The sequence below is a fragment of the Falco punctatus genome, assembly GCF_963210335.1.
Source record: "Falco punctatus genome assembly, chromosome: 3".
Classification (NCBI taxonomy): domain Eukaryota; kingdom Metazoa; phylum Chordata; class Aves; order Falconiformes; family Falconidae; genus Falco; species Falco punctatus.
In genome coordinates this window covers 56,667,872-56,728,824 of record NC_137582.1, presented here as the reverse complement: position 1 = coordinate 56,728,824, position 60,953 = coordinate 56,667,872, and the positions used below count along the sequence as shown (strand labels likewise).

The window sequence follows — 60,953 nt, the reverse complement described above, 5'->3', positions numbered from 1 at the left end:
GTCATGGGACGGCTGCGGTGGAGTGGCGCAGTGCCCTGATGCCACAGGACTTGCATAGGCTCAGCCATTTTGCTGAGAGAGGTGGAAGGAAAGAGGGAAAAGGCAGTTTTTTCCAAAGGGGGTCAAAGCTTGTTGGGTGAAAGCTTCAAGGCTTGGTCTCACTCTCCCAGGAGTTTTCTACAGAGGATGTGACAGCATCTGCTCTGTGCTGCCTGCCTCTTCAACTTGAGACACAGCCTTGCCGCTTACGAGATGCCTCAAAGACCTCACCATGGCTGAAGATATCACTGTGGTGCCTGGGGCAGGCTGTAGCCCAGGCTGAGCTCCCTGTCCAGGTAGCAAAGAGGCCCAAAGCAGAGATCAGCCACTGCCAGCCTTTGGATGTGTAATCACATATGAGGAGACTGGTTGTGAGAGCCCCAAAGTTTAGGGAGTCCACAGGATGCTTGCTTCTAGCTGTAAATGCAGCAGTGACACTGAAAACATGCTCACTGTGGCCAGGCACTGAGAGCACAGTGCTGCTTCCTAGAAGGTTATACAGCCATAGGAGACACCCATCCATCCACACAGATATACATATATATAAAAACACACACACTTATTTGTAAAAATATATATGCATTAAAAAAAAAACATGTCACAGCACTCTCCAAACTAGCCAGCTGCAACAAGGTCTTTCACCATCTCATACCAACATACTCTTCATGCCAGTCCCTCTGCTGCCTTCCTAGTCTCTCCTTATCCCAGGCATGTATTCCCTCTCTGCTTCTTCTTCCTCCTCTCTCTTCCTTGGCTCTCAGCCTCTTAACAGAACAGCCACAGCTGCACCTTATCTACATCAGCCAACCTGCCGCCCCTGAAGCCAACCCACCATTGTATATTATCAATGCTAATTAACCCAGCTTCATTCCTCTACAAAAATGTGTGTGCGTAAACATCTATATACATCTAACTGGTACAAATTTCTGTGCACTGTGCATGTAACTTACACTAGAAGCTCTAGTAGCGTATTTCCTGTACCTCTGTCCCTAGTTCAAAAGGCCTGGAACTTAGGATGAATCCTCCAGGTGCTTCTGAGGTAACAACAACTGGAGCAACAATCCCATCGATTTACTGCAAATCGTAGTGGCATTCGTACACCACAAAATACACATTTGACCAAAGTTTCCAAGTGCATGGCCAGAGTCTTGCCTCCCTTCTGCAATCAGCGGCTCCTCCCACCTGTGCTGTCCCTACAGCAGCCAATGGTGAGGGCAGGGCCCTGAAACAAAGGGAGGACATGGGTTGACAAGAGCAGAACATGTAAAGTGGAGCTTAATGTGACAGAGACATCTCTGTCCTTAATACTGTTCATGCACTGCTGAAGACATTTCAGCCATGGATGTTAAAACAAGAATTATTTTCTTTAAGGAGGTCATGAACTTGATATATAAGATACATTAAAACCAATTTTCTTATTGTCAAGGAGGAGGAGAAGCTTGGGAATTTGATACGGGCTCCTCAGCTACATGCTAAATGGGCTATCCTTTATTTGAAATCCATCATTATGGGATATAGTTCAGGTTTGGGGAGGATAGCACTTTTCTGAGAGAAGTCTTCTCAGCCTTTTCCTTGACTCCCTCAGCCATGCTCAGCTGGGATCTGAGTCCACCCTCTCCACCAGCTGTGATGTGTGCTGTCAAAACAGTGCCTCAAAGAAAGGTCTCTGCAAGTCCTTGTCAGTCACCCAAAGTGGAGATGTGCTGGCTTCCCTGCCTTGTGGCTGAGGAGCAGACCCTCCATCAGGGCCTCTGGGCTGGTTTTCCTTCCTCCACAAGGTGCCTGTGACTCTTCCTTGTCACAGGTTGGGGCGGTTTGTCTCTTCCCATGCACTGTGTCCTGAGCTTAGCCTCTCCAGTGTCACCTGGGAACTGGCAGCTTTCCTGAACATGGATGCATGCACCAGCAGTGAGCAAGCTCAAACAAGAGCATTCAAACAGCTGGCCTGGTCTTTGCAGGAGCAGGTGCCCGAGGACCTATTCCTATCCCACACACACCAACAGTCGTGACAAGATGGCAGCCGGCTGCTGAGCCGTGGCAGGTTATTTACATTGCCTCGCATCTGTCACCGGCCCGGCGCACACCCTGTGTCTGCGGGTGGTGGGAGATCAGAGAGGCGGCTGCCCCGCGTGGGATGCAGGCGGGATCTGTGGCCATGTTTGCTTAGCAGGTTTTACTGACCAAGGCTTTGCTGACCGCATCCATCTTGCACTGCAGCCTGGGCCACCGCCATGCAGATGTGGGGGAAGCATCGGAGGATGCTCCTGGACCTGCCTGCCAGGGACCACCAGGCTGTGTTACCCTGCCCCAGGCTTGCAGGCAAGAAGCCTGGTGGGCCACATTTCTCCACAAACCCCCTCCTTCCTGAAAAACTGAGAAGGGAGCAAGGCTGGCTGTGCTGTGTCTGGTGCAAGCCAACAGTTCAGTCTGGGCTAGAGCTGGGGTCTGGCTGAGATGGGAAGTGCTCCCAGATCTGCTCAGCTAGGCGCAGCATCAGTTGTTGACACAAAAAGGGGGTGTGAGTCTGCTCTGGTGCCTATGTGCTGAAGCGTCTAGCTCCATCATCCTAAACTGACTTCAAAATCACATGTGAAACCAAGACATTGTACGGTACTCTGCAGACTTCAGCAAAGCCACCCATTCCTGCTGTCTCATCACCGCACAGGGGCCATGTTCTGGGATCTTGGGATCTGGTGCAGCAAGTGAGTTTCGGGGCACTTCTCCGGGGGATGAGCATGCAGGAGGAGAGCGAGACTCCTGCTTGTGAAACTGAGTTCAGACACGCAGCCTGGACGAGACCTGTGCAAAGTGCAAAGCAGTGGCACGTGAGAAGACTGCACTTCATCCCCATGCATAAAAGGGCTTTGAATTACCGTAAATTCACACCAATGGGCCTTACTAGAAATGCTTCAGGCACTGTTAAAGCACACCACCACCTGTAAGCTGAGGCTGAGGTAGCTCCCTTGGTGTTACATGCTGCACACAGCCTCTGAAAGAAGCAGCTCCCAGCGTAAGGAACCCAAAGCCTCACTAGCTAAGGAGGGAAAGCTGTATTCCCCTTGTACAGATGGGAAACTGAGGCACGCTGCAACCCTGTTTTCTGAGAGTGTGACTTGGATTTATTCAAGGTCTCTGGAGCACAGCTGGGCATTAAAATCAGAAACTGTGTCTCATGTCTCTACTCAGGAGGAGGAGGGGATGAAGTGACTGGCAACATTTCCAGACAGACGGTGAAGTGGATTAGTACAAAAGAGGATGCAGATCTGGGCTGTTCAGCTGCCAGCAGAAAGGAGGGGGAGTATGGTTAGGCAGCTGGTGGAGAAACAGGTGCAGAGAAGGTTTCCTGATAGCCGTACTGTCATTCTGCTTTGAACCCTTAGCTCCTCAGTAAATCTTCCCTCTTGGAACTCTCTCGTCAAAGTTTCATTTCCTCACGTTCCTAAAATAGTTCTCGATAAGCGACTTATCCTGCTGGTAAAGCCCTTTTGGTTACTTTCCTAGAAATCTATTTTCATGTTTTCTCACTGGGTTTCAGCTGCTTGCATTCCCATTTAAGAAAAAAAATATTGGTGAAAAAAAAATATCCAGCCAAGGCTTAACACAACAAGAAGATGAAATATTTATGTTTAGCAGCACAGCAGGACCTTGTCTATCAACTGAATTTCCAAGCAATGCCATAAATTTATGGTGGTAGAACTTGCACCTAACCAGAGGGTCGAGGGAAGAAAATGTCAAAATAGGTTCTTTTGCATGTAAAGGATCTGCAGGAAACACAGACTTTTCACTTTCAGTGGCTTCTTGCAGGGCATTTTGTCTTCATGCTACAAGCAGTAAAGATGGAATAAAGCAGAGGTGGTCAAGCTGCAGTTTGTAAGGCACAAGGAGCCCTTGTGCCAGGCAGGTGCCCTTTCCGTGCTCAACTCAGAGGTATGCTGGGGCTGCACTGGCATAGGGCTCTTGGGCAATCTCAGGTGGTGGGGGAAGCAAACTGGCAGAGTATACTGGGGCTCACTAGTATGTGAGTATCTAGCATCAGCTAGATGGCCTTGTAACCCTGTCCACATCCAGATCATGCCCACCTCATAGGACAGTAGTGGGGAATTGCTGCTATTCCCAAATAATTAACTACAGCCAGAACTCCACCCTCAGCCTTCTGATCCGATGGCATTGTGTTGTCCCACGGCTCTCGCCTGGAAAAGATTTTGACACAGCTATGAAAGCTTGCCTGGGGAAAAGTTGGGCATCCTGCTTTGCAGGGCAAGATCTTTCAGAGACTCATAATAATGCAGGAGCCCAGGACTGTTACAGGAATGGTGGTGCTGGAGGGAATAAAAAGTTTGTGGGTGGGGGGCACTTGGTTATTTGTGGTCTCTTTAGGTCAACCAGCTACCATTCCTTGGGGCAAGTGCAGAGGTCTCTGTATAAAAAGCTACAGTACAACAATGAGAGATTATCTTACTGGGATGGCACCAAAAAATGATGAAGAGTTGGTTCCAGAGTGATTTGGATGCTTTATGGTAGAAGAGTGGGTCATCTAAGGAGAGCTTCCAGGGAAAGAGGCTCTGATTTTAACTTGAGTGCAAAGCTCAGACAGCAGCTTTTGTAACTTCTAAGGACCAGGAAACCAGGTACCAGAACTGTCGGTTTCTCTCCTGAATGATTTTTAGTTGATTTTTAGCGTCTAATAAAGGATGAAACAACTAGTGCCAATTCTAAGGCTGTCATTAGTGATACCTGTTTTCATGTGATGTGTCAGGACTGTTTTGTGGGGTGAGAAAGACAGAGTGAAAAATGAGCCAGCCCTACAGGCTGCCTGGAGCCCTTGGGACAATTTATCCAGCCTGTCCTCTGGCCCTGATAGCTTTTTCTCGAGGCAACCTCTTGGCACCCCAGATGAGCTATCCAGTGTTGCAACCTGCCCAGAGATGGCATTTCTTTCAGGGCTCCTGAGACACGGTGGCTGGGAAGAAGTTGCTACTTCCCAAAAGGATCAACCTTTCCAATGCTGGTTCCCTAACCATCCCAGATGGCAGCACCATTTTTCCCAGGTGACAGGCAAGGGACAGGCAAGGGACATGTGTGTGCACACATGCAGCAGCTCATGAGCACCTTGGTGTCTCCGGGAAGCATGGGAAAGACTGTGTCTAGCTGTGTGAGTCTGGCAGCTTGATGAGGAAAAGGAGGCAGCACCCAGCCCTCTGCTCCTACATCAGGAAGATCCAGGGCTCTTCTGAATGGAGACATGGAATGAAGTTCACAAGCTTCAACAATATTCCTTAATAGATAGGTCATCACAGTGTAGCTACCCCATTAGCAAACAGCATACTTCTGTTTTTCATTTACTTCTTCCCACTCAAGTCTGACACAAACAAAAAACACTGCCCCCAGCTTAGCCCAAAGGTGACCCCTGGGCAATACAGTCTCAGAAGCACCCAAACTGCACACACCCTAAACACAGACAAACATTTTTCTAGAGTCGAGAAGTCTTTTGTGTGGGTTTGCAGTGACTTACAGGCATTTGGGAGGGAATCAACCAGGAACCAAGACAGTAATTCCTCTAGTGTACATCAGATCTTAACAAAATAGCTCCATGCTGTGCTTCAGCCTCTGCACTCAGACATCTGCCCTGCAAGCAGAAGCCTAGTTTCCCTGGGATCGACAAGATCCACCATCCCACAGATCACCCTAGAAAATCACATTCTTTTGGTCTGACTACAGACTCTGGATCCAATCACTGTCTCATTCAGGTTAAGGGTATTTTCTCATTGCTTCTCACTGAGTGTCATGGCAGCACAAGAAGGCTTCATGCCAGAATGCACCTAGGAGTGATAATTAAATCATCTTAGAATGTCATTATTTCCATATTGAATATTTAAACATCAATGTTGTAAAATTTCCCGAATTACTATAGATGGGTTCCCTAGTGATGTGAGGGGCTCCTCACTGGTACCTGAATACCATTAAGAATGTTTGTTCCCACTTGTCTTAAGTCTAATAATGGCATCAAATTGATTTTAAAACAGTGAATCGGGAAAGTCTGCAGATATAGTTACTTTTTTGTGTATATTAAACATGCAAAATGAAGAAAATTTAGAGTCGTCAAAGCACAATTTCCAAACAGACTTGCATCATTAAAAAGCCATTTAGCTTCGTAGTTCAAGGTTAAGTTTGTTCCCAGAAGATGAGGTAATTTAGTAAAATAATAAAGCTCCCATTAAACAAACCCTGTAATAGGACTGAGCCTTAGCGGCTGCAAAGGAAGGAAACTGCAACTTCTGTCAAAGCACAGGGATGAGATTAGCGTTAATAAAGCATTCCTCACAAAGCAGAATGATAGTATGTGGGGGAAGGCACATCCAAATAGCTCTCATTTCCACAACGTTTCCTCTCAGATATGGGATTTTTAATTAGCCATCGGAAAGAAAACTGAAAGTGTACTTTCTCCTTCTCAGTTTCTCCCTGACTATTAATCTCTGTGCTGAAAACGGTGCCACCAGTCCATCTTATTGTTATTAGCTAGTGGAGACGTAAAAGGATTACATTCATATTCCTTATCGCAGCCCAGAGGTATTTCCTTTGTGTTGCGAGGAGTATTTTGATTAGTTTTGGCTGTGTTTGCAGGGAAGACACAGTTTATATTTTCCACAGCTAAAATAATTTCTAGAAATAAAGGTTCGTTCCAGCACTTGCCGGTATTTATTGGTGGGGTTTCACTGCTGAGCCACAGCCATTCCTTTTTTAACTCCTTTTGGTTTCATGACTAAGTTTGAGGCAAAACACTGATAGCGGGTTGTTCCTGGAGCTGGTCACTGATTTTCAATGAATCATTTCTTTGAGAAATGCAACTTTTCCCCCCTGCGACTGCACTGTCCATTGGCAGATGTGGATAATCACTCATTTGCAGAGCCACAAGAGATATTCTGTTGGGAGGGATCTCAGAGGATTACCCAGTCCTTTTTTTTCCTATGTCTTGCCTTCCTCTCAGGTGTTTAACCTCCTTCTAAGGGCACAGGTGATGGCAACTCTCTGGTGTACCTTTAACATTGCCTGTACCCTTGCTTCTCTAGTCTTCGCTGGTGGATGCTTAACATTGCTTGTACCTTCCATCTGCCAGCTGAGAAAAAAACCATTCCTTTTCTCTTTGCAGCAGACTAATTTATATAAATGAAGCCCGTTACCTGAAGACCCACTTACTTTTTCCTTCATTGGATAAGGCAGCCCCAAGATATTCAGCTTCATTCCAGACATTGCAGAGGTGGGAACTGAGCCTGCACAGCAGTTTTGAGGTGGAAGCCACTGCCAGATTGCTCTCACTTCTGCTTGTGTTCCATGGTCCCCTGGAGCCCGGGTGGTATGGGAGGACCATGCAGAGAGTTGTGCTGGGCAGGAGCCATCCTGTCCACCCCACTTCCCACCCACAGCCCAGAGTATGTGCACAGGCAGACAAGCAGTCACAGCACTTTTGCTTTTCAGTAGGAAAAACTCCCCGGCAAATCTGGTCATGGCAATTCAGGATGACGCAACTCTGCAGTTCCCTGTGGCTTTTTACCACAAGGAGGGAAAAGAGTAATGTTCTCCTTCCCTTTTGCAGAAAGAGGATGTGGCAGCTGGGCTGACAGCCGACAGGTAAGAGCCATGGCAGCACGCAAAGCCCAAAAGAAGGTTTACAACAACCACTGCTGCTCGCTTGTTGCTGAAGTCTCACCAGACTCACCAGAGGGGGGGGAAAAATTATGGTACTTCACAGGTGTACAGGTTTTGCTTGAGGGAACTGCTGGGAACAGTAACTCATTTTTGGGTATAACAGAGGTAACACATACACACTTTCCTGCTTGCAGTTGCTAATTTTGCATGACTAAATTAGCTTAGGAAACAAGTTTCTAAAAGGAAATGCTGGCAAAGTTCCCGCTGGCTTAAGGAAGAGCAGGGCTGCATTCTGCTTTGGTTTATCTTTTGTTTCACTCACAAACCTGAAGTGAGCAGAAGGTTTAGGAGTGCTAACTGGGGATTAGCAAAGTCCTTAAATAATTTATGATGACCTGTTTTGTTTTGCATGTGGAAAATGGAAAACAAAACAAAACAAAACAAAACAAACCAACAAAGGCAAATGGCCCCCTGATTCATGGATTGTTGTCACCTCAGACATTTCCTACTTTGGCAGCCTATGAATATGGCTGGAGATGAAGGATCAAGGTACACTTAGCTGTGAATTTGTTTTCTGGAGCTGTTATTAAGCCCTCCAAGTGCTTTTACTCTCTACAGTTGCTATTACCCTAAACCATACAGGTCAGGGTTTCGCCTGCTGAAGTGACATGGGCTTATGTACAGCAGCCCCCAGGACAGCTTTGCTTTCCTAGCCACGCCATTGCAACATTTCACAAGCAGTGGCAGCCAGCCAGGACTATCAGAGATGCCATGTGCCACACCTCGGGGCTGTGGAGGCAACTGTTGGTACCCAGGGCTGCCACCAGCACCTGGAAACTCAAACACTGGGTGCCCGAGCCACCCACAGCTTCTCTTTGTCACCCTATATCCCCAGTCTCCATAGGGTATGCAAGAGCAATGCTCCTGATGTAGAGGAACTTAGATACAGTGAGCTAACCATGTATTTATGGAAGGTCTGGAGCAGATTCCTTCCATTGTTACAGCCTATGCCTCAGAAGAGTCTTTGTCTACTGCAGAAATCTCCCTGTGCCCTACAATCCAGGGAGCAATAAAAAAGGTTTCTAAAAAATGTGGCATGAATAGAGAGCGGTGCTTGAAATTAAAATGAAGCCTTCAGAGAGAAAAGTGAGCTTCCCACTCTGGAAAAATTCCTGATCCCCAGTTTCCCCAAATGCCATGGCAAAACATTATTATCTTGACTCTTCTTATCTCTAGCATGTGTCATTGAAATGGCCTGAATGAAGTTGCTATTTGTAGCATGTAGCTCATGCAAAACTTTATCAATGAAGCCACTTAATTGCTCTTCTTTGGGGTATTACGCAATTGGCTCTTCTGTAGTAGTTCTCCTTGTCAACGCCAAGATCTCGTGACTCACTGTCAAGAGGGAGGCTTCTCCTTCCTGCCAGCTGTAACCAGCTCTCTACCGAGTCCCTGCCTGCTCCTTGCTCCTGCAGACCCAAGGACACCTCCTGTCTTTGTCGCTTCAGGTATGCATCAGGAGCCACCGTATTCAAATGAAGGTAGCAAGGTAAGGCCATTTCCTCCTTTAAGAAACTCTGCAGGATGGAGGTAATGGTAGATAAACTTCCTTACGCTGTTCATGAATATGGAATCGTTTATCATGCAACTGGGAAGTATCGCTTGGGTTTCATTTAGGGACTCTCTAGCCAATGCTGTGTTCCGAACAGATTCTAAAGTAGTGCCAGATAGTGCTGTCACCCAGAGAGGTGAGCACATCATTCATAAATTTAACCCTTACTGGAGGTTAGCTCCAGGCTTGAGCCATTCTGCCATGAAACCTGACTGAGGAATCCCATTCACAAATGCGTGGTTCCCTCCCTCCCTCTCTTTTAGTTTAAAAGAGGTGCTTTAAGCTCTGCAAATGTAAAAAGTGTGTTCCTGAATGAGGGCTAGTATGAACAAGGTCCCTTAATGTCATGAAAATTAACTGTTAAACTGACTCCATGATGAGATCTCCTTCCAATAACACACTGCTAAAGCTCAGGAGCCCACTTCAATTCATGCTGAAGGCATTTAGATTTGAAGGTATTTAGCAGGCTGATGGGAGAAGAAAACTGGAGGGGGACTGCCTTATACAGCCTTTTTGGGGAGGTTTCTGTAAGTGCCTGCTGCTGGCAGCTGTCAGGGATGGGATGTGAGGTGAGGGAAGTCTTTGAGGGCTCAGACCAGCATTTCTGTTCTCTACTTCAGATTTCGCGGATGTCTACATGTTTCATTCCTCTACCATCTTTTTACGTTTACCTTCCTTCTTTTTAGCTTCAGGGGAGGCCCTCGCCTCCTCACTAGGCACAGGGGCTACATAACACCTCTCACCCTTCATCAGAAGCACTGTGTGTTGTGTTACAAGCCATCTAGCAAAGGGTGTTTGCTTCACGTGGGCAGTCAAGCTGAAACAGCTTCTGGAGGGATTTGCTGCTTTGGTTTATACTGAATTTTATAACAGCTCATGATGTCTGCTCCATCATGGATGCTTCCTGATGGCCAGGCAGCTTCAGCATGCCCAAGGGAATGGTAGCTTTACCTGTGATGCTGCCAGAGCAGCCTTCATGTCTCACTCTGTCAAGGTCTGCTGGCTTTGCCAGCTACCAGAGCTCAGTCTGCTGCACACCCATAAAGAAAAAAAGTCCAGGAGCTGTTTTTTTAAGGGGTTGACCCAATCTGTCAGTCGATGAACCACCTTTACAAGATGCACATGATTGCACACCCACCTCAGTGGTGGTGGAACAGAGCCCAGCAAAGCTCTGCAGGGTGTAGATGAAATGTTCCTTGGCTCACAGTGAGACAAAAAGGTGATAACAGCAGCACCTGGGGGACATTCCCCTTCCCACCTACCACCACCACCTTCTCTCTCTCTCTTGAAAACACAAACAAACCAACCCAATTTGCATTTTCATAGTTGGGAGCAAGTGATTGCTAGATTAATGAGCACTGCTATTTATACCTAAATAATCACAGTCCTAAACAACTGCTTGGAGGCATCAGTATGGAAGGTAAGATTCTGGGCTATGATTTGAAGGGATTCAGGCAGAGCTTGTCATCAGAAGGAAGAAAACACATCCGAACTACATAAATGCTTCACCATATTTTGGACAAACTGAGGGAAGCTGGAAGAGAGATTTGTTAGCAGAGTATGCAGGCTTGGCTTGCTTACCAGAATATGCTGGCCTGAACACTCTTCAGAGCAATTACTTTTGCTATGCAGCTTCCTTTAACCATATTACGTGCCACAGCCCTGTCTGGGACCTCAGTGCATACTGTACTACCCAGATCCATAGGGTGTCCAGCAACGTTCCTCCCCAGGCCAGTGTGTGAAGAGTCCTTGCAAACCAGCTCTTCCCGAGCTGCCTTTGGCTGAGCTTCTGCAAAGTGAATCTCTTGGCTCAGTGCAGAGCTTGTGAGGCCACTTAAATCTCTCTGACCTCTTAATGAAGTTTTTAAAAGGTCTTCATAAATCTTCATCGCTAAGAATCGCTCAAAGCCCTGCAGGGCTTCTCTAGTGGCATTAACCACTAAAACAAGTAGACAGGCTCAGGTATATTTATTGCATTCATCTTCATTATTCCATGGGTTTTCCTTCTTTCTGGTCTTTTACATAAGCTACAGCCAGAAAAGGGAGCACAGGAGTGGGGGCTCTGAGCCAATACTGCCTGTCTGGCAGTTTGTAACCATCCACTGTGACTATGTCAGATCAGCCCTCTTCCTGGCAATGTTTTCTGTGCAGGCAGCAACCGTATGCTCATAATTTAGCCTTCTGTATTCAAATCATCCTATTGTTTCTTATTTGGAAAGAATCTGATTTTTGCCTTCCCTCTGAAAGCATGCCTCAGGTCCCAGCCTGAAAGTTCCAAACTGGATTAGTCACCTGCCCACCCTTCTATTTTTTTTGTCTTGGAATTTTGGCCGATTTTGGTAATGGGTTTTTATGAGTAGCATGAGTCTTCTCTGAAATAACTGCTAGCTTGATGGATATGTGAGGTTTACTGGGAAAATACATTATTTAAAAAAAACCCCAAAACTGTTTACATACCATATATTGTGATCTCCAAAGTGAGTATATAGGTTCTGTATACTCATGTGAGTTGTTTGATACTTCACCTCAAAGGCATGAATGAGGTTCACAGACAAACAGAAAAATACTCCAGAGTACTGAAATCAGTGAGAGCCTGTTGTCCCTGTCTGATGGGAAGGAGTTTAGAAATGGCAGATAAACATGAAGTAGCTGAACATGTGAGGAAGTTTATATCTCACCATAGTTTGATGAAATGGTTTCAGGGCTAATTCTGCAGACATTGAAGGACCTAAGGTTTCATAGAGCTCTTCAAGTGTTGCACATTCTCATGGTCCAACCTGCTCCAGTCAAGCTTGGTCTATCCCCTTCCATCACAAAATCACACTTTTGCAAGTCAGATGATTTTCAAGGGTGGCTTTTCATTAGGTATTTTGTTTATGCCATCAAGATACAGTAGAGTGCCAGAGAAGTGCTCCTTCAGAGCCATTGTGACATCATTTTATTCAAAATTTATTTGTATTGCAAGAAGGCCTACTAACCTCAGGGAGGACTGGAACAGTGCATGTTGAGCAGAAGAGAAGCAATATGCTTGTACAGGCAAACAACGTCTTCTCATTGAAAAGTCTGACACTGAAGTCTTAAATCTGTGAAAAGTACTGTTCACGAGTAACAAAATCTTCTAGGTCCCTTCCCAGTCTAGGTTAAGACTGGAAGGAATAATAATGGCTGATGAACATGGTGGAGGCTCAAAACCCAGATTGTGATGTGTAAGGTGAGTTACCTGAGGCATTAAAGGAGAGGTCCAAAAACCCAGCTGAATTGGTGTTTCTTCCATTGCCTTCAGTGGGTTCTGGGTGATGTCATGCTGTGATGTCTTCACACATGAACAAGTCAAATGATTGCTTTTAGTATAGGGAACTGTAGGATGGGTTATATGATGTACTGTGTTTTCTGCTCTAGAATGCATTAATTAATAATGTGCTAGGGACACACTTTTACTCTAATGCGGAGAAAATTAGCTAGTATCTAACTTCCTGTGTGCTAAAGGCTATGCAAGTTTGCCCAAGTTCTTGCATACCTATATCCGAAAATTCAGATTGGGTTGTAGCTTTTGAGTCCTCAAGAGACAAAAATCACAGGCAGAGTACAGAAGAAATCAAAGGGCCACCATCGCCTGAGATCCACAAAGTGACAGGAAGTTGGAGAGATAAGAAAGGAGGTTTCAGCAAGTTAGTCATGGCCTGTGCTTTAAGAAAGATGGAAGAACCCCTAATTCTGGCAAAATGACCTGACAGAAGTTCTTACTCAGTCCTGAATCACCTTTACAGCTTGATCCTTGCCATGTAAGCAAAACACATAAGGCTGTGATCAGAGACCCGCCCGGGAACGCAGCTGAGGTGTGTGTAGGTATTTGTCACCCTATGGCCACACTGTTGTCCCTGGCCACATGCATGTTCCTAACCCTGTGTCCATTTAAGCCTTCCACTGACTGAAAGTTAGCCACCTTAATAAATGCCTTTAAGGATATAGCCCTCCTGATTCAGCTGAAGCTTTGGCTACGCTGTGTTTCTCCATGATGTAACTCACATCTTGAACTGCAAATCTCTAACGTAAATGAACCAGGCTGAGTAGGACAGCAATGCTGGCCCAGCACTTCTGTACCAGGGATTTGCAGCACAGACACTACATGGCTACAAAAACAGTCAGGAAAGGCAAAGTTTAATTTAATACAATGAACTATCACACCATAGTCCCATGACACGCTGCCTTTGGCAGCTGGGCTGCTGCAGCCAGCTCCTGCCGCAGATGCTTGCTCCCACCCCTGGCCTGCAGTTTGTCACCTCCTCAGCTGTGCCAAAACAACCGCACGTAGAGCAGCGCTTAAATGAGAGCACTAAAGTGATGGAAGTTAAAAATAAACCATTCTCAGGAGGAGGACAGGGAGGGTTATTTTTAATTGTAATCATTTCAATGGTCTTTCTTCCAGTGTGGTCCCACAAGGAATTTCATTAACACAACAGGGAGAAGGCAGTGGATTGCCCTGGCACCAGGGTGACTCCTTCAGGCAGAAGAGTCCCTCCTGGCAGAGGGAGAGGATTTCTTAAGCCAGGATTGCACCAAGGCAAATATGCTGTAGAACTGCACCTTGCAATGTGTAGAATTGTGCCTTCCCTTCCTGGGTCAAAGTCAGACCCAGGTTTCCCAGACTCTCCACTTGTGATTCTGTCTTCTAGATACTCACACCTTTAATTTTAAAAAAGTATTGTATGCAAGCCACCATTATTATCATTAGAAACAAATAAAGAGACACAGAGGTTTCTTCCTGTTTTATAAACAAATACTCCTTACAATCATTCTGGGTATTAGTCTCCACGATTTGCTATAGTATGGCTAGATGTCACCCACTGAAATCTACTTAGATACAAAATGCATGGTAAACTGAGAATAAAAAACATCAGAAGAGATGCAAAAAAAAATGTTATTTAATGAAGTTCGTTACATGATCAACAAAGAAAATAATTGTACATTCCTTAAACAGCATCAGAAGTTTAAGGAAAAGCATCTGAAAAGAGTTCAAAAGGTTGCAGTGCAGCTATGATTTGGAAAATTGCAGAATAATTGAGCAACTTGCTTTTGTTTTTTTCTTGGTCATTTCTGTGCTTTGATAAGCTTTGCTGTGAGCGGGTGAGTGATATGTGCAGAGCCTTGGTCATGTCTTACAGTTCAGGCACCTCAGTGATTTGTTTCTGTTTGAGCATGAAACACGTGCACTTGCATCCAAATGATTCTGCTATATTGCTCCAGAGAGGTGCTGTGCCAGTGAAGCATGTGAAATAAAAACAGCCTTCAAACTGCTGTCACATTTTGAAATAAGTAGCTAATTACAATTTTTGGGGTGTTATTAACATTATTAAATGTTTTCTGTAATATTGACTGAGTTCCAAAACACTTTTCAGCAAAATGGGGCAGTAGTTCCATTTCCAGCACACAGAAAAATGAAGTCCCACATCAATCCTACATCTCCTTTGGGACTCCTGATCCATGTGCAGGATCACACCAGTTTCTGGATGCTTGGGTGTACAGGCAGGGTTTAAATATAAATTACTAGACTCTGAGTATGTTTAGTATGTCCTTCAATTCTCTTCTAATAAATAGAGCCAAGGGCATAGTGAGTCAGTTTCGTAATTAGATGATATAATTGTCTCATGAACTCTGTACAAATTACCTCTTCTCTGTATTGTTTTTGCAGTGTATTGTTTTTCTTGAATAATATGGCACATATCCAGTTTATATTGCAGTCAATAAATTACCCTGGTTTATAGCTTGATGGTCCACAAATCTGACATCAACAAAAATAATTAAGTCATTACCCTTTTCAGTACTGTCAGTACTCATCACTTAGACCATTACATTTATTTTTAATTATTAACACATTTTCTTAAAAGAATTTTTTTGCTTCTTTTTTTTTTTTAATGAAGGCATAACCACAGATGAACCACTTTGCTCAGCTTTTAACTAACTGGTGGTTCTAAGGTTGACACTAGAGTGTAATGATGTAAAGGAAATTGCGCTTTATTGCATTTTAATTAAATAGGTCAACTTGTGCAGGCCTTTCTCCAGCAAAACTCCCACTGGAGTCTGGTCCTTCATCGTTAGACTTTATTTACTTCTTAAGCTTTAGACAGCAGGTTTCTGCTTTCCTAATAGAGGACTGATAAAATAATTTAACCCATTAAATGGTGTATTTTTTGCATTCAGACTGACAGATGCCGGGTAGCTTCATAATGCTGAATACCATAAAGGATATGCGTTCTTGTCCCTTTTAGTAAAGTGTAGTTCTAGGTGTGCTGGATCCTGCTTTTACACAAAGAGTTGGGTGGGTTCAAGGCAGCCTGTGAGCCAGCCCCAGCCTCTGAAACCCCGTGGGGTTGTTGGCCGCAGCTCTGTGCCTGCTGTGGGGGTATGGAACCAGGGCAGCACTTCTTCCTTGTGCTGAGGAAGAGCACATTTGGGGGGCCAGCTGCCATCCCAGAGTGAGGGGGACAGGGCGCACACCCTATCTTCCAGGGAGCAAGGCAGTGGGTGGGTCCTTCTCCCCTTGCATTTCGCCTGGCCAGTGGTCCCCTCCTTGTTACTGCAGCTCTGGCCTGCTGCACTGACTTGCTGAATCCAAACTTGCATTTTTACTGTTTTCTTAAAAACAGTCACAGAGCCCTGAATGAGGCTGTCACCATCAGGCCCCACTTCCCATCCACTTAGCATTTCTCTCCACTTTACCCTCAATCACAACAAAATGGTCAACATATTCTGCTTTCACTGTAATGATGCTGGCTGTAACCAAAATGCCCAGACAACATGAATGAAGGATTCAGTCAAAATACTCACATTTAACATTCAGCCAAGCTATTCCAGGGACAGTCCTGCTCATTTTGTCCAATCTCATTAAATTCAGGGGTCCTCCTTTTCCAGCTGAGGTTTAATTGTTTGCTTTCCTACTCTTTCTGTAGTTTCATCTTAGTCAGCTTTATGCTCCGCTAGTCCAAATGCTGAGCTATGGTTGTCATATTTCTGTACAGAATATTTTTAACCTTCTAGTAGCTACAGTTCACAACCATTAAATTGTCCTCTCTATGCTTATTAGAGGAAACACTTGTGGAAGATGTGATTTGATGTGTCACCTTCTGGACCTCAGAGGCACACGTAATTCCAAGCAGGCACAAGCAAAATATGGGTTTTTTCCATTTCTTACAAGCAGAAATGAAGCTAATTTGTTTGGGAAACTCCTGCTAAAGGAAATGTCATTCAACAATTCTGTTGAAGCTATCAAAAGCAAAACTGAACAGATTTGAAAACTTAGCACAGGTCATGGGCAAGCTTTGTGAGATTAGTAGTAACTATTTTTGTAGATGATAAGAACTAGAAGTATAGCTTAAATTCTGCTTTTAGGCTGAATTACACCCTCCCTCCAGTTCTATATGAAATATCTTGTTCTAGTTAGCCCCCTATCTTTTTCAGTAACATTTAAAACTTTAAACTCAAAGCACAGACAGCAGTTTAAGCCAGTTCAGGGGCTGTTACCTTCTCTGTACCCTGCTGACCTGGCAGAAAACAAGAAGTTTTGCTGTGGTTTCTGGTGGCTGAGCAGGGACGAGCTGCTGAGATCTTGGCTTCTGGTCCAGGCGTGACAGACCTTTCCTACCACTCAAGGTGTGAGCCCATTACCAAACTGAAAGAGAGAGAGAAATGCAAAACCCATTGTCTGCCCTCTCAAGATTAACCTTGTTACTAATTTGTGTCCAAGTTGATCTTTTTCTTTAAAGGGTTAAGTAATTAGAAAACAGCGTGAAAATCTTTATTTTGGATAAAAGGAAATGTTTGGACTGATATGAGCTTTTTTGGAGGGAAAGAGTTTGGCTCTAGCATGGAAGCTAAACTTTGATTTATGTAATGTTACCTAAAACTGTTGGTGGTCTGTGGGGAGAGGTACTGCATAGGGTGTCCCGTCAGGGGCATTTGGGGGAAAGCCAAAAATAGCTAAAGAAAAGCTTTCAAGCCAGCTGGGCACTACTGAGTTTCTATCTCCCAGCACTCCCAGGGCTCTAATAGTCTGCCTCTGTTGGATTTAGCTGTGACGCCATGAGATAGTACCGCTGTAACTGCTCTTGTCATCCTTTCTGCTAGGGTCATTGGCCCCCAGAAGTAAGGGCAATGTATGTTTATAGGGCTGTGCTGGCCATGGAGCTGGGATCGGCCATCTCTAGTGTCCATGCGATGGCATGGCATCTGCATCCTAAAAAGATGCTGTTAAACCTGACAAAGCCTGGTTACTGTTGTTAAGTTCATTACAGGAACTATGGTACTTGCTGAGTTAGCGCTGATTGGGTTTGTTTGGGACCAACAGCTTCCAAGCTGTGGCAGCAGAAGGCTCTGCATTAAGCTGTCCAAATATTCATCTAGGTTTTGGCACAGGATCTGCTTAAATTCATCTTGGTTAAGCTGCAACCATGACTTGAAGGGCCAAGTGGCAATTCTTGTTGCTAACCTCAGAACTGATCCATTAACAAGGTTAATTGCTTCAACAGGTATTTCCGTAGAGGTTTGTGAAACTGGCTTTTCATGCTTTGGTCATTATGAGCGAGGACAACTTCCAGCTGAATTAGTAGCATAAGACCATTTTAGGATCTGGATAAATGAGCAGAGACACAGAAGCAGGGCTATTTATAAGCACTGATTCACATGCACTCAAATCACTGTCAGGAAAACCAACCTACAGCAACATCACAATGAAAATGCACTCTGCAAAGTAAATAAGGTAGGTAAATTTCTAGTAAAACTTTCCTTACATTATTTCACGGATGAATATTACAGTTGTGTGTGGCTAAACTTACATTTGATTGTCATCAGTAAATGCTAAATGCATGATCCGGATACCATCCTGGTTACTGATGGATGTTAGCAGCAAATCCCTGAAGTTATCCTGTCATACTATTGCATGGTATTATGTTCAGTGTTTATTGAAAATACCTAGGTCCCTTTTTTTTTCTTCTTGGAAATAGTCACTGTACAGCCTGCCATCACATTGGTTTACTCTGAGGATTGGTTACCTCAGAAAAAGGCTGCTAACTCTATCCATATTACAATAGCGGGGGGGGGGGGGGGGGGGGGGGGGGGGAGAAACAAAACCAGACTAACATGGGGATTACTCCCCTCTGCTTTGCTACTACTGTGTTAGAACTTTAAATACTAGAACTGTTATGCCCGTCAAGGATGGTAAATTAAGAAACTGTATATCTAAAATGTATGTATGTAAAAAAAAGTAAGAAAGTATTACAGTGTGGAAAAAAATCCTTATGTATATCAGACTACACTGCTTCTTGCTTGTATTCATCTAATCGGAACTAAAATAAAGTCATTTGACTCCTTAAAATTCAGTCATCTGTGTCCTTTTAAGAAAAGTCAATAGTAGCAGTGGAACAATACATTATAGCCACCTAGTTATAAGCATCTTTCGGGACAATCGACTTTTTGATTGCTCTTTTTATTGTTCGAAAATACTGATGTCATTTAATAATTGATTATAAATTCAACGTGAACAGCAATAACGGCTGTACAAAACCAACCTTTTCCTAAAGTAATCGAAAAGTGCCAGTTATTTGCACAGCCTCTTTGGTCCTGGAGGCTTAAGCGAAATGGATAAACACTGCCAGTGATTACATGAACGAAATGGAAATTGCTGTATTCACATGGCCAACGTATATATTTATACTTTTAACCGCAAATAGTGGGCTGTGTCCGCCAAGCCATTAACACCCAAGGGGTAGGGGGCGGGGGGAGAACCAAAACCAAAGAACAACGAAAAGTGTAAGAAAAGCAAGAAGGGAAGGAAGGCGTCGCCTCCTCCTCGGTGCATTAGCAGCATCTCTTATCTGTGGGCCGGTGGGATTGGGACCCGCCCGGCCAGGACCTGCCTGAGCGGCTCCCGCCGGGACCTCCATATATCAAATGAAGGTGGAGGAGACGGGGGGGCGGGCGGGCAAAGCAAAGGGGGGTACGTGCATTTCGCCTGTCGGTGGGGCCCCACACGCCTCGTCGGAAACCTCCCCCTATGTCCTAGGTCTCTGCCCTACCTCCCGTAGTATGCTTGCACATACCTTCCGAGGCAGAAGCCATCCACCTACTTTGTACGGCGGCGAGGAGCAAGGCTATTAATAGGCTATCTAATTAGTCCGAGCTGTTAACTCTGAAGTCTCTAATTCTGTGATGTGGTTGTTTGGATTTGTTTTTCCAATCCACTAGGACTTGGGTTTACAGAACTGGTCAGACTTGCTTTGGAAGATATTATTTTAACGTTTTAAAACCAGCTTTCATTCAAAGCAGGAACAAAGTCCCCAGATGTTGCGCTTTCTCCCGAAAGCAGCAGCTGAAAACATTATTAGTCCGGATCAAGGGAAGCGTTTTACTCAGCTAAGAGTGCGAATTTCGGGGTTTGATGGGTTTATTATTATTATTATTTATTTAATTTGGTCTCAGATGTTTCGGTAAAGCAGGTAAATGGGAAGGCAAACGGTTTCTAAGGGAAAGGCGAGGGGCTGCCACGATGCCGAGAGGAACCGCATCAGGACCTCAGCAGGGACGCGCGGAACGGAGCTACTCCCGCAAAATGCCGCCGGCAGGACGGATTCATTTTGTCCCGCGGAAAACATTTCGCTGAAAGGTTTTGACCGGTTCTGGTGGTTCATTTTATTTCTCGGGCAGAGAAATAAGAAGAGAACGCTGCGCGGCGGAGTTTGTCCGGCAGGTTTCCATGCAGAAAACGAGTTTTCCTTCGGGGTACGGGGTAGTGGCGACAACCGGCCCAGGGAACACTTGGCGATGGGGATTTTGCCTGTGTGGGTGGGGTTTTTTTTAAGTGAAAAAAAAAAAAAAAGAAGTCTCTGCAACCTCTGCTGTGGGTTGGCGGCGGAGGCAAGGTAGATAGCTGCAGATCGGATTTGATATTGCTTAACATCCCTGATAAGGAAGGGGGAAGGTGAGGAGGAGCCCTGCTGCGAAGCAGTGGGGAGGCGAAGCGCGGCTCCGCCGTGCCCCGCGTTCCTCCGTTTCCCGCACTCGCCCACAACGAGCCCTCGCCGCAAGAAACCCCAGAGAGTCTCCCACGGGCTTTCCGTGTCCCACCCAGGAGAAGGGACCCCGAAAGCGTTCCCCGGCACCCCGGCGGGAGCGGGCAGGGACTCCGGGGGGGTCCTCCACTGCTCCGGCACGGGACCCATCGCGGCAGGGAGGGCGCCGGGCTCCCCCCGCGGCCCCGGGCGGCGGCGGCTCCCGCCAGCCCCACGGCCCTGTCCCCCGCGGCGAGGCGGCGGGACCGGGGGGAGCGGGGGAGGGAGGCTTTCCTTCTGGCCTCACCCTGCAATGAAAAATAATATATAATGTTTGTCACCGCAAGGAATACATGAAACGCAGCCCCACCACTTCGTGGCGAGGGCATTGAGATACTCGTTAATAAAAGCATCAAAATTAGGGCATTTTAGTCACCGCCCCTTAAAACCCCTTAAAAACAGAGAGAAGCAATAAAACCAAACGTTAGCTCCTCATTTTCAAATGTTTCAAATTCAAAAATTTCCTCTGTGTATGTGTTGGAAAGAGACAAAGTGCGTATGTGCCTGTTGGGCAGAAGCATCTAAATCGTAATCGTGTTTCTTAGGGTGCTGAGAGGGTCCCAGCTGCCTCCCGGTCATCCCGAGAGCCGGGGGGCATCGCCTCGGCCCTGCCCGCCCAGCCGGGGCTCAGCGTGCGGGTACCGCGGAGCGCCGGCTCCGGGGCTCAGGTTACACGGCAACAGGAGCCTCTCCGCGCGTTTTGTTGATTTTAATCCTTTTTTTTTTTTTTTTTTTTTTTTTTTTTTTTTTTTAAGGCTGAAATCATTAACCAGGCAGACTTCGGAAACTGGAGGGAGGGCAAATAAAAAGAAGCTGCAGATCATTATTAAAAAAAATATAACACCAAACCAACAAAAAACCACAAAACCCACACTCGTAGGCACCTATTGAATAAAAGTCCGTGCGGGCTCTCTACTGCCTGCTGCTCTTTTGAGCGTCAGGGGTTGAAAGACACCGTTGAAATCACCCGAAAGCACGACGGCAGCAGGTGACGGGGAGGCCGCTTACTGCAGGGGGGAATAACCGCCTGCCCCGCTCCCCGCCGCCGGGCACGGCTTCGACCGGCAGAGAGCCGAGCCACCGGTCGGGAGCGGGGAAGGTTCCCCGGAGCCGGGGCAGGGTGCCCTGCCCGGGGCGGGGGCAGCCGGGGGGGCCGGGACCCTGCCGTCTGCAGCCAGCAGACAGGCTGGGACACAAGCCCGACCTCTGAGCACACGGCAGCCCTTCGCTAGGAGTTTTGGGGAAAGAAAAGATAATCCTCCCTCATCTTTGTGAACCGGGGGCTTCCCCCCTCGCCACGGGACAAATCTGATCTGTCGTAAAGGTCACCTCCATCATGCCCTTCCCCGGCACATATAGGACCCTGCTGCTTTGGGGGCCGAGTTTCAATAGCCGCTACCCTAACTCCCGAGCCTGTCCCGCTCGGGCCGAGAGAGAAGTGATGAGCAGTGGCAAAGGCCTTTCTCCCGCGGCTGCTGCTGGGACCCCCCTTTCCCAGCTGGGGCGGGCTGCCTTGCCGTGCCTGCGGCGGGGACGCTGGCGGCGGGCAGCGGCGGGCAGCGGGTAAGCGCGCAGCCGCCCGGTCGGCAGCTCCCCGCTGGGCTGGGCGCTCCTGAGCCCAGGATCGATAAGTCCGTTTCAATGTCACAGCCGCTGGGGAATGGAAACACTCCGTGTCGTGGGGTGGCCTTGATAAAAGTGTATTTTAAGTAGCGCGGATAAGCGAACTGGAGAAGGAAGGGGGGGAGCTGCCGGCGCGTCGCCTGTAATAACCGCTACGCTTATCAGCCTGGCCTAAACTCCCCGGCAGTTTCTAAAGTACATTAAGTTACATAAACATGGCTCGGAAAAGAATACACTCCATCCTGCGATAGTCACCAAAGTGACCCCTCGTATCGCCTCGCACCCGAGCCCGCCTCTCCCCCACGGCTGCAGCGCCCCGGGGGCACCGGGGCCCGGCCCGGCGGGCGATGCTCGCTGCTCCCGGGGCTGCCTGGGCCAGGGAACGGGGGGCGTGCGGCGGGACCGGGGCCTTCCCCGCCTCCCCAGTGCACCTCTGGTAAGGGATCAGTTTTGCAGAGACCCGGGAGTGGGGGAAGGAGCAACCACGCAGCGCCTGCACAGGGCTTTCCCCCAACTCTTTTCTGGGACGCTGAAGTGCCCATGAGGGAATTTGCCTTAACTGGATACAAAATCTATTTTTTCCCAGTCTGCTCCTTACCTCTTCGGCCCCAGCTAGCAGGAGCGACGGTTATGGCGCTGGCACCACCGCCCCAGCGGTGCCTTTCCTCGCCGAGCATCCCCCCACCTGCCCGGCTTTCCTCTACAAAACCGCCCCTGAGCTCTCCCTGCAGATTCTCCCCCGGGTCCCTATCACAGCCCCGGGGCAGGAGACACCCGAGCAGCTCCCGGAGCCTAGGGGTGAAAGTTACGTCAGAAGGGATTTGGGAAGGGAGTGACGTCATGAAGAGTGAGGAACCGCAGGTTATATGATTTGAGCCGTTCGAGAGCAAACCTGAAACGAAAAGGAGTGTAGAGGAAAGGGGTGATTGGGAATGGTTTCCCACTCCGGTCCCAGTTTAAACCGGGTTTTCTTATCGAGTCTATCGGAGGAAATAAAACGAAACTTGTAATCCGGCTATAACGTAAACAGGCTAATCAGCGGTGAAAAAACCCGAGGCGCCTGAAGTGTAAAACACGGGTCACTTTGGAGCCAGGGGAAGAGGCGCCTGCCAGGCCAGCGCGGCGGTTCTTCCTCGCAGCCACCGTCACCGCTCGGGCAGGCACCCCCGGCCCGGCCCGGGGCTCTGCCGCCCAACCCCGGGGGCACAGCGGCACCCATACCCTCCTCCCAGCCAGCAAAACCCACCGCTCGAACCCACCCACCCCCGGCATTTCCCTCATTATTTCCCACCCTTAGACGTGTTTGAAACACCCTCGGGTTTAATTCGAGAAGGGGCACCCGAAAGACTTAAAAGAAATGCAGGGTTTAAAGCCGACAGCTCCCTCGGCGCTTTTCAGCACAGGAATTCGCAGTGGCAGCGCCCAGGCTGGGAAGAAGCGGCGTGGGCACCGACACATGTGCCTTCCCCTACTCTTGTTGCTCTTCTGCAGGTAAAAACCACGGGAAAATGTTTTAGGTTGCAAGTTCTCGTCGGAAGGCACGCCGGGCGTCCACGGACAACGAATCGCTGCCCTCGCTTGCAAAAGCTTATTTTCTATTTAATATTATACCCACTAAAATACATCTAAAAGTAAAACAAAACAAAACAAAAACTTAAACGTGGCACGGTGACCAAAAGAACAGTATTATTTAAAGAGAACTGACAAGAAAGAAGTATCGCCTTTAATCATACAATTTAATAGGGAAACCGTTTCTCGGGAAAGTGGTTATTTTCCGATCAAACCGCTGCCGCGCTGTACCACAAAAATTAACGAGCACAATAAAACTTCGAGGTCGCAATCGGTCCACCCACGCCGGCACAGCAGATGGCTACAGCCAGAATTTTACCGTACTCTCAGCACTGCGAATTCTTCATCTCCCGTTCATCTTGCCTGGAAAGACCGAAAGAAAAGCCGTGCCTACCCCAGGAGCGACAGCACCGCGCATCAGCAGCTTTGGGCTCGGTTTCTGTCGGGAGGGCTCATGTCTGCCGGGTGCCGAGAGCCGGGCTCTGCTCTAGTCCAGCCCTTTGCCGCAGATGACTCTTTCTGTACAAACTGATGATGACAGATATCCAGCTGATAACCTCTGGTGAACGAAGTTATTTTAATTTCCAGTCACTTTCCTGCTAAGTACCATATCAGTTTGTACACAGCCGAGATAAGAGGGCCGGGGGGGGGGGGGGGGGGGGGAGGAGGGGGGAGAAGAATAAGAAAGAAACAAAGGAAAAATGCCTACTGCCTGCTGCTGGGGTGGACACATCCCACAGCTTGCTTTGGCTTCACCTGACAGTTGGGGCAGCTCAAGGAGGAGCCACATTTTTTTCCACTCGGATATCTCTGCTTTTAACGAGCAAAAATACGGAGATATGGGAGGGCTGGGGGAGACATTCACCTGGTTGCTTAGGGCGAGAGCCAGACGTGCATCCTCCCGGGCCTCAGGGGCCGCCCGCTGCGAGGCCGGGAGGCGCGAGGAAAAAATCCTTATAAAAGGTGAGTGTTCACCCTAAAGAAGATATTATCCGGGAGAGGGAAGAGTGTGTATTATCTCTGGGTTAAAAAAAAAAAAAAAAAAAAAAAAAGAAAAGAAAAGAAAAGAAAAGAAAGGACTCGGGCATCTGTGAGGGCCAGTCCCCTCTGCTCTTCCCCGCTCCCCGAGCAGGGAGGGGGTCCCGAAGTGCCCCCCGCCCCCCCCCCCCCTACCGGCTGGCCGCCGGGACTGGCACCCCTGCGGAGCTCCGTGTTTGTTTAGGGCTCGTCGAGCCCAATCAGGGCCGGCTCCCTGCAGTTTTCCGGCAGGGCTGCGAGAGGCGCCTCCTCTCTCCTTTTTATACATGAGCCGCCGGCAGCAGCCGCCGGACTCGCCGCCGCCGCTCTCCTCCGCCGCACTGGATTTACGCCCGCCGCGGCCCCGCGCCCCGGCCCCATGCCGGGCACCGGCAGCAGGTTTGGCCCCTCGCTCCGCCGTCCCCCCACCGCGATTTCCCTTCTCCTTCCCCGCTCTCCTGCTCCTGCCCCTCTGCCTCCGGCCGCTCCCGGAGGAAAGCGGCGCGGCGGCTGCGCCTGGCTGGGGGAGCCCGAGGGAGACTCTGGGCAAACATCCGACGCCGGTGCCTGGAACCCTTATCTGCCGGAGCCTTATCTCCCAGTTATCTCGCAGGAGGGAGACACGTATGTGGTGCCTATTCTCGAGGGGGCTCTGTGTGCGTGTGTCCTGTATTCATGTGCCTATATTTATCTGGAGAGCCCCGAGGCGGGCTGAGAGCGGAGAGCCTCGCCACCCGCTCCTCTTGCTGTCACTTCTCTGCGTCCCCTTTCGCTTTCTGCCCCTTCCCCCAGCGACCGGGCACCGGGGGCTCCTGTGGCTGTCCGGCCTCGCTCATGCTGGCGGCTCCGGAATGCGGCCGGCCTCGGGGTGGAGGTGGGGGGTGGCCCGAATGTTTGCGGGAGGGGTGCCATCCCCCAAAGGTGTGCTCGGACTCGGGGCAGCCCCCCCGCCAGGGCTGCCGGCTGGCACCGGCCCCTGCCGCAGGCACAGCCCGCCGGGCCCGGCCCCTGCCCCGGCTCGTGTCCCGGCGCCGCCGCGCACACGTCGGGGCCCGGCCCGTGCGCATCTCCTGGCTCTCGGGTGCCTTTCCCTCCTCCTCCTCCTTTCCGTGACCTTGGGCTGGAAATAAGGAAACAAGCGAGGCGATGCGCGGAAAAGCTAACATCGCTCTCCGGAGAAGTAACCTTAAAGGGATCGCCTTACTAATTGTTTTCTCGATGGAACCGAGTCAAATGACTCATTCATTGAAATAACCATAGTAATAACAACAACGACAGCAGCCAGGGAAGGGGCTTTGGCACAGACCAGGAAAATATCCCTCTTCCCCGCTCTCTGTCCCCACGACCTCCCGCCCACCCTCGCCCCGGCGTGCTTCATCTTGGAATCCGCAGCCCGGGATGCGGAGGGAGAGGGCAGCAGCCTGAGCGGCGCAGGGAACAGGGCCGGAGCCCGCAGCCCCGTCCCCGCGGGATCGCGCTCCGCGGGGCGCTGCGCGGCCGACGGCTCCCGTCCCGTGTTGACCTGGGCTGCTTGATCCCATCCCGCCGGGGCGAGGGACAACAGCGCCGAGGCGACATGACTGATTAAGCGCTCAGAGGGTCCAGATAAGCCCTGATGAATCTCATTAAGGCAGGGAGACGGGCTGTCCTGTTTGCAAACTTTGTTATTATTATTTCTCTCTTCCCCCCACCCCCCGCCCCGCTCTTCTGTGTCCTCCTTCCCCGCCCTGCCCTGCGGACCCCCCCTCCACTCCTCCTCCGCCTCCTCCCCTCCTCCCCCTTCTCCATCCACACCCAGCGGCTAGAAGGGGACCTGGATGGCCGTGGCTGAAGGCGGCTGGTGCGCGGTGAAGCGGTGCGCTGCGGACGCCGGTGGTTCTTCCTGCCCGTTCCTGACCAGGCAGCCGCGCCCGTCTCCTCCTTCGCCCTCCTCCTCCTCCTCCTCCTCCTCCTCCTCCTCCTCCTCCGGCGGATCCCAGGGCGAGCGCGGCTCCTCCAAGACTCCTCTGTCGGAGCCCGACGGCAGCCACCGGCCGGCCCCACCGCCGACAGCCGCCGCCGAGGGCAGGTCGCTGCTCGCCCCCTACGTGCACTTCGGGGCCCCGCATCCCTCCGGCCTGCCCAGCTGGGAGGACATCCTGCTCTTCGCGGATTTAGACCAAGCCAACAAACTGATCTGGTCCAGCCGCGGCCCCAAGCTGAGCGCCCTCGGCGCCGAGCAGCCCGAGGACATGTACCAGACCCTGGCCATATCGGCCGCCCAGGGCCCCACGCCTTACGACGGGTCTCCGGGCGGCTTCATGCACTCCACGCCTAGCTCGCCCGTCTACGTGCCCACGACCCGCGTGGGCTCCATGCTGCCCACGCTGCCGTACCTGCAGGGAAGCGGGGCGACCCAGCCCAGCCACCCAGGCGGCAGCCACGCCGTCTGGTCCCAGCCGGCCGCGGAGAGCCCCTCGTACAGCACCGGCGGCGGCTCCCACCCCTCGGGCCGCTTCCCCTATTCTCCCAGCCCGCCGGTGGCCAATGGGGCCTCCCGGGAGCCCGGCGCCTACAGCAACAGCCTGGGTGCCAGGGACCAGTACAGCCCGCTGGCCCGGCCGCTCAACGGCTCCTACCCGGGGCCCTACACGTCCTACGTGGGGCCGCAGCTCACCCCCGCCTGGCCCACGGCGCCCTTCGAGAACTCCATGCTGCACTGCCTCCAGGGCCGGGCGGCCCCCATCCCCGTCCGGGCACCCAGCACAGGTAAGGCCGACCGCCGGGAGCGCGGGGGGCTGGCAGGGAGGGGAGGGCCGCCCGTGCCGGGGCTGCCCGCTGCCGGGGGCCCCGGGGGTGCCGGGGGGCGCGGGGTGGCGGCGGTGGGTCGGCCCCGGTGCGGGGTTTGCTGGCCGGGAGGCGCGGCGCCGGTGCCGGTGGCAGGACGGCGGTCCCGGGGCCGCGGCTCTTCCGCAGCGGCAGGGGCCTTCGTCGTGTGCGCTGGGCTGGGGGGACACAGCCCCGAAAAACGGCGGTGGCTGGGGTACGGTGGTTGGGGCTGCAAACCCGCCGTTCCCAAAACGGATCGCCCGGTGTAAGCCTCACTTTTAATTTTCCCAGCTCCGTACGTTCCTGCTTTCCCTAAATCTGGCCACGAAATGTTGACAATTTCACTGCGAATTAACCTTATCTTGTCGCTTAGAGGAAAATCGCAGGAGCTAGCTTAGCCCATGTTGGATTATCTCGACTACAAACTACTTCGCTGCTTCGTAAAAAAAAAAAAGCAGCAAAGCAAAACCTCGGATATCAACGAGAAACCCCGTTTATAAACTACTGTTAAAATACGGCACCTTCTGATGGAGTTTTACTTTCGCTTCCGAGGTGTCCCGTCTCTTTTTAAAATTAATTTATTTTTTAGTTTAGGAAATTCTCGGTGTCATTAAATTAATTGTGGAAGGGGAGGCTGAACTGCTGTGATTTAATCTGAGGTAGAAAGATTAACGATTATCGCAGCCTCTTCAGATTTAGAGTATGGGTATGTGTATATAAATACAGATGTATAGAGAGGTGTGTGTGTATATATAAGTACATTTATATATATATGCATATTTATATGTGTAAATATGTATGTGTACGTATGCACACTCGCACACACACATTTGATCAGCATTTGCTTTAATCATAAACTACCCACCAGGTAGGTATATTTTATACACACTGGGGTTTTTCTCCCGCAGTGCAGTGCTGACAAGATTACATTCGATGGCTTTTCATCTTTCTGTAGGGGTGTCCACAGTGCTCCTCCTGTCTCTCGATGGTACCCGGTGGATTTAGGCATTTTCAGCCTCCCATTTGGTGTTTACTAACATGACAGAGGGAAGAAGACTCAGTTGTAGTGGTGGTAGCAGAAAGGCAGAGCAAACACGAGAAGCCGCGTCTCAGGCCGACACGAAAGCAGAGTTTTTAACTGTATTTCCCAAAGTTACAGTGTAAAATTAGGTGATGGAGGAAAGGAATCCTGGGTTAGTGGTTTGGGGTTTTTTTTAGGGAGAGAGGTGGGGTTGGAGAATCTCACGGAAGGGAGAAGAGGGGCGGGGGAGAAGCGGCAGAGGAGGGAAGGAGCAGGGCGCCGGAGGAGGTTGGGGCAGGAGTGCCAGGCCAGCCCGGGAGGGGCACGGCAGCGGCCCCTTCTCCTGGGGGGCTTTCGCCCGCCCCTGCCCCTCCGGAGCCGCTGCCGCGGGGCCGAGAGCCCGGCCGGCCGGGACGGCGTAGAGGCCCCTTCCCCGCGTTTCCCTGGACGGTGCCGCCGGCCCCCGGTGCTGCGGGAGGGGGCAGGGGTCGGCCTCTCGGTGAGAGGCAGGGTGGGTGGAGGGGGAGCCCCATGGCGTTGTAGCAAAGCAGACCGGAGGTTTCTGGTCCCGCAAGACAAAATGCAGCAGCAAAGCCGAAACCACGCGTGTTCGCCTTTCAAATGATCATGTCAGCGGTCAGGAAAATCGTAGCCGCAGTGTATTTTTACGGCTAAATATTAGACAGTTTGATGCGGCTTTCTTAACGTTACCCGTAGAGTTACTAAAACATTATCTAAAATTAAAACTTCATTTTGCTTTCCTTGGAGATAAATGTATTTCTCACACACTAAGGGGAAAAATATTTTAAAATCCCTGAGAAATATTGTCACGGCAGAATTTCTTTCTGCAGGCACGAAGGTAATGTTATAAAGTAAATAGCTGAGACAAATAACTGTTTAACTTTCAGCGTCCTTGAAGCCTTAAGCATTTTCCTGATTACAGCCTTCAATGGCGCTTTTAGTGCAAAGATTAATAAATCTTAGCGATGTGCTAAGAGCTATGAGCTGACCACGTAAATTGAACTGTGCTCTCTGGACTCTGCCGTGTTCCTGTTCAGCGCCTAATAATTTGCGAACGAAGGGAGGAGAGGCATGGCTTGCGGTGGGTGCGGGCCGAAAGGCCGTTTCTTCCTCAGCCCAGCGCCGCCGTGTCACCGCAGCCCTGTCCCCAAAGCTGCCTGCTGCTGATAAGCTCTTTCACTTCACAGCGCAAAGTTAGTAAGTGAAACGCTAAAGAATAACCCAGTGATGAATTAAGGCAGGTAGCGGAGGGGATGGAGGAAGCAAAAAAACCCCCCAAAAAAATCAGTGACGAGGCTGTGAGCCTGAAACAGCCTTTCCCAGCCTCGACTCGAACGTTGCTGCAGAAATCCAAACACCTCCTTCTATTATTCCTGCACAATGTGGCACGCTATATGTAAGATCCGTATTTATTTTTTCCCCCCGAAATATGGAGAGGTGAGTCAGAACAAGAATATAAGGATTCGCATGAGTGAAGGTGTTTGCTTTTATAGGTGGGTTCTCTGTTTTTTGCCGTGCATTTAGACCTCCCCCCGCCCCCCCCCCCCCCCCCCCCCCGGTGTTCAGTAGCTGTGGGAGCAGGAGGCAGAACACCGCATGTTTTTCCATTTCCTCTGTTTCCTACCAGCTAGCTCGAATCTGACCAAATAGCCAAGGTGAAGTGGTGGCTGTCTTGGCACACCAGAGTCCCGAATGCTGTCTCTGAGTCTGAAGTTTTACTAGTTGCGAGGCATTTAAAAGGGGAGTTGGGGTAAAAACTGCTTGCCCAGCCTCGACCCCCGGGAATATGGGCAAAGCTATCGCTCCTTATATCGCTGCGGCCCGGCTCCCAGGGTGGGCTTCGGAAGCGGGCTATTCTGGAGGGCAGCTACCTCCCCCTGCCCCCCTCCGAAGCCCAGCGCAGCCGCCTCTCCGCCCCTGGGTACGGCGGCGGGGGTCTCACCCCTCCAGCGGACCCCGGGCCGCTCCAGCCACGTTCCGAAAGGCCAAATCCCGATGTGAGTGCGGTGCTGGCGGGGGTCGCCGCTCCGCCTGGCCGGTGCCCCCCAGCCTGTCCCGGGCAGCACCGGCTCCGCTCCGGTTTGTAAAGCAAAGGTTGCTCCGGAGCCGGCAGCGAGGCTGGTACAGTTAAAGAATTTTAAAAGGAAAGGAAAAAAACCCAAAACCAAAAAACCAACCAAACAAAAAAAAAGATTTTGTAAAAAGTCACCGCATGGCCGCGATCGTGGCCGGGAATTGCTTTCCCGGGGGCTGAACAGCGCCGGTTGCCGGCTCGCCCGGGGCCGGTCTCCCGGCGCGGCGGGGCCGGGGCAGAGCTCCGCGGGGCTCCGCGCCCACCGGCGGCCGTGCCCACCGCCTCTCCCCTCTGCTCCTGCCCCCAGAGCTGCTGGAGGACCTGTCCGAGAGCCGGGAGTGCGTCAACTGCGGCTCCATCCAAACCCCGCTCTGGAGGAGGGACGGCACCGGCAACTACTTGTGCAACGCCTGCGGGCTCTACACCAAAATGAACGGCCTCAGCCGGCCCCTCATCAAACCCCAGAAGAGAGTGGTAAGTGGGGATGGAGGGGAGGAGGGGGGCGAGAGGAGCTGCGCCCCGAGGGACCCCCACTCAGCCCTAGCCAGCGGGAAAACGTGGACAGGGATGGGGGAGCACAAGCAAAGCAAATCAGCCCGGTGATGCCCCCAGCTGCAAAACAGAACTGGGGCTCCTGACTGGCTTTGCCAGCCAAAGCGGTCGCGATGAGGGGTGACGGGGCTGGCAGCCCTCTGGGTGCTGCTCCGGGCCCTCCTCCGGGCCCTACGCTGGCAAAATTGCCCTCGGCCCCTGGTGAGCAGCACATCGGGCACAGGCCAGCTTGGCTTTTTGAGTTGATGAATCTTGTTGGTGAGGGGGCATCGGCGGCTTGAACGTAATTTTTGCGGCTGATGTTGGACGTTTCCAACAGAAAAAAAAAAATCAAGGTTGGAAAGTGTTTGTTCAGAGGGCTAGGAATTTCTCCAGACCTGCTTTGTTTGCTGAGAGCTCGATCCTTGGGAATGTAAGCAAGTTTTGTATATAATTCAAAGAAAACCAATTGTTTAAACAATGATAATAGCCTTTGTTTTGTTTTACTCCTAAGAAATGAGCAGCAATTTTTCTAAAAATATACTCCTAAAACTAGGGGGGGAAATAAATAATACAAACCAGAACCCCTGTTTATAACTCAGGCTGGCACTGAATAGGCAGGGAGAAAATTTAACAAGTGGGAACTGCACATTATGTTTAGCAAATCTGGGTGGAGGTCAGCAGGGAGAAAGAATACACTCTTCAGTAATGGCTGTTACCGCGTGAGCCACAATAAATCATGCCGGTATAATCCAAGCTGATGTTTGGACCCTTGTGTATGGAGACAGTGTATCAAACCCATCAGCCTTTCAAGCCCCTTTCAGTCACGCCAGCTGCTTCCCTCCGTGCCTGTTTTCCTAGCGTTAAAACACATCCCGTTTTTTATTTCACAACTGTTCTAATTTAATGCCCTTACGGGAGCGGGGGAAAACGAAAACCAAATGCATGATGATCAGAGAATGCAGTAAGGGCTCAAGAACCAACCACACCTCTGCTTAAAGACCTTTCTGTAAGCCAAAGAGTTAATTTAACTTTAAGACAGAGGTTAGTTACTGCTGGGTGCCCGTTTTTTTCTAGCTGGTTGTCCACTAAATTTCATGGCACAAGGTGTTACCTCATTACTGGGGACAAACGCAGCGGACAGGCCAGATCTGCCGCTTGTCTGGTGTCGGAGCTCGACTGGCCACGGCACCCTGGCCCAATGCAGATTTTGATTAGCTGATACCTGGCTCTGGCATTTCTGTCCTTTTTTTTTTTTTTTTTTTTTTTTGCTTTGATGGAGGGGTAGGGGTGAGGAGACTAAAACAGAGTCAAACCGCAGCCCGATTTCAGCCTGACACCTCGGCAAAATAACTCTGAAATAGCTCTGTGTAACAATCCCTTCTGACTATCCTAGCCATAACTATAAATCAACCAGGACTGTGTGTTCATACAGTTGGAAATATATAGGTGAGAAGGGAAAATGTTTTCAAAATGCTAAACATGTTTAGATTGCCCCGAAGTTTCTGATAAAATTCCTGCAGCAGAAAAGTTGTTTTGGCTTCAAAACATGCCAGCTTCCCCACTGTTTGTTTAGATACGGCAATGACCAAAAGCTATTGAAATAAAATAAATGAAGATTTATACCAGACTGCATACAAAAGAAAGAAAGATTAACAGAGTGAAATGTCTGACAGCATTTCACTTGCAAAGACAGAAAACAAAGCGTATGTGTTAGGACCAGCTTTTTTCTACCCTATGCATGTAAAACTCATATTGAATCGAGGGGCACAATTTGGACACTCTGTGTGTATTTATTGAATGATGAGGTAAAAATTTCTGTTTTCATGAGACCTGGCTTTTTAAGATTATATAGTATATGCATGTATTTCAGCCTGTATTACACTTGGCTGTTTTTTGGGGTTGTTTTGTTTGGGTTTTTTTTCCTGAGCAATTAAAAATGGATTACTGATTCAAAGTTACAAAATTCGTATTTGATCTAGAATTCTTTCTGAGCTGTAGTGTAAGATGACAGCTTACTGCTAAAGAAACTTAAACTGATAAAATTCAAGAAAACTTGGTTATTACTCTAGAATATTCTTCATTCTTAAAACTTTTATTGGTTTTCCAAGTGGCAGGCAGCTCTGCAGTATCAAAGGTGACTGAGTTATGTCTAACAACCCAGCAGTAAATGATTCAGGAGGAAGGGCATTGTACCCTTAAGTTAGTAATTTTGGTTATGGGTGCTTTATAGTCAGAATAAGATTAATGCAATCCTTTAAAACTGACTTCTCCATGTAAACTTGTTCAGCTGCCAGAGACAGAGCTAGGCACAGATTTTTTTGTATTTTTTTTGACAATGTGATACTTTGAAAAAGACTAGATTTATGATGTAGCTGGAATTCTTTGCTTGTGATGAACGTAAAAGAGATCACTCGTTACAGGGACTTTTATAACCCATTCACCTTCATTTCACATGTTTATGAGGACTGCCTTCACTGATGATATACAGCCTGCAGCCATAAAGCTCTGGGTTATACGGTTATTTCTGATACAAGGTTGCTTCATCTTGGCTCCAAACTCCACGGAAGAGTGTCATAAATGGCTTGTTTGCAGTGGGGACCTTGTTGTCACCCACAAGCTTTTCTGCTGGCTGAGGGGAAACTCTGCTCTGTAAAACACTCTCCCGAGGCATGTTGTTTTTTGCACAAGGGTAAAAGGGGCGATGATAAAAAGATCTTTTTACAAAGACGCTGCCGTTTGTATGTGTTACCCCTGGGACTCCCACAAAAGTTTTCCTTAGCTGTGGTGCTACTGAAGGCAGGTGATTAAAGCGGCTGGTTTTGCCAATGAGTTGGAAGTATTGGTGGCAGGTTCAGAGCTGCCTCCTTGCTCACCACACAGGAGAGAGTGTGCTGAACTGGCTGGAGAGGTGGCACAGCAGTGATGTGCCTTCTCTTCAGCTGGATGGAGCTGTAGTGGAGATGTTTCCTAGCTGTCCTGCTGGAGGAATAGCCAGAGCCTGGAGGTCTGAACAGAGGTCTCTGTGTCAGCAGTTCCCAAACGTGAGTTCTGCCTCAGCCATGCCTGCCCAGAATTGTAGACTCACAGTACCTCTTCATGTCAGCTTTCCAGTCTCTGAAATGAGGATAATCTTGATTTAACTCTGCGACATCGCTGACAGATGCTATAAAAAAAGCTCCTACCATCCCCGCTGCGTGTTAAAGTACTTCTTATAAACTGTAAAGACATAAATCATTCGCTCCTGCCTACCTTTTACATCTGTGTTTGCCTATGCTTGCCTTCAGCCTTCGTCCCGGCGGCTGGGCTTGTCCTGTGCCAACTGCCACACCACGACCACCACCCTGTGGCGCAGGAACGCGGAGGGTGAGCCCGTCTGCAATGCCTGTGGCCTCTACATGAAGCTCCATGGGGTAAGCGGGCGCTTCGCCGAGGGAGATTCCCCGTTAGCTCTGATGCTTCTTGGGGGAAGGGGTGGTCCTCCTGCTGGTGGGTGCCCGGTGATTTCAGGGGGTGTCATTGGGCTTCCTCAGGTCGGGGCAATGTTTCTGTGGATGCTAATGGTCTTGGCTCACAGTTTGAACCGTGGAGTTAACAAATGGTGAGCAAAATGGATAAAACGACTGAAAAATGTGTGACATTAGAAAACGGTTATGCCATTTTAGCAAGTTATGCTTTTGACAAGCTATGTGTTTGCTGTTGTAGCTCTCCTGACAGATTGTACAAAGAAACCGCCTCTGGATGAGTGGCAGAGGTCTTTTTTCAACCAGGATTCAAACCAGCTCTTCGGTGGGGAAAATAATCCCTAGAGCTTTAATAAGACAGGTTTTTTACAGACAGACATAGCCATGCCAGCAAAACTTTAAATGTAATTTAAGCCATAGCTATGCCAGCAAAACTTTAAATGTAATTTCAGACACTAGTAGGCAATAATAAAGGTAGAAAGTAGTTCTATCCTGAATGTGATGGAATAGGTTTTGGGTGAGACTTGGAGCCTGTTATGCCTCTGTGGATTAAGTTACAGTCAAGCACAAGTGTTTGAAGAGTGAGGGCATTAGGAGTGATTGGGACTTGGTCTGGCCCTCAAGAAAAATGTAAATGGTATCACAGGTTTAAAAGTTATAATGATAGAAAGCATATGCCTGAATTGTCTTTCCCCAAACTTGTGCTATCATTAAGTTAACATATATTTTAAGCCAATGTTTTCTGTATAATTATCATGATGACACAGAACACAAAAGTGATTTTTGAGCACATTTTTCCTATAAATATAAATTTGGATACTAAAAAGCTGTATCACAGGCAGAGCTGCTTACATCTATTATGGCCTAAAGCTTCTGTCCTAAGACACTTAACTGTTGATGATATGGTTTGTGTAGCTGGTTCACAGGTAGAGAAGTATTTTTTTCCCTCATATGCATTCTTGCTTTCCATAATCAGCCCCTGGAGGTAATTCCTGACTGACTGGAATAAGGAATCAGAGATCATATAGAACCTGTCCAATTTAATTTCATATGACCTATGGCCAAATGATGCTGGTTTTCCCTAAAAGTGTGCTGTTTTTCTGTGGACTGACTGAGGTGTTGGAAAAACTTCAATTCACATCAAGAAAAACATTTCCCTGCTTTCTTTATTCAGCTAAAGCTCTCCATAAAACAACCCATTGCTTTGCCCAGATGAAATGCAATGTTTTTTTGGAATCAGTACTGTGACACGGAAAATTGACTCACTGTCCAGGCATTTTCAATATGACTATTTGATCTTATAGCATTGATATTAGACTACTTGTACAACTCTGTGATTGGTGTGGAAATGTAATTTTTTCAGGTTCCCCGACCTCTTGCTATGAAAAAAGAAGGAATTCAGACCAGGAAGCGAAAACCTAAGAACATAAATAAGTCAAAGGCATGCTCTGGTAAATATAAAAAGATAAGACAGTTGAGCTGCAAGAGTTTTTTTCCCTGGATGGAAAATATTTGTTTTTAATACCAATTCCTCATCTTTCAGGTAACAGTACTACTGCGGTTCCTATGACTCCAACATCCACATCTTCTACTAACTCAGATGACTGTAGCAAAACCGCTTCTCCCAGCACACAGACTGCAGCCTCCGGGGTAAGCCGTAAGCCTGTATCTGTATCTGTAAGAAGGCCGATCACTGTGCAATGTTATCACAGCTTTTATCTTATCTAGCACAACAATAATCTAAACAAACTTTCCGGTTTTGTTAGCTGATACTGGAACAAGATTTTTGGAGGATATTACATATAGCTGTAAACAGAACAGCAAGCTGAAGTGCTTTACAAACCTCTTAATTAAGATCTATATAATTTTTATGATTACATTAACTACAGCTTAACCTCAGATGTTTTGTTTTGAAACGTTCAGGTTTTTTCCATTTCAGAGGTTTTCTTTTGGAGCAGAGACAATAAATCATGCCCAATTGAACCTTTCAAGAAACAATTGTGCATGTACCCCTTTTTTTCTGAAGTAATCTGATAAGAAGTTATAATTCAAGTCACACATATTTTCCAAAAGCTGCTTTATATGCTTTATATCTCTATCTCTATCTCTACATCTGTATCTATATCTATATATCTATGCATTTTTACACATTATCCCAAATGACTGGTAAACCCCAGCAAAATGTTATCTGCTGTATGAAGGGAAACGTGAAGGCTTTTTTTTAAACTAAAATGTGCACTTAAACCCCAAGCCAGACCCAGCTGAACCCAGGCTGAGGTGCCCTGCTGATGGCAGACTGTAGGGGATCAACCCTCTCAGAGGGCTCCGCAGGGACAGATCTCAGCATCTGGCAGCACCAAGCTCCAAAGGAGCGCCAGAGGAGCACTGATCATCCCCTGCTTCAGTTCTGATCCTTATTTTGCATTATGTATTCAAACTACCTCAAACTTCCTTTCTTCACTCAGTTAACATGTATGAAAACAAATACTACCGCTAAAGTTGTGAAGCTTAATGTAGATTAATTTCTAACCCCTTGGCTATGCATACCCATATCCACACTCACTCCTTGGGCCTTCTGTATCCTTTAATCTGCCACATCATTTCTTTGAAAAGCTTTCCTAAAGTGGCTTTCTCTACTCCTTTATTAATAAAAAGAAGACATTGTTTATAATAACTATTTTTCAATATGTCTCAGCCTTCCCACATCCAAATTCCTTTCAATAGTTTAATTCCTGACGTACAAAGTTTCATTGTACGAGGGGAGGAAAAAAACCATTTTTAGCAAATGGGATTGTTCGTGGACTGACAGGGCCACCCAGTTTCAGAGGCACTGGGTTTTGGGTTCGGATGCTGCCAGACAGGGATATTGCTAAAGGGGCTTGTCTTTGCCATGAGAAAACCCTGCCAGTCCAATAAAATATCACATCAAAAAAAGAGAAACTAACCCAAAAGTGAAGTGTTACTGGGTTTCAGGCTCCCCCAGTGAACCACTATGCACTGTCTTAGGTTGTCCCCTAATAAAATGCAGCCAAATTTTCCTTACATTTTCCTTATATTGCCTTAAGCGGGACTACTGATCCTGAGGAATGTTGTGAGATTTATATAATGGACAGAATTTGAAGCGCAATCCCAGCTGGGGCCGAGGCTGCAGTGGAGGCTGTCGGCAGCACAGCCATGTGCTGCTTGGGGAAGGAGAGACCGTATGAACGAGATCCCATGTCCTCTGTGCTGTTGCCTTCTTGTCTGGCTAAAGCCTGCCTTGCTTTCTGTAGCCCTTCTCCCTAGGAGAGCTTGTCAAACCTCTTATTAATAATCTTTATGTTATAATTTGAATAGTACCATTCATAATTTAATTTTGCCAGGTGGAGTTGTGTGGATACCAGAGGGGAGCAGGGTGGGGGCATGGTCTGTGAGCCAGAAGGCTAGTTGAGAGCAATTAGCAACTAAGAGCAACTCCCAGGGGCCCTGAGGCTGCTCTTAATTACATGGTGGCATCCCCCAGTGCCAGGACTTCAGTTGTCTCTGATTTTTCCATAGCAGATCAGGCTCGGAAAGGACCCTTGCACAAGGGCCAGGGAAATCTGTCCCCTTGTATCCAGCAGGCAGCACAGTAACATCTGCAGAGCGTTTTCCCCACCACGATTTGATCGGATGTGCCCTGCAATATGCAAAGCACTTGCATATTTCCTCTTGTGAAAAATTTCAGGGAAAGGAAGTGATGGAGAGGGGCTGTGAAACATGCTGAAGTGGGGAGGCCACAGCAGCCACCAGACATAGGGGCATCACCCTAACTCCCCTCCAACCCTACATGAAGGGCCAGTGATCTCCCATCCCTGCACCCCAGCCCCGTATGTATGTAAATGAGGATGGGGTTTGCAGGGGAGCGGCTGTCAGGACACGTAGTGGGTAGAGCCATATCCTTCCCTTGGGCTCCTGGCTTTGTCCAAGCACCAGCAATTCAATGGGATGAGGAGCAGGGAGCCTAGAGGTTGAAAGTAGAAAGCGGTGGCTCCCCTTGCCCCAGACATCATCTGGGAGCCTGACCACTAGTTGCAAAGGGAGTGAAATAATTTCTTATGGGCCTAAATCCTGTGGGAGGGGCTGAGCACTCACAAGGCCCATTGAAGCTGTGGGCAATGAAGGGATGCCAGCATTTTAAAGTGGGGCAGCCTGTAATCTGATCACATGCTGAAGCAAAGATACTCTTCTAAACTTATGTTTTCCTCGATTGTTTTTTCGTTTTTCCATTTGAGTTGAGCCATTGATAGCCCATACATAGATCTGTATTTATTCTTAGAACAGGCAGTGGTACAAGGTGAATAAACTTCTCCAGGCCATGTCAGGAGGGAAAAAACCCTCAGATGGATGAACGCAGGCTCTAATCTTTGGTTGCTCTAGGGAGAACAACATCGACTATTGCCAGCAGTCCTGGTGACGTGGCTGAAACGTGGGCACCTGCTGGAAGGGTGAACCTGGCTCATTCCCTGTGCATTGCACAGCTGGCATGGCAACTTGTTTTTGTTTTGCTCTGTTTTTACTTCTCCAGTCTTTATTCTGTGAAGCGGGGAAAAATGCCAAATTGACATTAGGCAGAGAAATCTGATGACGTTTTAGAAACTGTTGTGTGAAATTCACAGCAATGTTGTTGCTAAATGAAACAGAGAAAACGAATTCCTCTACTGGTACAAAAGCAATTTATTATGCATTTTATGGGAGGCTGCCAAAAGACTTCCCAGTTATGTAGAAATCTAATGGAAATGAAATTCAGCAGAATTCGTTTGTGTCAGTAATACTCAATTTTTGCCCTACCTTTCTTTATCTCTTTTAAAGTAAAGAGGGGAGAGCAGAAAAAGAGAAGGGCAGCAATTACTCTTGGAAATGTCTTTGAGACTATCTGTTTCGAGACAGAAATCTTATATGATGCCAATTTTGAAACAGATTAGCAAGAACCCTAAATGTTGATTTTACATTCTAGCTGAGGTTTAAACATTTAAAAGCTATGATTAATGAATTGCTGTGGGTGCAAAATTGATTTCAAACATCTAAAAATTTAGAAGTGTTTGGATCAGAGATATTTTGTTGTCCCATTGTAAAGGGGCTATTTGCCAAATTCACATCTGGATCTGGGATTTAGGCCTATTTCTGTTTTCCTAAGCACTGTAAGTACTGGGAGTCCTGTGTTACTAATGTGGAAAAGGTCCAGCTCCATGATATATGAAGTTGCCTTATGTCCCCATAAAAAGAAGATTTGGAGGTTTCAGGCAGCCTGCATCTGCATTTATACCTGCTCTCCCTTTGATGCTGCTGAAACTGTACAGAGAAAAGCTATGCAGAATAAGCTGCTAAAAGAAGGGCACGATCTGTAGCGCACACCCATCCATTTCCAAGCAGGGGCTCCAAGTAGTGTGATTACCAGAAGGACTTTATTTCCTTATTAGGTTAAAAGGCAGTATGAAAACTGCTGTAAAATCTGCTTTTTATGGCAGGACATGGAGGCTCCTTGCGCCTGGGCTGATGTCAGTAAAGGCTCAGCAGCACCAGGGGAGCTCCTCTTTCAGAAGAGTCTACTGTGCCCTTTGCTTCCCGTCTGGAGCTTCCCCAGAAAGACTGGAATCACACACCCTAGAGTAACTTAGGACAGTGGCCTTGCAGGTAAAATTAGCGCTTCTTCCCTTGGAGGTTTACCTGGAGAAGCAGTTCAGGACTGGCTCTTCAGTGCTGTAGGGTGGCGAGTGAGAGAGCTGACTGAAATGGCCTCAGCAGGTGGTGAGCTAGCAGGAAAATGCAGTTCTAACCATCCCCAAAATGCCTCACAACCTGGGCTGAATAATCTGAACAGCTTCTCCTGCATTTGCTTTCCTTTGTTTTCAAAAGAGGGTTCATGAGATGGTTAGAGGTCCTTTGCACCTTTTTAGGCAGCGGATTGGTAGGATATTCATGTAGGTTGTGGGGGAATCGGCCTCCATACAGTGTCTCCCAGAGTCTGGACAAAGCAGACACTTGACCTTTTTAAAAAAATCTCCTAAACACCTGGTTGCTGAAATATTGAATGGCCAAGGGTCCTTCAGACTATCTGATGATAAGATGTCAGTGGGTATAGAATAATTTTGTAGCCATCAGGACAGAGTTCTGATGAGAAAGGCTCACCAGCATTGTTGGTAGGACTTTCACCTGGAAAACGGGAACACGGTGCTTCAGTCCTGGTATGAATAAATATTTATCTAAACCAGGTGGAATAAGATCAACAGGAGGCATGAGGAACATGGCAACCTAAAATACCAAATAGTCTGGTAGTCAGAGCATTATGCTGGGAGACCTGATACTCCATTTTAAATCTTCTCTTGGTCTCCTATCTCTTCTGCATTAGATCTCGCTCCTGGACAAAATAAGATGCTGCTTTCTTTTCCCCGCTCAGTTTCATACATTCAGTCATTCATTTTCTTTGCTCTGTGTACATGTATTCAAAAGAGAGCATTTCATTTTGTATCAGAGTGAAGCAATCTAGCTTTTTTGTTTCAATGGGGAAAACCAAGGAAAAAGAGTGTCTTTCGTTCTACCTAAAACTTCTATATCCATATGGACACTTATATTTTGTTTGGTTTTGTTTTATTGCCAAAGCAATAAAGCTAGTTATTCATACAGCCCTCGACAGCGGTGGGGTCATCTGCTTTCCCAAGCCACACTGGAAATTGCCTCCCTTAGGAAATTAGTGAAGTATTAATCACGGGTTTATGTTGCTGTAACACAAACGAGAGATTCAAAGACATGTAAACTTACATGTCGGCAATATAAAGAAAAAGATCAATTGGACTAGCAAGAAATGACAACTTTGTGTACTAAGAGGGTCACTAAATCAGAAAAAAACCGCTGTGGTTTCGCAGTGCTGAGATTTGCTCTGCAGAAAGCAGGGAGTGACAGTATTGGGAGAAAGTGCTCTTGATGGGGATGGCAATTATTGCAGGGGGGCTCAGGCTGGAAAATTAAGGACTCCACCACAGTTTGCCACAACACGTTACATGCAAAAGAAGTTTTTGCAAGTGTGTTTCAGCTGCCTATGGTTATTATTTAAGCACAGCGAAACTAAACTAGACTAACTGAGGAGGAAGAGAGTGTCAGCTGAGACTCGGATTTCTACAGACTTAGTGTAATGTCCAAAATTCATGGAGCATTTGGAACCTGTGAAGTGGGTAGAGCAAAGGTCTATCTGATAGAGCAAAGGTCTAGATCAAGGCTCTTTGCCACCCCCACCTGTTAGCACAACACCTTACCCAGAGCTTTGGCCTCTTGGCTGTGGAGATGTGGGGGAAGGCTGGGGGTTGGTGGTCTGAGAGAAGTTCCCTCCCCTCTCCCAGCAATCTGTGGTGGGAAGATGGTGCAGGAACTAGTGGGTAGAAGAAAGCAGGAGTCCTTCAGCCAGAAATGCTGGTGGTGTTTCCCAAGTGCTGGCTAGGACAGGTTGAGCAGGCTGGTTTTGATCTGCACCAGCTTTAATGGGGGTGAATTTGGCTCCGGAGTGCTGACAGCATGTTTGGGTATGACATAGGTGCCTAAGTCCCCCTGTGGCTCTGGCTGAGGTCTCCCTGTGAGCATAGTGGACAGGTCCTCTACAGAAAGGCCATCTCAGATCCAGGCAACCTACCTGGGGGGTGCCCCATGACCAGCTCCTGCTGGTTTAGGTAAAAAGAACCTTTGCAGATACAAACACAACTTTCTGTTTGTTTGGGAGGCAAGCTCTTGCCAACGGGCTTCATTCTTTTTTTTCCTCAGGAAGCTGACCTTCAGTTGATTATCTATCCTATTATCAGATTTCAGCAATAACAATAAATCCATTACCTTTTTATTGATAGAGCCAGCAGTTGTCAATTAGAGGAGCTTGTTGACTTCAGCAGCATTGCTCAGCTTATTTATTCCAGCTGAACAATGTTTTCTAATAACTAACTGTAACCTCTGTCGTCTTTCATCCCTTAAGCTGGGGAAGTAAGAGCACACGTAGGCAGGCTTGGGAGCAAAGCCGTGATTCAGCTGTGTCCTTTTCATGAGCTAAAGTTTGTTTTCCGTGCCTCACTTTGGGAGCTGCCCGAGCTGCCTGGATTTGTCCTGACATTACCGGGGTGGGGTTTCCAGCCCCAGCAGTCCTGCCCAGGTCCTGGCTCAATGGAGGCAGGATCCGGCCTTGGTTGGGCAGGGATGGGCAGTCTTCAAACAGGACGTGCCTCTGTGTCCTCCCTTCTGGGGTGCCTGAGGGAGGGGTAGCTGATAACCCCACATGGAAACGGCAGGTCCCTGCACCCCACCTTTGTAGGGCTGAATCAGGAAAAGGGTGAATTACACTTTCCAAGCCCTGAAAAAACAGGTAGTGATAAGATATTTGCCTACCGGAACAACAGCGGCAAATATGGGCAAAAGGGAACCTTTCAAAGCAGCTCCCAGTGTTTTTAGCTCAGGCTGAGCAAACGCTGCTCAACTCTAATTTAAATCCTTCTTCACCCATGGGGACACTTGGACTGTTAAAAAAGACGTCTTTTGTGCTAACAGCAGTTTATTTGATGTATTAGAAATAATAATAAAAAGCCTTTTTGAAAAACTGGGCTGATGCAAGACCAAAACCAGACCCAAAGGTTAGTGTGAGACCCACCTCATCAAATTATCTGTTCGTAGTCACAGGGAAAAAGAGTATGGGGATTTGCTGTCACTGATTGGCAATTGTGTATTAAGGGAGTGATAAAACAGCTTTTTTAGGATTAGAGCTATTTTGGTGCTTTTCTGGGGGCAAGCAGTTGTTCCTTCCGTCTCTGCATTTCTGGGTAATGACTGGCAGAGTGGGATCCTGCTGGATGACTGGGTGGAACAATAGCAGTGATCAACCATTTTAACAGAAGTGAAAGAAAATATAGGAGTTCGGGTTATTTCAGACAAAAGTGACTGCTGGCAATGAGTATCTTTTTCAGAAGGTGAGGTTTGCCCTGGGTTAAGCATGGCAACAAGAACCTTGCACAGCACTGTTTGGAAATTACCTTTGAATAAATGACGTCTTGCTTTTCCTATGTCAGGGCTGCTAGCTTGGCGTGGCTCCAGGAGAGCCAAGAGCTCTACTCTTGTAAAATGATTAAATATGTATACTTTTCACTTAAACGGCAGGCAGGAAGCTTCTGCAATCACAGTTTAGGATAGTCTTTTTTTTTTCTTCTTCTTTCTTTTTAAGAAATCTCATCCGAAGACTATCCATTAACAAGTAAATTAAGGTTTTAGAGCTGACATATCCAAGAGTTAATTTTGCATGAAGTCAGCTCTTAAACATTTCCTTTATCAAGTGAAAATGTTGCCCCTTCTCTGTCTGGCACTGTGAATTTTTCCTCTTTAGCAGATCTGCTCAGCCTCATGGAAAAAATGATCGTTCCTTTGTCTTTGTAACTCTCCATTTCACTGTTAAAAGAAATGGACTGGTTGCAGTGCAGTTCAGAAGTTCATCTTCGTGCCTACCGGGGCTCCCCTGCGCATTGTCTTGTGCATGTAGGTGGTGGAACAAAAAGACTCTTGATTCAAAGGCATGGTGTTTCTCCACTTGAGGTGAAAAGAACACCTCCTTTAGTGGCCAGTCTCACAGGGATAAGGTAGTTGTGGCTAGCGTTTTGAAGGGTGAGGAATGATTTTAGGCATTTCATGGTCTGAGGTACCAAAGAAGGCTGATATCCAGGAGGTGCTCCACATCTGCTGCTGGAGAACGAGGAGGTTATCAGGCTTCTTCCACTGGGGAAGCGAGGCTGTCAGTGCCACCACTTCCAGATTACCTTTTTGGTGTTGGCATTTGTGACCCCTTCAGTAGGGGGCAGTGGGACACATGCACATTACCTTCTTCATCGTGGTCCCTTTTCCAGGCTTTTCTGCACATCATGTACTTTCTTTTCCACCTTGCTGTGAAGATAGCCATGTACTGGTATGCAAACACAGGTATCACTCCCATCAGCGGGGCTGAATGAGTGGGCTGACCCTGAGGGAATTTTTTCAGTTTCAGGATTTTGAGGCACAGGGGCAAGCAGAGGGGAAGCCCTGGTTTTCCACAGAAATCCTGGGATAGTGGCTGTGGCCTGAGCCCACCGTACTACTACTCACACCCCAGTGCGTGCGAAGCTCACCTGCTCAAGGAAATTTCTCTTTGCTCTTTCCCCCACTCCAGGCAAGCTCGTCGGTGATGTCTGGCCCAGGAGAGAGCACCAGTCCTGAAAGCAGCAACCTTAAGTATTCAGGTCAAGATGGGCTGTACACAGGAGTCAGCCTGACCTCCACAGCTGAAGTGACGGCATCTGTGAGACAGGATCCCTGGTGTGCCCTGGCTCTGGCGTGACCTGGCGTGAGAGAAGCTGGATCCCAGCGCTGTGCAGCAGCCCCCAGACGCCCGTGCACGGTTTCTTCTGCAGAGCAGTCATGGTGGCAGTGAAAGTACTGGCAAAGACCATTCCTCTGAAATTGTTTTTGTGCCTTGGCAGCAGAGGTGTTTTTCAGCCTCCAAAAGAGGCTCTGCTGAAGCATCCAGTTCCTCATCTATGCAAGAAAAATACATGGAAAGAACATGCCCACCAGGGGATAGCTAATGCAGCCTTATACTCTCTCTCTCTCTCTCTCAAAAAAAAAAAAAGAAAAAAAAAAAGAAGAAAAGAAGAAAAGAAAAAAGAAAAAAAAAGAAGAGATAAATCCAGACTTATTCATAAATTTCAGAAATACATCCTTGACTTACCCAGCAGTGCTGCCTGTCTGATTGTATAGTTGTTTTCACTCTTTCATCGCCTTCTCCCTCAAGAATTTGGCAGGAGTTGTCAGTGTCGGGGAGGGAGCAGCAAAGGCTTTAATTACCAGAGATAGCAAGATGCTTTTTAAAGAGTGTCAGAAGTGTGTACTGCTCAAGTCAGCGCAGATGTTTTGCACCGAACATTTGATGTCTTTGCCCTGTCGGTTCTCTCCTCCTGCACCCTCCATCTTCAGCGTGCCTTGCTCTTCAGAGCCCAGCTACGCCCCTGGAAGAAATCACAATGTTTGGTACAAGTCTCACAAGGTCCAGCTGTTTAAGGAGATTTTGGGTTTTTTTTTTTTGTTGTTGTTGGTTTTTTTTTTTTTTGTTTAAAATATTTACTCACTTTGCAAGACTGAGATATAACTTTTAAAGTACACTGTGACTGGTGTTTATGAAAGTTCGTATTTTCCGGCTGAACTGTATAGAGTCAGTCAAAATTTGTAAACAGGGTAGCAATCCGATATTTTTCTTCCATATATACAATAATTTTTTTTAAGAAGTGCAATTTGCGTTGCAGCAATCAGTGTTAAATCATTTGCATAAGATTTAACAACAGTTTTTATACGAATGAATGAATGTAAACATTTTAACTTAATGGTACGTAAATAATTTAAAAGAAAAACTTAACTAGGCATCCTTAGGCTTTCTAGCTCAACAAAAACCCATCCACTTTCTGTATTTCCAGTTGTTAAAGCAAGAGTTTCAAAGAACAAGCCTTTTCTCAGGAAAATTGCCCTAGCCATTTGCTCGGAAGTGTAAAAAAATGCAAGTGCATCCCCAGGTTTTTTGGGTTTTTTTTGCCATTGAATAAGTATGTGCTGGAAAGAGACAAATCACAATGAAACTTTACTACCTAACTGATACATATGTAAATACTCCAGAAGATATTTAGGCATCTTGAAAAAGTAGGGTGCAATCTGTATAGTGTGACTGATGCATAGTTAGGTTGGTTTCCATTGGTTTTTAAGTGGGATGTCATTTGGAAAGTTGTTTCATCAGAGCTTTACAAATAAAAGGGTATCATTTTGGGATTTCCCCCCCGCCCCGTACACTGTGCCTTCTCCTTTGTCTCCAACGCAATTGTTAAGCTACATTAAAATCTTTGGAAATTTACTTGATAGGGGAACGTGTCTGATGGCTGCAAGGAAGTGCCTGCTCTGTCTAGCTAAGTCTGCAGTGCCTGTGGCTTTCCTACAGCTCCCCTCACTACACCTTCGGATGATACATAAAACTAGGGCCTCCGTCTACCAACATAAGCCCCTCATGGGCACACGGGAGGTTTTTCTGGTGAAGGTCTGGGGAACTGATCCCACGCCTTGTGAGGACTGTCATGGTTTTGCTTGGCCTTCACACCATAGCTAAAGGGACTCACCCAGGTCCCCTGTGTGTGCAGGTATCCACCTGTCACCCGCTGCAGTTGTAACTGCTGAAGGCTAACTGGGTGGCAGAGTCTGATGGCATCCTCTGGTGGCTAAAGATGAAGGGCAGCAAAAACCGAAGGCACTGCTACTGAAAAGACAAGATGGTGATTTTTAGCTACTGAGGGGAGTGGAAAACCTTGCCCTGGCTTTGAGGACTGGTCTTCTGCATTGTTCAGCTGATTGCAGCAAGACATACCACCAGGTGTGATTTCGAGCTACGCTGGCAGTACTGTCAGACTGGGAAGCTGAGATGCCCAATCTCCGTACTGGAGTGTCTGTGGTGCATCTCTTTGCCTCTCTAAGCCAGACCTTCATTTGGTGTGAACTGGGACAGCTCCTTGGCCTCCAGTGAAGCTGTGCTGATTTGCACCAGCTGAGACCCTCCTCCTTGGTTTTCCAACCCTGGCAGTCAAGGCCAGCTCCTTACCCTGGGGGTGTTGTGAGGATGGTGGGATGAATACTGCAGCACAGCCCTCGGAGGGGAACGGCTTCTAGCAAAAAGAGGTGAAGCTAAGCCTCACCTGGGGTTTAGGCTGCTCTGGCCAGCCAGGAGTGGGGACCCCCTTCCTGGTGGGGCCATCATGCCAGGCTTGGTGCTGGGCCATCTCATGTCCCTACTCCCTGGGTGTTGATGCAGTTGGGTTCCCCAGCCCTGCTAGCCTTGGGGCTGTGTGGGCTTGGATCTCGTGATTTATAAAAATAAATCCCTATCTAAGTGCAAAGTGAGCCATGCAGAGAAACAATGGGTTTAAAAAGCAAAAGTTGTGGAGAAGATTGCGAGTATATTTCCTTTTGGAGCATTTGTTGGCTTAAGTGCCCTTTTCTGTGATTTTCCAGGGTTGACACTTAAATAGATTAAAAAGCTGTTGCTAACTGGTGTTGAAGAATGTTCAGCCTTAGCTGAGGTTGGCATCTTTTTTTTCCGTTTTTTCTTGCCAGGGTGAAATTTGGTGTGCCACTCTAAAAATCCTAGTGCAAACTCACTGCTGGCTGTATCAGAGCTGTTCTGCTTGGAGTTACCATTAAACAGGACATTTAGACCAGCACGTCCCAGTTTTGGGCTGCTGACCCAGCAGGAAAAGTCAGCTGGTTGCTGATGCTCTAGCCAGCAGCCTGTGCAAGGCCATGTTGCTTTGAAACCTTGTGGCACAATTTAAGAGGGCTCCCAGGAGGCCCTGATCCCTTCTCAGAACCACCTTAACCCAGAATCCAGCTTAGGGTGGTTCCTGCAGGTAATAAATTTTGCAGGGGGCATAAGACGATGTCCTATGTGAAAAGACTCCTCTTGGAGCTGAGTCTGAAAATGTTCTTTTAGGCGATATCAGGGGGGGGAAAAATGAAAAAAACCAAACAAGTATTTCATCGGGAAGGTGTTTCTCATTATTTCTTGTCAGCAAAACCATCAAGAATGAAATACTTTTCCTCCTTGTACCAGAAGCAGGTCAAAATCAGGTTTTCATCTCTCTGCAAGAGGCCAGAAACTGTAAGAACAGTGCCTTCCTACTCACCAAAGCCACTCTCCAAGTGTACTGATAGCTGGAGCTGCTACTGCTCAAGAAAAAAAGGTTTTGGTTTTTTTTTTTTAGTTTTACCTTTTAGTGCTGCTGAGCTGGCACGGCTCTGAGCGTGTGAGCTGGACTTTGCTCTGGCTCATACATCATCAATAGCACTGATACTGATGGACAGCCTGGCCAGACGCTTTCCTCACTTATCCCTGTTTCTCTTCAGTGACAGCCCCTGGGACGGGCTGAGAAAGAGCAAAGAAAGAGTTCAACCATGGGTCTTAGTTACCAGGGGGGCTGAACAAGACAGACTGACCCCAGATTGTCTCTCTAGTACCAGAATAAAGCTTCAGAGTTGACATTTGTGGAAACCCCTCTGCCCCATATCATTACTTGTCACCTTAGCACCTTTTGTCTGGAAACAGCTGAAATTAAATAGCCAGTGACTCAAGGCACCTGCTTCAGGCTCCTTCCCCAAGCAGTACACGAAGGCTCACACTTGTCTGGGTAGCCCCTCAAGGGCAGATTGCTCCTGTCCTGTGTGTTACCTGGGCTCCGGTCTTCCCTAGGTCTCAGGTTTTCTTTTAGTATTCCCATCACCCTCACCCATAATCACCTTGTTCCTGTTCAAAGTACTTGAAATAAGTTGAGATCCCTACTGTGGTTCCGAGTGGTATTTTTCAGCACGGCATCGAGGGTGTATACTGGCGTGGCATGAGTGCTGTGGAGGTACGGAGGGGTGCAACAGCTGCTGGGCTTGGGTTGATGACCTGGGTGAAGTGGTGAGAACTAACATTGGACAGGTTGCCCAAAGACAGTAAGAGGTGCCTGGCTGTTTCCAGAACCACAGATGGGCTTGGTTACATGTGGATGATCAGAGGGCGAGGGCCTGGGTATGAAGTGAGGAGCCAAGGTAGCTGATTTGTTTAGGTTTTTTTGCTGCAAAGCTAGATAGAGCCACGTGCTCAGCCCTGTAATGTTTGCCATCTAGAACTTGGGTAATTTGCTGTCTGTTCCTGCATAAAAATAGTATAATTTCTGCTCCTTTCCAAGAGAAGAAGTGATTTAGGAGTGACACCCTGTCCCTGCTATCACAAGCCTTAGCTGAGCACAGGCTGCAGAAACCCAGAATGGACTTCAACTCTTCCTGTGGGCTCAGAGCTCCAGCGCGTCCTCATCCAGCTGTCCTGAACTTCATTCCTCACAGATCCTCCAGTTCCTAAATCTGTATACACTGGACATTCCAGGGTTGTGTCAAACACACTGAATTCAGTATTAAAATATAGGGCAAGGGTTATTGCAGTGGACCAGCGAGAAGGAAACTGAGGGCTTGAGGAGCAGTTTCAAGTGCCTTCTGCTTCACATGTTGCAAAAGGCTTGATTGGGGTCTTCATTATGTATTGGTAATGTGTTTTGGAAACACTTAATCTTTCCTTAAAGTTATATGATGAAAGTTGGTGCAATATATAGGAGAGGGGAATAGGATTTACGTGCTTTGGTGGACACACAGTGAAACAAGTTGTCAGAACAATGTAGTAACCGAAAGTGCTAATGTACTCCTTGAACAAATAATCAGGAAAATACTGAGTGGAACGGAGTTAGGAGGTAATTTCACTTTGGGATGCTGCATCCAGACCTGGAATCCACATTTGAAAAGGAAGTTGAAAAATTGGCAAGGGTAGGGAAAACCACAGAAATGGTTTAAAGACAGGGAGAAGCATCTGGCCTTGAAAAATTTAAAGACCACAGTCTGCTTAGGGTATCCAAAGGAAGACTAGAAGGTGACTGATGTAGTGAGTCCCTTAACATGGAGAAAACTGTAGCTGCCAACAAGCCTTTGACTTTGCAGATAAAGACATAACAAGATCAAACGGCCAGAAGGTGAAGCTGGATTACTGCAAAAGATAAGTTAACTTCAGCTGAAACAATGAATATAGTCAGCAATGGGAGTGAGAGCAAGGGGTGAAGATGAGTGCTCAGTCCGTTGATGCCTTTGCAGCAAAGCTGGCTGGAAGATCAGCTTTAGCCAACTGAAAGTGACTGGGTTCACGACTGAGCAAATTACATCTGCTGCATCGTGATTTATAGGCTGGGTTAGTTCCCATTTGGTCTGAAACGGTATTGTTTTTTGGGATGAGACCCAATGCTGAGATCCTGAATTTTTGTCTTTATTAAACACCCCATGGCATTCTTCCTGAGAGCTGTGGTAAACACTGTAGTGCTTTGACCCAGTTTCAGTATAAGTAATTATTTTTTGCCTACCTAAAATGTCCTACTTCCTCTCCAAATCTGTTCTTCATCTTTATTGTTTCCTGTTAAGTACATCCTGAGTTCCACAGAAGAAAGCATTGTGTTTGGAAGTTAAACATAGAAGATGTGAAAATCTGTCACCTCTTATGGCATGGCACGCAGGCAGGGGCTGCTAGCAGCTTGCTGCCTTTGGAGAAGCAGGAAGGAGACCTTCTCTGTAGGCCATGGACTGCAGGGCTTCTGCCTGTGACCCTTTGATGCTGTGAAGACCACGGCCTAAAGAATGAACAGAGGTGTGTGGAGCGTCTTACAGATGTGGTGATTTTAAAAAGAGAGAGCACAATGATAGGTTTCTGGAGTGCACCAAACCCCAGCTGTGATCCAAATCCTACTTTTCTTCTCATGGGAATAAACAACATTAAAAAGAAGATGCTTTTTGTGCCTTGCTTACAGAGGACTCAGTCTTGTGGCACGAGAGGAAGAGGATGTGCCTTGTCTATTTGGCTGGTCATTTATCTGACTCCTTAGCAGTACAGGGGAGCCCCAAACCAGTCTGGCAGGTCCTGGTGAGCGTCCACACTTGAAGGGGTTTTGCGTAAGCTTGGTAGACCTGTCTCTCCTTCCTCCTGCACCAGAGGCAGGAGTGGCCTTGCTGAGAGGAGAGGGGGTCGATTTGGCCAGGGGTCTGGGGAGGGGAGAGGGAAGAAGGTCTGGTGGAGGGGAGATCTTCTGTGCATCAACTTCAGCAACAGGGCCATAGCAGCATCTCAAGGAGCTGCTTGTGGGCAGCCTCTGCTCACTGTGACTCAATGTGCCTGAGGATCAAGAAGCTGAAACTGCCTTTCATCAAGCCTGCAAGAACCTCTGGCAGGCTGGTGACCCCCATTTTCTGTGTGTGTGTCTGTGTGTGCATGCACGTGCCTTCATTTTCTTAAAATTTGATCTTTTACTCCTCTGTCCTTCTTCTGCCATAACCCACACTTGACAATAGTTGTTCTGTTCTGCCTGAATCCAAGTTTAAAAAAAGAAGTGCTGGGATGACAGGCCATCTCCAGATCAGTGACAGCAGCGAGGAGCAGCACCTGCGAGGTCTGGCTAGACCCCCCTGCCTGGCACGGTGCACACCAGGGCAGGGGCACCTCTCGGGGTTTCCATGGCTTGGACAAGAAACGAGCCATACCCTCTGTTATTCACAGAATCAATGAAGTACACAACAAGGTTAATTTAATTTTATTTTAAACTATTGGGAATATTTCAGCCTAGAACAGGCTCCCCAAAACAGCAGTACTCCCTTTCTTATAATAAGGTGATGTCCTGTAGTTTCCAGCAACTTTGATTTGCCTTTTTTTTTTTTAATTATTTTTTAAATTTTTTTATTTTTCCTCAGATCAAGGTGAAAGCCTGGAGACTAACGTTACTATTTTACCAAATGGGGAAAAAATGTTGCTTAAAAATTTGACTGACAAAGTATTTATTCTTCATTGTAATCACCAAAAGGTTCCATCAATGTTTTTAAAAGAACTGTGGCTACACTCAGAATAGGCATGGAAAAATTACACTCTGTATACTTTAGCAACACTCAGAAAATGAAAAAAGGCAACTTTTCCCAAAGTATTGTTGGCATTAACTGTGTGCTAGGCAGAAGGAGGCCAGTGGCGTCTTTAAAGCTAGAGCTCCCACTTTATTACCCAGTCTTAGGCTTTGCTCAGAGTAGTGATAAAATTCCTGGGACTAAATGAAAGCTTTGTATAAGCAGGAAATTCAGGAAAAACAGCTTGCCTTTCTAAGTCTCCATGATCAGTTTCCAGCAAAAGTAAGAAAATTCAAGCACAGAGCCCAGCCAACTTGGGCTTTGTAAACAAGACACCGGTATCTTAGCATTTCTCTGTGGATCGGTTTATCAGGGAAGACATGAATAGGTACTGACAGCCATGTGCTATACTCCTTCTCCAATGTAAACCAGTCCTGATCCCACTGCCTTTAATGGTGCGTGCAGTTTTCCCTTGTGCATGTAGCTAGGGGTGTGAGCTGGACCACTTGTTTCAGGCTTGCACGACAGGGTCAAATCTGTCACACTGCAAACCCCTTTCTTATCTAAAGCAAAGGATTAGCACTTCTGAAATGAACCCCATATCAAAAACTCAGGCAAAAGCTGAGAGAAACTCATATTTACATCTGTTATGTACCAAAGCACTATAATATTGATGTACACTCTGCTCTCCCTATTTTAGGCAACCTAAAGGTGGTCAGGATATATCACTCATGATTCAATGTTCTCCGTCAATGGGGAAACCTATGGGAGTGAAATGTTACCTCTGAGGTTTCAACCATACACGGTTCTAAGAAATCTTAATCTTGCCTCTCTATCCCTGCAGATTTACACTGAGATTTTCCATATCTCTCCCAGGTCTGCTCTTGCTCCCCTTGCAGTCAGGACTGAAACTCCTTACAGCTCAGTGGCAGAGGTGAACTCTGATTTATAAGGACCTTTTAAAGAGATGAGCCCAGCACTAAATTATGGCCAGCTAAAGCAGGAAAGGACTTGGGAAGCAGCAAGCTGTCTGGTTCAATGTAAAAGCTGTGTTAGCTGCAAAGGTGAGGAGTGTGTGTTTGACACCTTTGTAATTAATAATACTACCTAAAGTAGCCACCTAGATGAAGCCCCAGCCATCGGGAGGAGCCTCATAAAAGGCAGGAGCTCAGGTTGTCGTTCAGGGGCTTGCCAGGTGCTAGAGGTATCAGGCAATCTTGGCTATCAAAAGCCCAGGCTACCATCTATACCTGGGGGAGGGCAAGTCGACCCCTTGCCATTGAGGCATCAGGCATCACACTCCCACCTCCGCCACCTAAGTGGTGGTGCAGGAGAGCAGTGCCCACCTGGGATGCTGCTGAGAAAGCTTGCACTTGGGGTCCAGAAATTCTGTCCTGAGCAAAAATGGCCTGTTTAAAGGAGAATGAATACTCCCCGTGGTTAAAAAAAAAAGGAATTTGTGCTACCTACCCAGCATGGGTGGGAGACAAGCAAGGTAGTAACAGTCAGATGGAGCTCTGCTAATAAAAGACATTGCACCAGAAGGCAGTGAGAATATACCTTTTTAGGGAGAAGATTTAAGGTTAAAGACAGCTGCAGCACAAGAGGAAAAGCAGGATGAACTAGAAGCTGTAGTGTGATCAGAAGATCAAGTCTTTTCAGCAAAGGTTTTTGAAGAGCTTCCATTTCTTGTTCTCATTTCATGAGCTGAAGGTATCTGGTTTTCAAAAAAACCCTAATTTTCATCACAACCATGATCCTTCAATAGGAATATAAACACCTTGCAGAACATCTTTGGTTGAGAAAATGCTCTAGAATTTTTAGTTATAGCTTGTGTTGTACATTTTTTGATGGCAAACTTCTCAGTGGGGCTAAGGGAAATTTATAATTTGCCACACTGTTCGTTGCAATAACTTTGCAGTAATTTTGGCATGGTCTGCACTTGCCCTGCTTGCATCAGAGAATACTTACAGGCACCCACAGACACTGTGGCTGTTGGCCTGAAGATAGCTGTCCCCACGGGACAGTCCTCCAGAAGTGCAGAACCTGGCCCACGAAGTCTGAATGAGTTTAGAGATGTATAGAGGAAAAAGAGCCCAGATTAAATGGATCTTCCAGGTACAGTAAATCTAGGCAAAGCGGGGACTTCACAAGGGAAGCAGGTGAGGTAAAAGCGTTGGGGAGTGACAGCAGCGGCTATCTGAGCTCTCTTGATCACCTAATCTCATTAGCCACGCTGTCTTCTGCCTCATCAGCAGATGAATGGGGGAAAGAGAAAGCTGCTGACGCTGCATTCCTGGGATGTGACCCTCAGCTGCAGGACAGCACCTGATCAGTGAGCCCCAAGGCTGTCTCAGCCAGCAGGCTTGGCCAGTGCACGTGGAGAGGGCTTCCCCGGCACTGCAGAGGAGGGGGGGTCACTTTCCAGCCACAGATATGATTAGATTTACTCCTCTGTTCTGTGTGCACCATTGTGCTTCTGTGAATTAAACGTGCAGCCAGGGAACAGGGCAGCATCCTTCTATTAATAAATACAAAGCAGATAACTGAAAGAGTGAATGTGAGAGTTTCATTGTTTCAGAAGTTGAGCAGCGGACCTGAGGCATGCAGTATGTTTTTAATTAGCATTATTCTTTAAAGTGAGCAATAGTGAAAAGGCTCCTTGCGTTCTCCGATAGCACATTCATTAGCTAATGAGCAGCGCTATTATTTTCTTTGAAGTATGCCCTGCTCTGCAGTACTAAAGTGCACAAGCTGGTTTACTGGTAAGGGTAATTAAAGGACATGTCATAAACACCACTGACGTCATGGAATATTGTTCTTAAACCGTCTTTCCAGTTAATTCTTCCACATGGAAAAACAGACGTTTTGCAGCTGACCCTCACCTGGTATCGAGCGTTCTTCTACCAGCATCACTGCAGTTTTGTGAATGCACGGCAGCAGAGGATGTAGTCTTGCATTTATGGCTTCCCATGACCATGAATTATATGCGTTTGAAAGCCTTTCAAACAGCAGCCTTTGCAAAAGCCTCACTGCTGTGCAGAAGCTTTTCCACAGAACAGTCTTGTGCATGAGTTTCAAAAGTGAGCCTACACCTGTAACCTATGTTATCCAGAGGCAAAGCCCTGCTGGGGGTGGTGAACTCTTTAGAAAATAAGTTTCCCACCACACTTCCTGCACACTTACACCTCCCCTGAAGGTGGAATACAGTCCCTGGCTGAGCAACATAGATGGTACGTACCTTTCAGGTCTTAAATGGAGATCTACTGAATGTATAAGGGGAAGGCCAGGTGGGTTGGAAGAAGTGTAGCTAAATTATGCATTTCGAGCATACTATCTCTATGTAGATCTACATATGGCCTGCAAAATTTGGAGGATCTTCAGCACTGAACTATGAAAATTGGGGATGCTTTGCATCCAGCAGAGCTGCAGGTTTGTAAATGTTGTAGTGACATGTGGATGCATGAGGAAGCAAGGGACCATCAGCCCAGGTGGTTCCTTCTTGCTTGCTTTCCCTCCTTCCTTATTCCTCTTTTTCCCTTTTTGTCTCTGTCTCTTTTTCTCTCTCTCTCCCTCTGTTTAATCCTGTGCATTTTGTTTTGTTTCTTCCCAGCTACAGGGTTGTCTCCCATATATTTCTGGACAATTGGGGGACTGGAAAAATCTTTAAATCCACAGCACCAAATAAAACCACTTCCTGATTTTTTTCCACCCCATTTATTACATTCCTCAATACAAGGAAGTGGTAGCCTCTCTTCGCTGAAGTTCAGGTAGTAGTATCATTCCAGTAACAGCAATAAGTAGGTCATAAAAATAGAATGAGTAAACATCTTCCACTCACACAAATGAAAAAAGATGCATACCAATAGGAAATAAAATGCAAACCACTTCATTCTAGAATATGACAAAATATTTTTAACCATGTATTTTAAAATTATATATTCCTATTTAACTCAAATATGACTGTTTCCAATGCAGATGACTGGCTTAATTTGTAATTTAAAGTAGTGGCCAAAATTCTGTTCTGATTATGAATTAGACCCACTTAAATCACTATTTACTCTCTGTTCAAATGAAAATTATCAAACACAATGAGGTATGTGCTGAGTTGTGCAGCCAGGGTACTCACACGCTTTCGCGTGATTACTACCCAAGCCGGAAAACACTCTGTCCTCCCCCCACCACTGAGATATATATAAGGTGGTGCCTATTTTATGGATCAACAGGGATGAGAAAGCCTCTGTAGTTTTCCTGAAATCTCACAGGAGTCATTCATAGAGAAGACATTTACTGGATATCTTTCAGGTGCCAGGCAATGTCCCATGTGGTGGACTCCATCAGGATCTCACAAGCGCCAGGACATGGGCAATGGTGTGTAACAGCTTATATTGGTGACTTCTTGGCATGGTTTTGGTTGGGACACCCTAGCACTTTCCCAGCTGCTGCCCATGGTTAGGGAAGTGTTGGGCCAGGGAGTGCTCCTGGTTTGGGTTGCTGCCCCCCTGCTTTGGAGGGTGAAAGAGCTTAGGGACACAGGCTGTGTTTTGCGGTACTCCTCCTTTGACTGTTCCCTGGCCCATTTTGTTTCCCAGCATAGATACAGCCACTTGGTGTGTGTCTGTGGTGCGTGTCTGTCTGCTTGTATGGAAGTGACCTATGTCAAGTCTGGTTGGTGAAGAAAGAAGAGGAAACGTGATATGAAACGTGGTGCGAGCGAGTCTTATGTGACCCTGAGCCAAGTCCTGCCTTAAGACTTGAGGATATTTTTTCATGAAGGCACGTGATTCCCTGCCTATGCAGTGTCAGCACAAAGCAGAGATAGGCGCCAACACGTGACTCTTTAGTGACTAGTTTGAATGGAAATGTGTCATTTCTGAACAGATTTATTGTGCAAGCAAAAATGTATTTGCTAAAGGTTACAGCAACGTATTTGCTCTGAACGCTGAGCTTGGGAAATAAGGACTGGCCCGTGTGACTTTTCATAACACGGTGAAATAAGGTTTGCAGTGTCAAATACCTGTTTTAACTCTGTTGTCCTCATCCCATGGTCTGCAGCAGAGGGACTGGGCAACGGAAGCAGAGTGGGGCTGGGGATGCAGAGACCGCTCTGTGCCTCAGACTCCAGCTGCTATAGCCTTTGTGGATGTGGGCGTAGACCTGCTTACTGCTCAGATGGCCTTGAGGTCTGTGCCAGGTGTGGACAAACAACCTATATGCGCATTGCTCCCTGACCCTGCCAGAACAGTTCTCTGTACCGTGTGTAAGGGGACATAGAGGAGCTCCTTGGCCCACCAGAGTCCCTGGGGTCCTTCTCCAGGCTGTCCTTAAGCTCCTTTCTGCCACCTCCCTCTCAGGATAGCAGGGACTGAGTAGCTTCTGCTGATGAGAATCAGGACTCAGCCTTAGACATTTAATTAGTTATTATCACTTCAGATAGCCAAAATTATTACCTTTTGTGCTGGAGGTATCGTATGTTGTATATTTGCATGGCTGGAAGGTTTTTTTTTGGAGTTAGGATTGGGATTCTGCTACTGGGACCATTATCCCTGAAACGCAGCAGCGGAGGAGCTGGGTCCCCTCCCTTCAGAGCTGTTTTGCAAGGTAGATTCAGGAGCACTTCCACTGAGGGTAGCTCATAGGCCACAGAGTCTAGTGGGCAACCAACCACCTTGGTCTGAGAGCAGGTGTCCTGGGAGCGTGAGCCACGTGGGTGGGTGGACAGAGGTGTCTCAGGCTTTTCGGTGAAGGAAAGCGAATGTGGACTGCTGTTTGGGGAATTTTCACAAGTCAATATCCACCCTGTCTCTTTTCCCTGGTTTTCATTTTTAAAGCACTCAAGTGACTGATCTGCAACCTGTAGACCTCAGTTTGGTTTGGAACTGCAGTTCAGACGCACTTGTAGACAAAAATTAAAAACCACGTTATAGGCATGCTTAGGGTTGGCTAATACAAATAATCCTTTTGCCGGTGTGTTGAATCCAGTGACAGGTCCCATCACTCAATTTCCCTGGCAGAAACACAAGACTTTCTTTTGCTGATACTCCGCTGCACTGTTTGGAAAGAGAAACTCAGCCAACTGCTAAGTTACCTTGGAATTGTCCTTGTACGAGGGAGAATGGGGCTTGATTTGGTCTGGCAGTCTGCTAGCATTTGCTGCCATAGCATTTTTTTGCCAGCCTTCATGACACCAGCAAATGGAGAAATGCTGCAGCACATGTATTTACGGGGGTTTGTTTAGCGTAAAGGGTGTCTGTAGGAGGAGTAGTTTCCTGAAAGGAACAACCAGAGCAGCTGACCTTGCACTGATCCTGCTGATAGTTCCTGCTTGAAATAAGGTTGCCCTGGTCTGGTGCAACATCACTCACCTCCAGCAAGGGAGTTTCAAACTGTTAGGAGACACTTAAGAGCTTTATAAGGAGTAACACATCCACAGGGATCCCTCTGCACCAAACGTGGGATCTGGGCACCGGCAGGCTCTGAAGGAGCTCAGCTCCAGACTGAAGGTTGCAGTGGGTTTATGAAAGAAGTCGCTCAGCTCTGTACATCTTCAGACACCAGATTTTAAATCTAGTTCTGCATCCCAAGTCAAGTTAAAGGCAAACAAAGGGGAAATATCCTGAAATAGAAATCAAAATGTTCTCCAAAGTGCTTGTTCTGCAAGGCTAGCAGGAGCAGCATCTCTATAGCTGTTAACTTAAAAACATGAAAATCAAAAAGCATTGTTGAAAACTGATTTAAGGGTCTGGGCAGGTTCAGGTGCAAGGCAGGAGATTGAATGTTTTGCCTCTTTGCCCTCCTCGTGCTTTATGCCTTGGAAACCTACCTACGTCTCTGCCTGTTAATGAACATCTGCTTTTGATTGTCACAAACCCATATATTTCAGTAAAATAAACATACCTGATCTCCCCTTGGGAAACAGCCTATTGTTTCTGCTGTGCCAGGTTCAAGCATTGCTTTTAAATCAGAGATGGATACTTTTTTCCTCACTTGCCTACTAGTTACCTTTAAGTGCTAAATGACCCCAGCAGGAATAATGCTTCTGTGTTTGGACTGGCTGCAGGACATGGACTGAAATGTTGCCTTTTCTTTGGTGTCTGATGTGTCCTATGCTGAAGAACTGTCTCCTGGGTATACCAGCTGTTGATGTTAGAGAATAAATACATCTTTCCTATCTCCCCCTAATTCTCTGATAGTCTAGCTGGTCACTGAACTAAAATGCAGATGACAATACTAGGGCTAAAAAGCATGGCCTTACCAAGTCCTGGTCATCTCACCTGGTAACGCAACTCCTGTCTTTACTGGAGCCAAGCAGTTGTTACCATTGTGGCTGTCTACCTGTCTGTGAGACTTCATGCCTGACAAGAGCCCCAGAAACCTGCACAATAACCAAATGAAAAAAAAAAAAAAAAAAAAAAAAAGTATGTGCACAGTTACTATGAAAGCTGTACAGGGCAGGAGCTCCTGGGTTCCCAGAGCAGATAGACCTTCACATGTCATGACATGATGTTTGCTGCTTGGTGAGCTATTGATCTTATCACACAGTATGAAAATAACTGTTTCTACACATGGGAGAACTCAACATATCTTGATTTCGTGTTGACTATTGGACTATATGGTGATGACCATTTCTAGCATTATTATGGTCTTGCCTTATGACACTGCTGACAGCAGCTGAGATTCCTCACCTTCACCTTTTCAGTCCTGGTTTCAGCTATAACTAGCTGTGAAATAATGGGGGTGGGAGTGGCTTTCTGCTCAAGAGGGTACAAAGTTCAAGATTTAATCCTTCTTTTTTGATACATTTATATATTTATTATGTTCTACCTAGATGGTAAAAAAGCATTTGGCAGTCTAATTGTGGGGAAAACTTCCATGTGAATGTACTGATTTAGACAAAGGATCCTTCTAGCCCAATACTCTGTTTCTAAAAAGGGTTACAAAAAACTGAATGCACACTTGGGAAGTGTGAAAACAGGGCAAGTATGTATAATGTTTTCCTTTAATTCCTTTGCACACTTTGAGCATTTTCAGCACAGAATGTTTTGGACTTCCCTAGACATTGCAATTTATTTATGTAGTAGATTGCAATGGATCTCTTGTCCAGGGCTTGTCCTGTTCCTCCCCAGGCCCATGTAAGCCATGTGCATCCACAGGGTCCTTTGACAAGAAACTGCACAGATCTAGCACCTGCTGCAAGAACCGCCAGCTTTGGCTTGTCATGAACCCAGCTCCTATTAGCTTCATTTGATGATCCCTAGGTCATCTCTGGAAAATACTGTGTGCAGCTGATCCCTGTGAAGACAATTCTGATAAATGACTGTCTCTAATGCCTCAAAACCCCAACAGCATGCTGTCCACATCATGTTGACACTGCTTATTGGTATTTGAGAAGAGTATGGTTGCCTATATGCAGTGTTGTGTCATCCTCCAGAGAGGTACACACGAAGGCCACATTCAGCTTGGGAGAGTTAGTCAACAGAAAATGGAGAGAAGTGGTTTTGTCCAGAAGGATGCCTGTGCTGCAGAACTGGCCTGTTTATGCACAGCAGGACTCTCTGGGATATCCAAAAGCATCAGGCCAAGAGTGCAGGAGCAATCAGACTGTCCTACACACTGAACCTGCCCAAAGGCACTGGACTCAATGCTGAGTAGAGCAGCTGGCCAAGGGCATGCCATAGCTAGTGTGGGAAAAGTTCAAACTCTGCCTGGACAAAGTACCAGCCAAAAAATAGGATCTCTCCAGGATCCCCAGCTATCTCCTGATACCCCTGTTTAGGTAGAAGTGTATGTTGTGAAATTCTCTGCACCCCCTCTGTTGCATTGCAAGCTTGTAGCTCTCCTTCTTGTCTTACTGCTCACCAGTTTGCTCATGCAGGCAATTTCTGCTTTGCTAAAATTAATGCCATAGCTGTTCTGGACAAAGATCTCTGATTTTCTGAGT

The 60,953-nt window shown here is 47.3% G+C and overlaps 1 protein-coding gene across 1 annotated transcript; it reads left to right on the top strand.

Annotated features, from left to right (window-relative positions):
• The first annotated feature begins 781 nt into the window (after window positions 1-781).
• On the top strand, window positions 782-46,421 carry GATA6 (GATA binding protein 6). Its single transcript, XM_080380600.1, has 7 exons — window positions 782-25,002; window positions 26,402-27,351; window positions 30,835-31,001; window positions 34,346-34,471; window positions 35,886-35,973; window positions 36,066-36,172; window positions 44,697-46,421. Exons 2-7 carry the CDS (start codon window positions 26,421-26,423, stop codon window positions 44,862-44,864), a joined length of 1,587 nt encoding a protein of 528 aa, XP_080236726.1. The 5' UTR covers window positions 782-25,002; window positions 26,402-26,420; the 3' UTR covers window positions 44,865-46,421.
• Window positions 46,422-60,953: the final 14,532 nt, after the last annotated feature.

Bases quoted from the DNA above. Each gene is read 5' to 3' on its own strand.
- GATA6 (XM_080380600.1), top strand. From the start codon at position 26,421: ATGGCCGTGGCTGAAGGCGGCTGGTGCGCGGTGAAGCGGTGCGCTGCG. The intron at 35,974-36,065 runs GTAAATATAAAA...CTCATCTTTCAG, and splicing joins TAAGTCAAAGGCATGCTCTG to GTAACAGTACTACTGCGGTT. The intron at 36,173-44,696 runs GTAAGCCGTAAG...CCCCCACTCCAG, and splicing joins CACAGACTGCAGCCTCCGGG to GCAAGCTCGTCGGTGATGTC.